General features: G+C 37.0%; 2 protein-coding genes across 2 annotated transcripts; both read left to right on the forward strand.

Moving 5' to 3' along the window:
* The first annotated feature begins 44,036 nt into the window (after positions 1-44,036).
* LOC135638332 (dolichol-phosphate mannose synthase subunit 3-like) lies at positions 44,037-48,645 on the forward strand. Its single transcript, XM_065151425.1, has 4 exons — positions 44,037-44,157; positions 45,729-45,862; positions 45,954-46,061; positions 48,233-48,645. The coding sequence occupies exons 2-4, from the start codon at positions 45,761-45,763 to the stop codon at positions 48,290-48,292; spliced, it is 270 nt and encodes an 89-aa protein (XP_065007497.1). The 5' UTR covers positions 44,037-44,157; positions 45,729-45,760; the 3' UTR covers positions 48,293-48,645.
* A 4,654-nt stretch (positions 48,646-53,299) lies between these two features.
* LOC135637854 (pentatricopeptide repeat-containing protein At1g06710, mitochondrial-like) lies at positions 53,300-59,011 on the forward strand. Its single transcript, XM_065150693.1, is given in 2 exon segments — positions 53,300-56,528; positions 57,862-59,011. Coding segments are annotated over 2 exon segments (3,057 nt in total). The 5' UTR covers positions 53,300-53,513; the 3' UTR covers positions 57,904-59,011.
* Positions 59,012-72,089: the final 13,078 nt, after the last annotated feature.

Genomic DNA, 72,089 nt, shown 5'->3' on the forward strand with positions numbered 1-72,089 from the left:
TGTATCCATTAACTTCACAAAGATTTTGGAAATTACGGTTTTGAAATTCGCCACCGAGATCACTCCGAATTGATGAAATCATAAAGCCTTTTTCGTTTTGAGTGAGTTTACAAAATTTGGAGAAACACTTGAAACAATCACTTTTGTGAACTGATAGAACCCTTGCAGATTCTAAACTTGGGGTTGATCTCTTTAGGGGATCGGCCTCCTTGGAACTCTATAGGGGTTCCTCCCTCCAAGTTGCTACTCAAAGGCTACAGAAAAGATTCATCTATTACTTATGAAAAGCGGTGGAAAACATGACTATTTATAGGGCTTCTAAACCCTAACTCCTAATAGGACTCTTACTTAAGACTCATACTTCTAACCAACTCCTAATAGGACTCCTACTTCTAACCAACTCCTAATATGACTCCTACTCAAGACTCCTATTCCTTTACAACTCCCTATTCTTCTCTAAGAAATAACCTCCTAACCCTAGTCGACTTCTTCACCTCTTTAATAGGGGTCGGCTTAGGTAGGTTTTACATGAATGTCCCTCTCAATTAGGACTCTCCTAACTAGAGTCCTAGCAGACCCGTCCTCTTCAAATCAGCCTTGTCCTCGAGACTAACGATTCACGAATTTTGGGAATTTGATCTTCAAGTCATCATAGTTCTCCCAAGTGGCATCTTCTATTAGTAGGTTTGTCGATTGTATTAGCAATTCAGTAGTGGATCGTGGTCGTCGAGTTATGATCCATCGATTAATAATGGCACTTGGCTAAGTCTGAAGTTCTCCTTGGGTAGTCATATTTGGTGGGTGGCTTTGGGCTATCTCCAAGCACCTATTTACAACTTTCGTCTGGCCATCGGTTTGTGGGTGATATGTCATACTCCTTTTCAATTTAGTACCCTGTATATGGAATAACTTTGTCCAAAATCTACTCATGAAGATGCAAGTAGAATTTATCATAAGCACAATGCATCCCTTATAGTGTAATTCTTTTGAGACCCAATTGTAATGAGCCATGGGGCTTCGTGCTTCCTCCAATTTTTTTATAATCTTACTAGTATCTGAATCTTCCTGCCATTCCATCTTAATATCCTCAAGGAAGTCGCTGGTCGGAAGTGAAACGACCGAAACTTCAACTTGCTCGGGTAGCTACGAAAGCGCATCTGCAAGAACATTCTCTTTCCCCTTTTTGTAAGTTATTTCATAATCAAATCCAAGAAGTTTTGTTGCCCATTTTTACTGCTCAGAGGATGATATTTTTCGCTCCAAAAAGTAAGACTTTTATGGTCGGTTTTAATTTGAAATCGTCGACCAATCAAGTAGGGTCTCCACCTCGTTGCTGCGCGCACAATGGCAAGCATCTCCTTATCATATATTGACTTATTTTGATGGGAGGGAGATAATATCTTCCTAGTGTATGCGAGTGGTCGACCATCTTGTATGAGAATGGTTCCAATTTCGACTTCAGACACGTCGGCCTCAATAATGAAGGGTCGGTTGAAATCTGGTAGTGTTAGCACTAGCATCGTCGTCATGGCTGTCTTAAGTTTGTCGAAGGCAGCGGAGGCTTTGTCCGACCATTGGAAGACATCTTTTTTCAGTAAGGAAGTAAGTGGTGCACTGATCTCTCCATAGTTTTTCACGAACTTGTAGTAGTAGCCTGTTAAACCCAGAAAGCCATATAGCAATTTTATGTTTCTCGGGGTCGGCCAGTTTTGCATTGCTCCAATTTTGAAGGGGTCCATTACCACACCTTCCTCTGATATGATATGCCCAAGATATTCCACCTTCTGTTGAAGAAAGCAAAAATTCATAGTGGTTGTTGAGTGTTCAAAAGGTGGTTTTCGGTATGTCTTCTTCGCACGCTTGTATTTGATGATACCCGGATCAAAGGTCCAGCTTTGTGAAGATTTGTGCTCCCTTTCATCTAGCAATTCATCTACTATTGGAATAAGGTATTTGTCCTTGATGGTTATGCCATTGAGAGCTCGGTAATCAACACATATTCGCCTTGTTCCGTCATTCTTACGTACAAGTAGCACCGGTGAAGAGTAGAGGTTGCAACTTGGCCGAATAACTCCTGTTTCGAGCATCTCTTTTAGTGGTCGGCCCAATCTAAGTTCGGTAAAGAGCGTCCGAATCTTATCCTCCCTTCACGCCTCGAAGGCTTCGAATTTAGCATTGATTACCTCCTCAGATGCCATAGTATATGCTGCCAAATATGTGATGTTAAGATCTCTCTTTTATTGTCGGGTTAAAGGCATGTATTGGTTGAGAGAGGTGATGGTCGAAAGGGTTGGTGGATTGGTGGATGTAGGCTACGGTTTAGGCTTGTTTTGTGGCTATTTTGGGTGTAGTTTGAGGGTGTGGTTTGGTGGAGTTTTAGGGCTGTGGATGAAAGTTTTGGATCTGTGGTAGATGGTAGCAAAGGTTTGATAGAAATCAGTGGAAGTTGCAGCAAGTATGTGCTGTCTTGTAAGAGTAGAATTGTCGTCGAAGAAACAACGGTTTCTCGACGTAAGTTCCACTAAAAACTTGAGAGAATTGAGGAGGGAATTTGATAGCAAAATCATAGTTTATATGACAGCAAGGATGTCTAATTTAATCAAGAAAATTTCAGCAGTATGACAGCAAGGAAATCAGTGCAAGTTGCGATTGTAGAATTCTCGTCGAAAAATTTCAACGGTTTACGATGAAAATTTGCAGCAACACAAAATCATTTTTAGGGATGAATTCCTTAATAGATCAATCTTAGATGGAAGCCAAGATGATCTATGAAGTGTATAAGAAATTTCATTCAAAAAAGATTTCAAATAGATGGGTTAAGGCAACAATATGCGGCTGAAACTTTCTGCAGCATAGATTTTTAAGTATAGCAGATTGGACATAAAAGATCAGTAGTTTATATTGAGAATTTTTTATGAAACTAAAGGAAAATCAACTGGTAGGAAGTGTCAAAGCTATCATAAAAATTTCATAGAGATTTGGATAGAAACAATGTAGTATCAAGATCAAACAAACAATGCTATGCGGCTGAAATTTTACAGTGCAGATTTTCAAGTATAGCAGATTAGATATAAAATATCAATGGTTTATATTGAGAATTTTTGATAAAACCAAAGGAAATCTGTGGTTAGGAAATGTCAAAGATGTCATAAAAAATTCATAGAGATTTGGATAGAAAAAACATAGTAGCAAGATCAAACAGATGGTGCTATACGGTTGGAATTCTGCAATGTATCTTTCGTCGTAGAGATGAAAACTTTATGATGAAAAGTTTATGTAGCAATATAGAAATAATTTTTTTGGGATTTTCAAATAAGAATAACTAAATTGCAGCAGTAGTAAGGTATAAAACCAGAACCTATTACAATTCACGGGGAGATCAAAGGATGATCCGTGGTGGTGGAGATGACGACAGAATTTGGCGACGATCTTTTAAGCAATTGTGGGAATTGCTTTGGGCGGTTGTGGAGGGTTGATGGATGACTGTGGAAGGGCAGCGAGATGCCAAGAACGCTGCTCTGATACCAGGTGATAGAACCCTTGCAGATTCTAAACTTGGGGTTGATTTTTTTAGGGGATCGGCCTCCTTGGAACTCTATAGGGGTTCCTCCCTCCAAGTTGCTGCTCAAAGGCTACAGAAAAGATTCATCTATTGCTCATAAAAAGAGGTGGAATACATGACTATTTATAGGGCTTCTAAACCCTAACTTCTAATAGGACTCTTACTTAAGACTCCTACTTCTAACCAACTCTTAATAGGACTCCTACTCAAGACTCCTACTTCTAACCAACTCCTAATATGACTCCTACTTAAGACTCATATTCCTTTACAACTCCCTATTCTTCTCTAAGAAATAACCTCCTAATCCTAGCCGGCTTCTTCACCTCTTTAATAGGGGTCGGCTTAAGTAGGTTTTACATGAATGTCCCTCTCAATTAGGACTCTCCTAGCTAGAGTCCTAACATGTACCTAGTATAGTCATCCACAATTATAAAAGCATATTTGCTTCCTCCTAGACTTGTCGTGTCAATTGGTCTAAATAAGTCCAAATGGATCAATTGTAATGGTCTATTGGTGCTAATTTGATTTTTTTGTTTGAAACTAGTTTTTATTTATTTACCTAGTTGACATGCATCACATACTTTGTCCTTATTAAACTTCATATATGGAATCCCTCGTACTAATTCTCTAGATGAGATCTTAGATATCAGTTTCATGCTTGCATGGCCTAATCTCCTATGCCAAAGCCAAGCATCATCATTTAGAGTAGAGAAGCACATCTCATTACTTAGTTCATCAAGGTTGATTGTGTAGACATTATTTTGTTTTAATGCAATCATAGTCATGTTATTGTTTAGTTTTTCAATAATATACATATTTGATTCGAATCTAACGATATAGCCTTTATCGCATAATTGACTAATACTCAAGAGATTATGTTTCAATCTATCAACTAGTAAAACATCATCAATAGAAAAACTTAATTTGTTACCTATAGTTCTCTTGCCAATGATTTTGCCTTTGTTGTTGTCTCCGAAGGTGACGTACCCTTCTTCTTTGCTAGTGAGCATAGAGAAATGAGATGTATCTCCAGTCATATGTCTTGAGCATTCACTATCGAGATATCATCTCTTGCTCCTAGCTTGTGGGTTTGTCTACAAAAGAGGATGATTTTTAGGTACCCATTTGATTTTGGGTGCCTCAAAAATTGATCCACTAATTTTGTTATTTATTATTGAATTATTTATAGTTCCTTTAGGAACCCAAATTAATTTATGTGGACTAATTTTCATAAATGGACATTTGTAGGCAATATGTCCGGATTTACAACAAAAGTTGCATTTCATATAAGATGAAACATGTAATGTAGGTCCTTTTATGAAAGTGGTAGGATTTTGATGTGATCTTTTTACAAATCCAATTCCACTTCTATTTGCGACGTGACCCTTGTTTGCAAGGATCATATCCAATCCTTTGCTACCAACCTTAAACTTTTTTAAGGTTTCTTTAAGAAGTAAATTTTTATTTTTTATTGCTTCTAAATGCTCACACTTAGAGCATGGAGGAGTTTGAAGACTATCAAACTTATTTTGTAGTAAAACATGCTCTTTCTTTAAGATATTTAACTTCTTACTAATAGTTCTACATTCATCAAATAATTCATGAAAAGCCATAGAGAGTTCTTCATAAGATAAATCTTCATTAATTAAATCACATACCTCTTCTCCTAAAGCCATTAGTGCGAAGTTTGCCTCCTCTTTGTTGCTAACTTCTTCACTTTCGGAATCACTTGAATCATCCCAAGTTGCCTTTAGTGCTTTCTTCTTCTTTGGTTGCTTCTTCTTGGCTTGGGGACATTCATTTTTGAAATGCCCTGGCTTCTTATATTCATAGCATATCACTTGGTCCTTTTTATATTCAAGTATGTTTTTGGTGTTATTTTTAAATTTGTTCTTTCTTAAATTTTTTTAAAAATTTTGAGTCAAGAGTGCAATGTCATTTTCACTGTCCTCATCACTTGATGTTCCTTTCAAGTGATCTTCTTGAGATGTCAGTGTCATATCCTTCCTGTTCTTTGGAAGGGGGTTCTCGAGTTCATCATGATCCTTTGGTAGGGGGTTCTCAAGTTCGTCATGATCTTGATACATCATTTCGTAGGTCATTAGAGACCCAATAAGTTCTTCAAGAGGGAATGTTTTAAGGTCCTTGGCCTCTTGAATGACCGTAACTTTTGGATCCCAACGTTTAGGAAGGGATCTTAAGATTTTATTTACTAGTTCGAAGTTAGAGAAATCTTTACCAAGAGCTTTGAGTCCATTGATGACATCCGTGAAACGGGTGTACATGTCTCCGATGGACTCACTTGGTTTCATTCGGAAGAGTTCATAAGAGTGCACAAGGATGTTGATTTTGGACTCTTTCACTCGGATAGTGCCTTCATGAGTGACCTCAAGAGTTCTCCAAATATCAAACGCTGAATCACAAATTAAAACACGATTAAACTCATTTTTGTCTAGTGCACAAAACAAGGCATTCATAGCCTTTGCGTTTAAAGCAAAAACCTTCTTCTCCGATTCATTCCATTCGCTCATCGGAAGAGAAGATTTTTGAAATTCATTTTTGACAATAGTCCAAAGCTCAAAATCCATGGAAATGAGGAAGATCCTCATACGGGTCTTCCAATACGTGTAATCCGACCCATTAAACATAGGTGGACGTATGATAGAATGACCCTCATGCATGCCGGAGTAAGCCATCTCTCTTGGGTATTAAACCAAATATGAGAGTGAGCCTCGCTCTGATACCAATTGTTAGGATCGGAGCGGCACTAAGAGGGGGGGTGAATTAGTGCAGCGGATTAAAACTTGTAAGTTCGAAAATGATTTCGTAAAATGCAAGGAGATTTCGCTTTGATTATAACTTGAGTAAAGTAAGAAACTGAAAACGATTGCAGAAAGGTAAGTACTCACAAATTCAATGAACACGCCAATTTAAAGTAGTTCGGTCAAATAACCTACATCCACTTGCGAAGCCTTCTTCAATAAGGCTTCCAACTTCCACTAGCAAATCACTTGAAGGGGAAGGACTAATATCCCTCTTACAACCTTTACAAGTGGTTCACACTCTTACAATTTTTCAACAAGAAGAAAGGAGGTGAACACTCAAGCAATTTGAAAACACGACTTGCTAAGACTTTGCTAAGGCTCTTATCTCAAATTAATGCTTTGCAAACGTTATATTCTCTACTGAGAATTGATGGGTATTTATAGGCCCCAAGAGGATTCAAATTTGGGCTCCAAACTTTGAATTCTCTTGGGTTTCTGAGACTGGCAGTGCCACCGCCTGTCAATGTCTGTTAGACGGTATACTGGCAGTGCTACCGCCTATCGGTGGCTGTGCCACCGCCTGATCTCGGGTGCTGGGCGGTGCCACCGCCTAGTCTGGCGGTGCCACTGCCTGACACTTCGGGCTCTGGGCAGTGCCACCGCCCGTCCCTGCAGATCTCTGGTTAGGCTTTAATTCCGTCCCAAACCAGGTCACTTTTGGGCCCAATTGGCCCCTAACCAAGATATAGGATCGTCCCTTAATCCTAACCCTAATTACATGTGAACTACATACTCAAAAACATAATCCTAAGCAAGTTTTCATCCGACAAACGTTGAGTTTTGTTTCGGCGAGCTTTCCTGTGATCTTCCGACAGACTTCCGATACGCCCTCGGGTTTCTTCCGGCGGACTCTCGGCAGGCTCCCGATCTTGTGACGAATTCAATGAGTAGCCGAGCCTTCTCGGTGATCTCTGCGAACCTCTAACGATCTCTTTGGCAGACTTCCAAAAGTTCCGATACGTCTTCGATCTTGCTTAGTTGGTTCCGACAACATCACCGACGAATCTTCGGACTCTCAATCGTCCATCGAACTTGACTCTGGTATCCTTGCTTTATATTTTTAGGCTATCGTAGTTAATCCTGCATACTTAACTTCAATAATATGGATTAGATCAATTAACCCATCAATTGATTTCATCATCAAAATCCAAGATTTCAATAGATATGGATGAGACAACCTATGTTATTGGCATTGAGATATTTAGAGATAGATTCCAAGGATTGGTAGGACTATCTTAGAAAGGATATATTGATCGAGTCTTGGAGAAATTTAATATGCAACTTTGTTCAACCAATGATACACATATTACTAGAGGTAAAAAATTTAGTCAAAACCAATGTCTAAAAAATAACTCAAAAAAGAATCAAATGAAGGATATTTCTTATGCTTGCATAGTTTTACAGTTGTAATACTATGTAGATATCAGAGCAACCCAAAAATAAAATATTGAAAGTCGCAAAGAAAATAATAAGATATCCATAGGGGACAAAAGATTATATCCTCACATATAGGAGATCATATCAGCTTGAAGTGATAAGATATTCAGATGTTGATTTTATAAATTACCTTAACAATAGGAAGTCAACTTCAGGATTTATATTCATATTAGTTAGAGAGTCAATTTCTTAAAAAAATGTAACACAATCACTTGTTGCATCATCAATAATGGAAGCTGAATTTGTGGCATTCTTTGAGGCCATAAATCATGCTTTCTGGCTATGAAATTTCTTCTCAGGTTTGGTGTAGTCGACTCAATTGTCAAATCGCTAAAGATATTTTATGATAATACCATAATATTTTTTTTCTCTAAGAATGACAAGTACTCTAATGGTTCCAAACATATCGAGATGAAGCACTTCATAGTTAGAGAAAGAGTCTAAGTGTTAATTGAGAACTTGAGCACTACCATAATGATTGCTAATCTACTTACTAAAGTTTTGCAGTCTAAAATATTTAAAGAACATGTTCTTAGAATGAGGCTTATGAGCAAGTAAAAAAAGATTGGGATAGGATTCCATAGTCTTTGAGGAATTGGATAAACTATGTACTTAAGTACTCACCTTCTTAATCTGATCGAAGAGTTTTGATACTTTTTCCAGTCTAGTTTTCTACCTCATTCTTATATTCCCTAAATTTCTTAAGGCCTTGGGCTTTTACTTCATCAAGTACATAAGTTCATACCTAGAGAAGTCATCAATTAATGTAATGAAGTAAGAATAATTGCCTATGGCTTGAGTTAATATATGACCACGTACATCACTATGTATGAGTTGTAGTAACTCAATGGTTCACTCTCTAGTTCCACTAAATGAAGAATTGATCAATTTCCCTTAAATGCAAGACTCGCAGATTGCATATGATTTATAATCAAATAGATTTAAGTATACATCCTTTATCAATATCTAAATTATTCTTTCATGGCTATGACTCAGCTTACAATGTCATATATATGCATTGCTTATCTCATCTCGATTCTTTTTAGATATACTTACATTTATGATATATGGAGCATCATCTAATATGAAGAAACCATTATTTAATGTTCCTCTACCGATAATCTCATCATCTAAGATCAATGAACAACTATTATTTTTAAAACTAATATATATCCATTATTTATTAAATAAAAAATAAAAATAATATTTTTTTATAATTGAAGGAATAAAATAGCAAACATCTAATTTAAAGGGCCCTACCAGGCAATTGTAGTGTGACCTCCCTAATGGCAACAACGACAACCTTTATACCATTCTTTATCCTGAGGTCCATCTCGCATCTTGCTAATCTCATAGGTCTTGTTAGAACCTACAACAAATTACATATATGAGATATATTATTGGTATTCAATACCCATATACTATCATAATTTTATGACAAATGGAGATCAATCATAAATGTACCCGAAGCTTCTCTAACTTTTGTTTTATCTTTTTCTGCAATAAACTCTTTGTAGTTTTTTTTTCCAATGCTTATATTTACCATAGTAGATGTTGAATCCTGAATTTTGATGATGAAATCAATTGATGAGTTTATGAACTAATGAGCACTTGAGATAAGTGACGCAGCAGAAACTTTGATCATGAAAAGATAAATCATTGAAGTAGGAGAATTAGTCGTCAGGCCGGAGTGCATCATATAAAAGATCGAGCATCGAGCTAGAAGGATCGGGTATTGCACCAAGAAGATTGGATGTTGTAAGAGGCCAATATGTCGATGGATTGGGCAATACACTGAAGGAGAGGACGATGCACCGGAAGTTTGGATGAAGTACGGGATAAACTAATGATATGCCGGACAATGTAGGCTTCATGATTGTAGTTGTTGAGACTTAATCGAAGTAGTTTAAGTGTCTAATTGAGTTGGTTTGGGTGTAACCATGCCAACTTGATTAAGAGTCCATTGGGCCTAAATCAGGATTAAATTGGGCCTATTGAAAGTCTAATTTAGTAACTTTGAGGTTGGGCTAGGCGGTGGTACTACTGGTGACCTGGAAAGTATGAATTATACTTTTTTTGGAAAACCCGATGGTGGTATAGTTAGGGTCAGTGATAGTACGACCCAGTATCAAGCAGTGGTATCACCTAGATTAGCGGTGGTACCACCAGAACACAGTCTCCTAAACTGTGTTAGGCGGTGGTACCGCTAGTGCCCAAGATGTCAGGTGGTGGCACCACCTAATGTAGGTAGTGATACTGCTAGTATCCCAAAAACCCAAGGATTTAAATTTTTAGCTCTATTTCTAAAGTCATTTGGGGTATATAAATATCTCTCTCATACTGTGTTAGGCGGTGGTACCGCTAATGCCCAAGATGTCAGGTGGTGGCACCACCCAATGCAGGTAGTGATACTACTAGTATCCCAAAAACCCAAGGATTTAAATTTTTAGCTCTATTTCTAAAGTCATTTAGGGTATATAAATATCTCTCTCATACTTGCTTGACAAAGCAATGAAAAATTTTAAGTTTAAAGTGTTATAAACTCTTGAAAAGTGTTGAGTCTCTTCCTCCTTGAATTTAGAAGTTATTCTAAGGGAGGTGAAAGGTCTTTTGCATAGGAGAGATGTAAGGGTTCTCTCTTAAACCTATAAAAAGAAGAAAAAGTAATAACAAATGTAGTTGATCTTTGCCTATTAAAAGAAGATCGGTAGTAAAGGTCGGTGGCCTCGAAGGAAGAGGAATCAGGAGTGGACATAGGTCGAGATGACTAAACCACTATAAATTTGGTTTGTATTTCTCTTTATGCTTCTACTTCCTATTACTAACTGATTTAGTTACTTACTACCTTTACTCACATTCTAAGTTAAATGTATTTCCTATATGGGTTTCATCGATCGAAACTTTCAAACCGAAATTTTTTTAAAGCACTAATTTACACCCCCCCCCCCTTAGTGCCTTTACAATCCTGACAATTAGTATCACAGCCAAGTTCTCTTAGTTGGTTTAACACCCAAGAGAGATTAAATGACTTTTTCTGACAATCAAAAGGGTTACTCTATCACTCATCCTCTTATGTTTAGTGGGACGAACTATACTTATTGGAAGATATGAATACATATTTTCTTGATTTCTATGGATTTTGATTTATGGAATGTTATTGAATGTGATTTTCAAAAATCCTCCAGACCAATGAATGAATGGAAAATATTTTCTTTAAATGCTAAAGTCATAAACGCTTTATTTTGTATTTTAGACAAATATAAGTTTAATCATGTTTCTACATGTGAAACTGCATATGATATTTGACACATACTTGAAGTTACTCATAAAGGCACAATCATGATAAAAGAATCTAATATTAATCTCTTGGTGCATAGTTATGAATTATGTAGAAATAAGATAAGCGAAATCATTGGTGACATATACAATCGTTTGATAGATGTTGTCAATGATTTGAAACTCTTGGTAAATGTTATACTAATATTGAATTGGTTAATAAAATTTTAAGATCTCTTCTAAAACGTTTGGATCCAAAAGTAATTGTAATCGAAGAAGCAAAGGACTTAAAAAACATTCCTCTTGAAGAACTCATAGGATTATTAATGATTTATGAAATGAATTGTAATGCACATGACAAACACGAAGAAAATCTTCTAAAAAATAGAAAAGATATTACACCTAGAACCAAAAAAGACTACTTGAGCTAAAGCTTAAGCTTAGCACTACTCTTAAGAAAATTTAAAATGTTCATGAAAAAGAACAAAACAAACTTTGTAAAACAAAAATCTAAGAATGAAAATAAATTTAAAAAGGATATAATTGTAATATCCCATTAGTCCCACATCGGAAGTGGGGAATGTGTATGATTAGCTTATAAGGGCCTGATGAGTGTACTACGTAACCTCTCGCTTAAGCATTTTGGTCTTGAGGACCAAAATGGAGTTATTGAGGTTTAACTCAGTGGTGGCTCCACGCCATGATGAGTTCTCTGACTCCATCCACGGGTAGCCCTTTCCTACTGCAGCCCTCTCACCCTGCCCTAATGCTAGGTCAGCTCTGATACCAAATGTCACGACCCGGGACTGATGAGCTAACTAGCCAATAACTCCATTTTGGTCCTCAAGACCAAAATCCCGGGTCGTGACATTTGGTATCAGAGCCGACATAGCATTAGGGCAGGGTGAGAGGGCTGCAGTAGGAAAGGGCTACCCGTGGATGGAGTCAGAGAACTCATCACAGCGTGGAGCCACCACTGAGTTAAACCTCACGTGCACTATGCTAGGGTTCGATCTGGGATATGTCGGGCCTTGAGGAGGACGTCAAGCTAATTGAGTTGGGGATAATGTAATATTTCATTAGTCCCACATCGGAAGTGGGGAATGTGTATGATTAGCTTATAAGGGCCTGATGAGTGTACTACGTAACCTCTCGCTTAAGCATTTTGGTCTGACGTTGAGGACCAAAATGGAGTTATTGGCCAGCCGCTACGCTACGCCTCACATGCACTATGCTAGGGTTTGATCTGGGTTATGTTGGGGCTTGACGAGGACGTCAAGCCTTTGAGTGGGGGTGATTGTAACATCCCTAATTAGTCCCACATCGAAAGTGGGCAAGACTAAGAATGGCTTATAAGGGTCTGATGAGTGTACTACTATCAACTTCAGCTTAAGCATTTTGGTTAGTGGATTAGACCAAACGAAGTTGATAGGCTAGTTAGCCCATCAGGCTACTACTATCAACTTCAGCTTAAGCATTTTGGTTAGTGGATTAGACCAAACGAAGTTGATAGGCTAGTTAGCCCATCAGGCTCGGGTCATAATATTTGGTATCAGAGCCGACCTAGCATTAGGGCAGGGTGAGAGGGCTGCAGTAGAAAAGGGATACCCGTGGATGGAGTCAGAGAACTCATCACGGCGTGGAGCCACCACTGAGCCTTTGAGTGGGGGTGATTGGCCAGCCGTTGAGGACCAAAATGGAGTTATTGGCCAGCCGCTACGCTACGCCTCACATGCACTATGCTAGGGTTTGATCTGGGTTATGTTGGGGCTTGACGAGGACGTCAAGCCTTTGAGTGGGGGTGATTGTAACATCCCTAATTAGTCCCACATCGAAAGTGGGCAAGACTAAGAATGGCTTATAAGGGTCTGATGAGTGTACTACTATCAACTTCAGCTTAAGCATTTTGGTTAGTGGATTAGACCAAACGAAGTTGATAGGCTAGTTAGCCCATCAGGCTCGGGTCATAATATTTGGTATCAGAGCCGACCTAGCATTAGGGCAGGGTGAGAGGGCTGCAGTAGCCTTTGAGTGGGGGTGATTGTAACATCCCTAATTAGGTCTGATGAGTGTACTACTATCAACTTCAGCTTAAGCATTTTGGTTAGTGGATTAGACCAAACGAAGTTGATAGGCTAGTTAGCCCATCAGGCTCGGGTCATAATATTTGGTATCAGAGCCGACCTAGCATTAGGGCAGGGTGAGAGGGCTGCAGTAGAAAAGGGATACCCGTGGATGGAGTCAGAGAACTCATGGCGTGGAGCCACCACGTCAAGCTAATTGAGTTGGGGATAATGTAATATCCCATTAGTTCCACATCGGAAGTGGGGAATGTGTATGATTAGCTTATAAGGGTCTGATGAGTGTACTACGTAACATCCCGCTTAAGCATTTTGGTCCGCCGTTGAGGACCAAAATGGGGTCGTGACAATAATAATTTGCTATGTATGCCAAATACCAGGGTACTTAAAAAATGAGAAGGTACTAGCATAAAAGAAAAAAAAAGCACTCGAAGTAATATGGGGTGAATCAAGAGAAGGTACTAGCATAAAAGAAAAAGAAAGCACTCGAAGTAATATGGGGTGAATCAAGTACATCAGAAGACGAAGAATAAACCAATGAAGATGAAGTAGCAAACTACTCGTATATAGCTTTTAGCAATGAGATTCATGACTCAATTGAAATATCTTTACCTTATAATGAATTACTTGATGCATTTCATAATTTGTATGATGAACTTAAAATAGTTGGTAAGAAATATAAATTACAAAAAAAGGATCATATATATCTCTCTGATAAATTTGGTAAATTAAAAAATAAACAAATGTTCTGTTAGTAGATGATTTAGATATAACTTACTAAGTATTAGCCAATTGTCTGCTAAAGGCTTCATGAGTAGTTAAGTTTTGATTGAAGTAGCTTGGAGTCTAGTTAAATTGGTTTTGGACTGTAATTATGCAAACTTAATTAAAAGTCCATTGAGCCTGAACTAGAGCTGAATTAAGCCTGTTGAAAGGCCAATTCAGTGACTTGGGATTGGGGTGGGTGGTGGTACCACCAAGCCTAGGCGATGGTACCACCTATGAGCTGAAAAGCACGAACTGTGCTTTTTCGAGAATCCCGATGGTAATACTACCAGTGTCAACGATAGTACCACCTAGGTCCATGGTAGTATCGCCTAGCTAAGTGGTGGTACCACTAGAGCCTCGATTTACAGGCTTTGTCAAGTGAGAGTACTACTAGTACCCTAAAAATCTGGGGATTTAAATTTTTAGCTTCATTTTTTAAGCCATTTAGGGTCTATAAATACCCCACTTATGTTTGCTTGATAAAGCAAGAAAAGAGCAAAAATTCTGAAGGATAAAAGTGTTGTAAACTCTCTTGAAAAGTTTTAGGTCTCTTCCTCCGTAAGTTTAGAGGTCATTCTAAGAGAGGTGTGAGGTTTTTGTAAAAGAGATGTGTAAAGGTTCTCTCTTAAACTTATGAAAAGGAGAAAGGGTTGTAACAAAGGTGGTTGATCTTCGCCCATTGAAAAGAAGATTAGTAGTAAAAGCCAACGGCCTCGAGGGAAGAAGAATCGGGAGTGGATATAGGTCGGGATGACCGAACCATTATAAATTGGTTTACATTTCTCTTTATACTTTTTCTTACTAGTACTAATTGATTTAGTTGCTACTACCCTTACTCACATTTTAAGTTAAATATATTTTTGATATAGTTTATCGATCAAACTTTCAAATTGAAACTTTAGTTCAAAAGCAATAATTTACACACCCCCCCAATGCCTTTACGATCCTCAGCCAAGGCATTGCAAGTAGCCCTTGGCCATGGAGGATCTCAGGTTAGATGGTTGCAAGTAGCTGTCTTGACCAGAGGGCTGCAAGCAGCCCTCTCGGCCAGCTTGATGTTGCACCCTTTTGTAGGCATATTCGCACACTACAACCTATTACACTTGAATTGTGGGCAGCAACCCTTGCTGCCCTTTCATAATTCCTCATCAAATCTAATGTCAACAAGACTTTGGACGTCTAAACAGTTCATACACCAAAAACTATGTTGTTCTAATCTAAAATTGATGAGAAACGTAACTAGTTTACATAGAAATCGATTCTATATAGCATGCAATAACACACAATTTATAACTAATCATCGGACGATGAATTTGGCTCTGATATCATTATTGGGAAACTTTGGAAAAGCATCACATACGTAGTCGAAAACTAAAAACAATACTGATTTTCCTAAAAAATGATATAGGATCTTCATGCGACAATTGAGAGCAAAAAACTCATAAAATCGAAAACTAAGATTCATGAGATGCTCTTACTTACAGGAGATCATATATCTCCAAAATTATATATCTAAGTCCATAGATAAATAAGCTCTTGTAAGATCCTCTCTAGTTGTGATCCACATGATGGATGAAGCGACGACACACCTCCTCACATAAGGTATTCTTTTGTCACTTCTACACACCACCACACAAACAAGGGTAGCACCAAAGGGTCAGCTCTCTTGTTTTCCTCTCACGCCAAAGAGGGGATAGATCACTGGAAGAAGAAGGGGGGAGGTTAGGGAGGTGGCAGCTAAAGGTGTTCAGTCTTATAACTCATTTAGTATCAAATCCCTTTTATAGAGAGACTTGTTGCCAACCCTAATGGATCTTGCCTTATTAGGTATTGGATCTCTATCCAATTACCCTAGCATGTTAGATAATGGATCTCCATCTAATTATCCATAGTTTAATAGAAATTAGATCTCTATCCAATTATCTACTATAAGCTCCTATTGGATCTCACCCAATGGATGAAATAAAACAATGGCTTATTAGATATCATATATCCAATCCTCTATTCATTGTGTCATCCACCATATGTGTGTAACCCTCTAGGCTCAATACTGAGCTGGTCGTGAGTTGCACCAATTAGAACTCTTAATTCAATGAATTATTATCCTATAATAATTCACTCAACTCGTCGACTATGAACATACTATGACACTACATCATAGTCCATAAATGATATAAGGGGATCTAATCCATTAGACATGTCTACCCTTAGTTACCATGTATATATATTCTTTCATCTATCTAATATCCCAGAGACTATATACCTAGTATGGTGTTGTCAGACCCATACGGAATCTACTCGAGTCTCGCTTTAATCGGATTCTTCCGGAAAACTCCTTATCTCTTAATCCAAATGACTCTGGCCAAGGATTTGCTTGATCGAGAATACACGGACATTCCTCTCATGATATTGAGAGCGAATGATCCTCTATTGATACTCAATTGCTCTCGTAAGATTGGCTTTCACTCCTGATGACTCGCTATGCTAGATCTAGAACTTCTAGACCTATAAGTCCGGTATCAAAGAGTAGAGTATTCATATAAGACATCTTTAATGTCTAAGTCTAAGGACTAAACACACAACTAAGACTATGGAATAACTGTTTGATGATGAGGTATCATTAACCAACCAGCATTCCGTGAGCAAATCATTCAGTGAACCCATTCTATAATAAGCATCTGCATTGTATCCCTACTTGTTGAATCTCATATTTTGATGATGAAACCAATTGATAAGTGTTTATGTTTTAATCTACGTTTTGAGTGACACAGGATGCTTCGATCGGAATGAGACAATTAAAGTAGGAAAAATCATGTTGTGCCGGAGGAAAATATGTTAGTGCTAGTCATAGGTGCCTAGCAAGCCGTGAGTGATGGCACGTGTGACTTGATACAGAATCTTTCTACTTATTATATTTTGGCGTATATCACTTTATAACTATTGCATAAATGCATATATATATTGTGATGTCCTTGGATTTGTGCAATGGGAATCAGATCGTGATGAGATCACGATAATGAGATCGATTCACCTTTAAACACATATCCTAAATAATCCCGGTCATAAGTTACTCGAGAGGGACATCGTGATAACCGGACAGACTGGTGTGCTGTATACCCGTCCATATGATGGATGCAACTGGTCTCATAGCTGCTCGTGTAGGGACACTAGGGATACAGTACAGGTGCTCATTGGAGAATGAGTTCACTGATTGATCCGCTTATGGAATGCTGGATGGTTGATGATGCCTTATTGTCAGACAGCGATTCCGTAGTCCTAGTGGTATATCTGGTCCTTAGACTTGAGACACCAAGGATGTCCTGTATGAGTGCTCCACTCTTTGATACCAGACTTATAGGTTTGGCTGTCCCATATCTAGTACAGCTGGTCATTGGGAGTGGTAGTCGACCTTACAAGGGCTATTGAGTGTCGATAGAGGATCATCTACTCTCGGCATCATGAGAGGAATATTCCATGTGTTCTTGCTCAGACAAATCCCTGGCCAAGGTCATTCGGGTTGAGAGATAAAGAGTTCTCCAAGAGAATCCGATTAGAGCGAGACTCGAGTAGAAACCGTATGGGTTTGATAGCACCATGCTCGATATACGGTCTCTGGGATATTAGATGGATGAGTGACTATAGGTACACGGTAACTGAGAACAGATAGGTCCAATGGATTGGATTCCCCTGTATCGTCTGGGGACTAAGGCGTAGTGGCCTAGTACGTCCGTAGTCGATGAGTCGAGTGAAATATTACAGAGATAATAATTCACTGAGTTAGAAGGAGTTCTGACAAGTATGACTCACGGCCAGCTCGATATTGGGCCTAGAGGGTCACACACATATGGTAGGTATTGCGATGAGTAGAGGTTCGGATATGAGATATCCGACGGAGACCTTGTCTTATTGGATGCAGATCCAATACCCACTAGGGGAGGACCCATTAGGGTTTGACATGGGACCTCTATAAATAGGAGGGATTCAGAGCCTCATAGGCTAGAGTCTTTGCTTGCCTTTCCTATTCTCCTCTCCCTCTCCACCTCAGAGCAGGCCTGGAGTTTTGAGGGCGTCGTCTCAACCCTGCCGTGTGGATCACCGCAAGAGAGGAGGACGCTTGACCTCCTTCACCGTCTCCTAAGGATCTGCAAGGAAACATGGATATACAATCTCCCTAGGTAACACAATCTACTCTATACGCAGTTTTAAGTTTCACGGATTTTGCGTACCAATCTTCGCATGACGATGAACATCTCTTTGGGAATCGGGGATTTTGTTTTCTTGTTCTTCCACTGCGCATATGATGTCGCCCCCAAGATTTCCCAACAGTGGTATCAGAGCCAGGTTGTTCGTGCGAATGATTGGTTTTGAACTGTGAGTGTTGTGTTTAGGAAGAATTTTGACGTCAAAATCGTTGACGCAAAAACAAGGAAGGGCAGCAACAGTTGCTGCCCTCGATCTGCGTGCATGCAGCGTAGGGGCTGCATCTGCAACAGCCGGCCGACGGCCTACTTGCTGCAGGCTTGTGTCCGGTGGGGCTGGCAACCCGCGGGCAGAGGCGCTTGCGGCCGCTTCTCCCGCGGGGTGAGGCGCCGCTTGCCACCGCTACTCCCGCGGGCGAACCCCCCCGCCCCCCACAGGGGCGGCAGCCCGGCGGGACAGCACCGCCTACGGGCATTGCCCCGCCGGCGGAGGCAGCGGAGCCCGCGGGGGCGCCCACCTACAGCGGCAGCGCCGCTTGCAAGCGAGGGCAGTGCCCTCACCCCGCCGCACAAGCCGCCGCCAGCAGAGTGGCGGCGGCGATAGTAGTAGAGGGAATAAGGGTTTTGGGCAAAAGGACAGTTTTGCCCTTGTGAATTTGGAAAATTCCAATTTCTGTCTTTCATCCAAATTATGAAAATACCCTTACAAATTGAGAAATTCCCTACATGTCCCTGATTTCATAAAATATTAATTAATTAAAAGGTTTAGTTGATTATTATTTTTATTATTATCTAGTAGTCCTACATGATGATGATTATTTATACATGTGATGTATGATGTGCGGACGGATGATCATGGACCGTGCGATGTGTGTACTTGTGATTATTATTATTGAGGTCTACGAGCCTCCATTATATTTCTCGTTTATTGTCAGGCCTGCGTGCCTATGATTAAGTTGTAATCACATGAGGAGGCGCAACGGAAGCGTGGATGCGATAGCGGGACCCACGAGACGGACGATCGCGATGCATGAAGATGCATCAAATGTCGACGGAACCAACAAGGACGAGATGGACAATCACAGGGCATGGAGATGCACCATTACACACATAGATCTTGATGTGAGTGATTAGGCCTACTGGCTCGGGCCTAATCACATTAGGTTGTGGTCCATGATCATCTGGTGTGATTGCTTATACACATACTAGATATGTATGTATATTTGCATGCGATGTAGATATATATTAAATATGTATATATGTGACATGTCATATTAGGAGACCAAATCATAGAAACATCTCTCGATAATATTAAGTCGGTAAACGTGAGGCAATTAGATTGACCCACGTGGCCTTCCATCGTTATGAGTAGGAACCGATTCTCGGTGTAGGTTGAGTTGGTGGAGTCCCTCGAGACTCACCTATATCACGATTCGCTATCTTGCTTACGACATAGAGATGTCACCGGTGACCTGAGGGCATGGTATGCTTGATCGAGTCCCTCGAGGGTATATCATCAAATCAGAATCATCTTGTAACGAAGGTGTTGACTTAACCGAGCATCATGGTTGGTCGAGTCCCTCGAGGCCATGGTGATTCGGAGGCCGAACAGGACAGGAATCATAAGGAGTTGTGATCGGCAAGAGTTGCCTACCTTTTAGGCTTAGTGTGATTGGTCGAGTCCCTCGAGGTTACACTAAGATGCTGATTGGATCCTGATCCCCACTAGAAGTCTGTCGGAGACTTCCGTTTCATGTGCTGAGGGTGTCGCGTGACTCATTAGTAAAATAGTGGGAGCATATTAAGATAGAAGTCTATATCTTGATAGTTTATTTCTTACAAAATCTTCATGTTAGTCTATATCTAGTACAGCTGGTCATTGGAAGTGGTAGTGTATGAGTGCTTGTAAGGGTTGTCTCCTAAACCCGTGAAAAGGAGAAGAGGGATGTAAAAGGTGGTTAATCTTCGCCTATTGCAGGAAGACTTCTAGTGGATGCCGGTGACCTCGTCGGAGGAGGAAGCCGAAAGTGGATGTAGGTCACGTTGATCGAATCACTCTAAAATCTGGTTTGCATTTCTGTTTAGCAATTTACCTTACTTCAAACCTCTTTCATTGCTTACTGCCTTTAATTCATTTACGAATGTATTTCAAGTTAAGTTTTCATCGGAATCGGTTTTCAACATATGAAGGCTAAGACGTGATTTTTCCGCTGCACTAATTCACTCCCCCCTCTTAGTGCCAACCTCTTGATCCTAGCAATTAAAATAAAGTCCCGGAGTCAATGACATGACTTTGTTGAGAATTCAAGAGTTCGTCAGAAGTCCGGACATTCATTGGAAGTTCTGGTGGAACTAGACGAGAAGTCTCGGAGCTTGCCAAAGAAGCTCGTCGAAACTCGCCAAGAAGATCATCGTGAAGTCCAGGAGCTTGCCGGGAGTCTGTCGGAACATTGCCGAGAGATCATTGGAAGTTCATCGGAAGATCGTCGGAAGCTTGCCAGAAAAATAGACTTACGAACTTGTTTAGCTCATACTATGTCTTAGATTTTGTAGTTAGCACGTAATTGGGTTTAGATTTGGGCCAACCCAATTATGGGTCAGGTAGGCCCATGTGAGAACTATGTTGGGCCCAAAAAGAGGCACAAATAGTGCCCCAAAAAGTCTTACCATTGTGGCACAGTCTTTGAGACTATGTCAGGCGGTGGTACCGCTAGTCTGTGCTAGTCATAGGTGCCCAGCAAGCCAATCACGTGAGTCATGGCACGTGTGACTTGATACAAAATCTTTTTGCTTATTATATTTTGGCATATATCACTTTATAACTATTGCATATATGCATATATATATTATGATGTTCTTGGATTTGTGCAATGGGAATCGGATCGTGATGAGATCACGATAATAAGATCGATTCACCTTTAAACACAGATCCTAAATAATCCCGGTCACATGTTACTTGAGAGAGACATCGTGAGAACTGGACAGACTGGTGTGCTGTATACCCATCAATATGATGGATGCAGCTAGTCTCATAGCTGCTCGTGTAGGGACACTAGGGATATAGTACAGGTGCTCATTAGAGAATGAGTTCATTGATTGATCCGCTTACGGAATGCTGGATGGTTGATGATGCCTTATTGTCAGACAACGATTCCGTAGTCCTAGTGGTGTATATGGTCCTTAGACTTGAGACACTAAGGATGTCCTGTATGAGTGCTCCACTCTTTGATACCAGAGTTATAGGTTTGGCTATTTCAGATCTAGTACAACTGGTCATTGGGAGTGGTAGTCGACCTTACGAGGGCTATTGAGTGTCGATAAAGGATCATCCACTCTCAACGTCATGAGAGGAATATCCAATGTGTTTTTGCTCAGACAAATCCTTGGCCAGGGTCATTCGGGTTGAGAGAGAAAGAGTTCTCCGAGATAATTCGATTAGAGCGAGACTCGACTAGAAACCGTATGGGTCTGACAGCACCATGCTCGATATATGGTCTCTGGGATATTAGATAGATAAGTGATTATAGGTACATGGTAACTGAGGACAGACATGTCCAATGGATTGGATTCCCTTGTATCATTTGGGGACTATGACGTAATGGCCTAGTACGTCCGTAGTCGATGAGTCGAGTGAATTATTACAGAGATAATAATTCACTGAGTTAGAAGGAGTTCTGACAGGTATGACTCACGGCCAGCTTGATATTAGGCCTAGAGGGTCACACACATATGGTAGGCATTGCGATGAGTAGAGGTTCGGATATGAGATATCCGACAGAGCCCTTGTCTTATTGGATATCCAATAAGCCCCTGAATTATTAGATCCCATGGACGAGATCCAATAAGAGCCCATGAGAGATTATTGGATAGAAATCCACTAATCTAAAAGGCTTGGGTTATTGGATGCAGATCCAATACCTATTAGGGGAGGATCCATTATGGTTTGATAGGGGACCTCTATAAATAGGAGAGATTCAGAGCCTCATAGGCTAGAGCCTTTGCTTGCCTCTCATATTCTCCTTTCCTTCTCCACCTCAAAGCAGGCCTAGAGTTTTTAGGAGCATCATCGTAGCCCTGTTGTGTGGATTACCGCTAGAGAGGAGGACTTTTGACCTCCTTCACCCTCTCCTAAGGATCTGCAAGGAAATAGGGATATATGATCTCTCTAGGTAACACAATCTATTCTATACGCAGTTTTACAATTTCGCGGATTTTGCACACCAATCTTCGCACGACGACGAACATCTCTTTGGGAATCGGGGATTTTGTTTTCTTGTTCTTCTGTTGCACATGTGATGTCGCCCCCCAAGATTTCCAAATAGTGGTATCAGAGCCAGGTTGTTCGTGCAATAGATTGGTTTTGAACTGCATGTGTTGTGTTTTAGAGAAGCTTTGGACGTCAAAATCGTTGACGCAAAAGTGAAAAAGCGCAGCAACTGTTGCTGCCCCCACTGTCGTCGCAGATGGCAACATTGCCATCTGCGTGCAGGCTGGCAACTTGCAGCAGCAGTCGCAAGGCCGTGCGCGTGCAGGCGGGAATCCCCCTGCGGCGGCATCCACAAGTAGTGCTGTAGGCACGGCGGCCACCTGCGCGGGCACTACGCCCGCGCGCAAGGGCAACGATGCCTATGACCGCTGCTCCCGCAGGCAAAAAACCCCCCAGGGGTGGATGCCTGGAGAGGTAGCACCGCATGCGGGCGCTGCCTCACGGGCAGAACCGCCCCCGGAAGGGGTGGCACCCATAGGGGCACCCGCCCGCGGGGGCAGCGCCGCCCACAGGAGCGCCCGCCCACGGGGGCAGCGCTACCCACGGGGCGCCCACCTGTAGGGGTGGCGCCCCGACCCCGTTGCACCTGCCGCCGTCGATAGGGTGGTGGCGACAGCAGCAGCAGCAGCGAAGAGGGAGAGGGGCTTAGGGTTTTTTGGGCAAAAAGATAGTTTACCCCTGTGAATTTAAGAAATTTCAGTTTCTATCTTTTGTCCAAATTATGAAAATACCCCTATGATTCAAAAATTCCCTATATATCCCTAATTTCATAAAATACTAATTAATTAAAAAGTTTAGTTGATTATTATTTTTTTATTATCTAGTAGTCCTATATAATGATGATTATTTATACATGTGATGTATGATGTGTGGACGAATGATCATGGACCGTGTGATGTGTGTACTTGTGATTATTATTATTGGGGTCTGCGAGCCTCCATTATATTTCTCGTTTATTGTCGGGCCTGCATACCTATGATTAAGTTGTAATCATATGAGGAGGCGCAGCCGGAGCGTGGATGCGATAGCGGGACCCACGAGACGGACGATCGCGATGCATGAAGATGCATCAAGATGTCGACTAAACCGACGAGGATGAGATAGACGATCACAGGGCATGGAGATGCACCATTGCACACATAGATCTTGATGTGAGTGATTAGGCCTACTGACTCGGGCCTAATCACATTAGGTTGTGGTCCATGATCTTCTGGTGTGATTACATATACACATACTAGATATGTATATATATTTGCATACGATGTAGATATATATTAAATATGTATATGTGTGACATGTCATATTAGGAGACCAAATCATAGAAACATCTCTCTCGATAATATTAAGTCGATAAACGTGAGTCAATTAGATTGACCCACGTGGCCTTCCATCGTTGTAAGTAGGAATAAATTTCCGGTGTAGGTTGAGTTGGTCGAGTCCCTCGAGACTCACCTATATCGCGATTCGCTATCTTGCTTACGACATAGAGATGTCACCGGTGACCTAAGGACATGGTATGCTTAGTCGAGTCCCTCGAGGGTATATCATCAAATCAGACTCATCTTGTAACAAAGGTGTTGACTTAACCGAGCATCATGCTTGGTCGAGTCCCTCGAGACCATGGTGATTCGGAGGCCGAACAAGACGGGAATCACAAGGAGTTGTGATCGGCAAGAGTTGCCTACCTTTTAGGCTTAGTGTGATTGGTCGAGTTGCCTACCTTTTAGGATTAGTGTGATTGGTCGAGTCCCTCGAGGTTACACTAAGATGCTGATTGGATCCTGATCCCCATTAGAAGTCTACCGGAGACTTCCGTTTCACGTGTTGAGGGTGTCGCGTGACTCGTTAGTAAAATAGTGGGAGAATATTAAAATAAAAGTTCATATCATGATAGTTTATTTCTTGCAAAATCTGCATGTTATTCATTTCTACTGCATATTTATTTTCAGAAAATGTCGCTTTCAAATCCCTTACGTGGCATACTTGATGTCAACCGCCTTACTAGTCCAAATTATATGGATTGGCTCCATAACTTGAGAATTGTTCTCACGACGGAGAAAATCGTGTACGTCCTTGATACAGTGATGCCTACATCCAAAGAAGGGGCAAGCGAGGATGAGATCGCTCGCTACGTGAAGTACATTGATGACTCCACTCTTGCTCAGTGCTATATGTTAGGCTCTATGACTCCTGAGTTACAGAGACAACATAAAAAGATTGATGCCAGATCCATTCTCCTACATGTCCACAAATTGTTTGAGGAACAGGGAAGGACTCAACGATATGAGATATCCAAGAGCATCTTCCATGCTAGGATGACTAAGGGGACATCGGTTCAGAACCATATCCTAAAGATGATTGAGTAGATAGAGAAACTCATAGGTCTAGGAATGGTCCTAGAGGATAACTTATGTGTGGACATTGTACTTTAGTCCCTACCAGATTCCTTTTCACAGTTCATAATGAATTTTAATATGAATAAGCTTGAGGTGACTCTCCCAAAGCTCCTCAATATGTTGAGGGAGGTAGAGAGTACTATTAAGAAAGAGAAGCCAGTTCTCTATACTGGTGAGACCAGAAAGAAAAGGAAAGTAGAAAAGTCCCTTAAAAAGGGAAGGGGCAAGGGCAGACCAGGTAAAGCAAAGGTTGCTAAGAAAGACCCAGCAAAGGACAAAGGCCAGTGCTTCTACTGTGGTAAAGATGGGCACTAGAAGAGGAACTGCAAAGAGTACCTTGCAGAAAGGGTGAAATAAAAGCTTGATGAAGCTTCAGGTACATATCATGAATGTAAATGTGTCCAAGAGGAAACGAGATGAGATGAACAGTGTATACCTGTGGCATTGTAGGCTAGGTCACATCCATAGGGGAATGATTCAAAAGTTGCTAAATGATGGATATCTAGATCCATTCGACTATGTGTCATATGCAACTTGCGAGCCTTACCTTCGTGGAAAATTAACCAACTCTCCATTCAGTGGAACTAGAGAGAGAGCCACTGAGTTGTTGGAACTCATACATAGTGATGTATATGGACTTATGTCAACTTATGTCATTGGTGGATACTCCTACTTCATTACCTTTACTGATGATTTCTCAAGGCATGGATATGTGTACTTAATGAAATACAAGTCCGAGGCCTTTGAGAAATTCAGAGAGTATAAGAATGAGGTGGAGAACTAGATTGGAAAGAGTATCAAAACTCTTCGATCGGATCGAGGAGGTGAGTACTTAAGTACAGAGTTTACTTAGTTCCTCAAGGACCATGGGATATTATCCCAATGGACATCTCCTTATACACCTCAGCTCAATGGTGTCTCTGAAAGGAGAAATCGTACGCTATTAGATATGGTACGGTCCATGATGAGTTTCGCTGACCTACCATCTCATTTTGGGGATATGCCCTAGAAACCGCAGCTTACCTTCTGAATAGAGTTCCAACTAAATCGGTAGTATTTACACCATATGAGATATGGAAAGGGAAGAAGCCTGATCTTAAAGTTGTTAAGATTTGGGGCTGCCCTGCCCACGTTAAAAGATACAACCCCGATAAGTTAGAATCAACGATAGAGCGATGCAAATTTGTGGGATACCCTAAGGAAACTTGTGTGTATTATTTCTATCATCTCGAGGACCAAAAGGTCTTTGTAGCTAAGAAAGCAGTATTCCTTGAGAAGGAACACATTCTTGGCAGAGATAGTGGGAGAATGATAGAGTTGAGTGAGGTTGAAGAACCAAGCTCAAGCACCACTCTACAGCCCGAGTATGTTCAGGTACCTAATACACAAGTTTCAACTTTATGTAGGTCTGATAGAGTATCCTATCCTCTTAAGAGATATGTGAGACATATTAAAGGAAAAGATGTTGAGGATATTGATCCTCAGACCTACGAGGAGGCTATTATGAGTATAGACTCTGGGAAGTGGCAAGAAGCCATGAATTTTGAGATGGATTCTATGTACTCCAATAAGGTTTGGAACTTAGTTGATACGCCCGAAGGTATTATACCCATCGGTTACAAGTGGATCTTCAAGAAAAAGATCAGAGTAGATGGAAAGGTAGAGACCTATAAAGCAAGGCTAGTGGCTAAGGGGTATCATCAAAGGTAAGGTGTTGACTACGACGAAACCTTCTCACCCGTAGCAATACTGAAATCATTCAGAATTCTATTGGCTATTGCAGCACACTATGATTATGAGATTTGGCAGATGGATGTGAAAACCGCATTCCTTAATGAGAACCTCGAGGAGGAGGTGTATATGATGCAACCTGAGGGATTCGTGTCCAAGAACTGCCCAGATAAGGTGTGTAGGTTGCTTAGATCCATTTATGGACTAAAGCAAGCTTCCCGAAGTTGGAACATAAGATTTAATGAGGTAATCAAATCTTATGACTTCGTTAAGAACGAAAATGAGCCTTGTGTGTACAGGAAGGTAAGTGGGAGCACTATCACCTTTTTGGTGTTATATGTGGATGACATCCTAATCATTGGGAATGACGTAGGAATGCTATCCACAGTAAAAGCTTGGTTATCTAGACACTTCTCCATGAAGGACTTAGGGGAAGCATCCTATATCTTGGGGATTAGAATCTATAGAGATAGATCCAAGAGGATGCTTGGCTTGTCCTAGTCCAGATACATAGAAACCATTGTAAAAAGGTTTGGCATGGAAAATTCCAAGAGAGATCTTATACCGATAAGACATGGGATATCGCTTTCTACGAGTATGTCCCAAAAGACTCCAGAAGAAAGGGCAAACATGGATATGATACCTTATGCCTCAGCAATAGGGTCTATCATGTATGTCATGCTATGTACTAGGCCTGATATAGCGCATGCTCTGAGTGTCACGAGCAGGTATCAGGCGGATCCAGGCTTGGAGCACTGGAAAGTAGTAAAATATATCCTTAAGTACTTGAGAAGGACTAAAGATCTTTTACTAGTATTTGGAGGTAATAGCCTTAAGGTTGAAGGCTACACGGACTCAAGTTTTCAATCTGATGTCGATGATAGCAAGTTGAATTTAGGGTATGTGTACACCTTGAATGGAGGAGCAGTGTGTTGGAAGAGTTCCAAGCAAGATACTACTTCTGACTCGACCACAAAGGTGGAGTACATTGTTGCATCAGATGCAACAAAGGAGGGAGTCTGGTAGAAGAAGTTCATCAAAGATTTGGGAGTCGTGCCGGATTGCGAGGAGCCGATCTCCTTATATTGCGACAACAACGGGACAATTGCTCAAGCAAAAGAATCTAGGTCTTATAAAAAATCTAAGCATGTTCTGAGGAGGTTCCACCTTATCAGAGAGATCGTAACCCGAGGAGAGGTAGTAGTGAAAAGAGTTCCATTCGAAGATAACATTGAAGATCCACAGACAAAGCTATTGTCTTAAATTGTCTTTGAGCGTCACAAGGGTCTGATGGGGATCAGACACATAGGCTGTCACATCCTAAATTTTTTTTTTTTTTTCCACACAGGCTAAATAGATAAACATCACTTTATTCATCATCTATAACCATTTATTACAATTCATTTATTCATCAAATTACAAATAGAAAAGTAAACATAGTGATGTTAACTTCAAGAGTCATCCTAGTGGCTCTACCTAGCGGTAGAGGAAGGTCCGCTCTCCACTGGTATCCGATTTAGTACTAGAGGGAGGCTGCTCTGAAAATCAAAAACAAAGAAAATTCAGCAACGCTGAGTAGGAACCCCAAAAGTCAAATCAAGATAAATACATGACCAAAATTCAATCAATCATCCCATTGGCGTATATCAAATACCCGAAGGAGCACTCCCCCAACAGCGGATGGAGATGCTTTATCCTACGGGATGAGTTTGTGTTCTCCCAACAACGGATGCAGGCAAACTCATATCACACTCCCAACAGCGGATGGAGTGGTGTCCCACACCCGCCAAAGTGGGGACACGTTCCTCCCAACAGCGGATGGAGGAACCGTCCAGCCGCCACGTCTGACGGCCCGCTAATCCCCGAAGGGAATCGCCCTACCTGCCCTTGGCAGGGAAATAACATAATCTCACACTAGTCATGTCCATATAGGGATGAAATAACACATTTAAACATTTTTTTCAAATATCATCAATACCAAATAATACAAATTAGCCCTCAATTGACTTGAACTCTAGTTCAATTGGTCCAATTGAACTCAATTTACTAGGACCTAACTGAACCGATCTCTAATCCTTATTTAACTGGTCTGGAACCACCCTAGACTAGTATAATTTGGATTAGATTAGGTTTAATTTAGGTTAAACTAACTTGAATAAGTCAATCAATTTGGAATCACCCTGAATTGATCTAGACTAATCAAGCCTAGTTTAGTTCAATCAATACATGGGCTCAAATCCAACAATAATATTGAGCTAGATCAAGCCAGCTCATCTACTAGTCATGTGCATTATACATGACTGGGCATGCATCACATAAAGCTGGCCCAGCCTTGGCCCATGGACCGGTCATGTGCATCGCATGTGACCGCCCATGATGGTTAGGCTGGGTTAGCCTACGGGCCAAGGCCTAATCCGTGGGTTGGGCCTAGCCTACGGGCTGGGCCTGGTCTACTGATTAGGCCTAGCCAATAGGCTGTGGCCTGACCTATGGGTTGGGCCTAGACTGTGAGCAATTTCAATCCAAATAATATATAATTTCATATCGCAACATATATTCATTAGCAATATAAACAAAAAACATAATAATGCATTGAATGATAGACAAGGAGATAAGCTTTAAAACAAAGAAATAATATTTTAATTTAAATGAAAATCATAATACATTAAAAGACATAAACTGTAATATAATAAAATAACATTCTAAATTCACATAAAAAGCATACTTTCAATACATATAAAATTTCAACATATTCTAGTCAAATTCTAAATCATTCAGAATAGCATATTTTAAATTTCAAATTAATGAATATCACAAAAGATTTTAGATAACATATTTTAATCTAATAATATCTTAATCCATATAAGATTAAAGATAAACAGTAATATCAGGAAATATAAGATAAAACATATAAATTTTTAACATCTTTAAATCTACAATAAAAATTTAATCATGGGTCAACATTATACAAGTGATTACTTTAATGTAATAATAAAAAATTTTAACATTTAAAGAATTGATAAACATTTTTTTCAAACTACAAGCTTTCAACATTCAAAGAATCAAAATAAAAACCAAAACTTTTAAATTTAAGAAAGGCAAGGAAACATACCTCTTGTCAATAGGGTATAACTCCTCATTCTCTTGTCAACAGGGTGTAACTCCTCGTTCTCTTGTCAACAGAGTGTAACTCCTCGTTCCTCCCGCTGCCAGGCTCGACTAGGTGAGGAACGAAGGAGAGAAATCCCTCCCTTTAAATAGGAGGAGGTAAGCCTCTATTAAGGGAAATAAATTTTAATTTTCATATTTATTTAATATAAATTATTTCTATTTAATATACTAACAAATATGATATCATCATATTTGGAATACTTACTAGTTATTTCCTTAATTCATATCAACAAACAAGGAAGTAGATTAAGATTTCCTTAAATTATAATAACAAGTAAGGAAAGAAAATCAATTCCTAACTTAAATATTTGATGTGATTACATTTCTCCCCTCCTATAGGAAATTTGGTCCCCAAATTTAGCTTACCTTAATAGAATAGATGAGGATACTGCTCTCGCATATCTTCTTCTCTTTCCCATGTTGCCTCTTGGTCTGAATGGTGTTGCCAACAAATCTTTACCAAAGGTATAATTTTGTTCCTTAGAACATATTCTTTTCTTTCCAAGATCTGGGTTGGTTGTTCTCTAAAAGTGGCATCATCTCGTAGTTGTAGAGGTTGGTAAGATATGACATGTGATGGATCCCTGATATATCTTCGAAGCATTGACACGTGGAATACATCATGGATGCTAGCCAAAGCTGGGGGCAATGCCAATCTGTATGCTACAGGCCCAACCTTTTGTAAGATCTCAAATGGGCTAATAAATCTTGGGGCTAACTTTCCCCTTTGACCAAACCTCATAACTCCCTTGGTTGGCGACACCTTTAAGAAGACGTGCTCACCAACTTCGAACTCTAGATCTCTTCGCCTTCGATCTGCATAACTTTTTTGACGACTTTGAGCTGTTAATAATCTTTGGCGTATAATTCGAATATTATCAGCATCTTTTTGAATTAATTGAGGCCCCAAAAGCTTCCATTCTCCCACCTCATCCCAATATACAAGTGATCTGCACTTTCTTCCATAAAGAGCTTCAAATGGAGCCATCTGTATGCTAGAGTGGTAACTATTATTATAAGAAAACTCAATTAGATACAAGTGCATATCCCAACTCCCACCAAGGTCTAAAGCACACGCTCTTAAGAGATCTTCAAGAGTTTGTATTGTCCTTTCAGATTGGCCATCAGTTTGGGGGTGAAAAGCTGTACTAAATTTTAACTGCATGCCCAAAGATTTTTGTAGACTTCCCCAAAATTTAGAGGTGAATCTTGGATCTCTATTTGAGATAATGCTAACTGGCACCCCATGATATCGAATAATTTCCTTAATATATAAGCTTGCTAGTTTATCCAATGAATACTTTTTGTTAATAGGAAGGAAGTGAGCAGATTTAGTAAGTCTGTCTACTATTACCCAAATTCCGTCATATCCTTTCATAGTCTTGGGTAATCATGTCACAAAATCCATAGTGACTTGCTGCCACTTCCATTCAGGAATTGAAATCCTTTGCAACTTTCCCGCAGGTACTCGATGTTCTATCTTCACCTGTTGACATATCAGACATTTAGAGACAAACTCTGCTATATCTCTCTTCATACCACGCCACCAATAGTTTTGGCATAAATCTCGATACATCTTAGTAGTCCCGGGATGGATATTAAATTTTGATCTATGTGCTTCCTCTAATAATTGCATCTTTACTGGATGGCTTTCGGGAACACAAAGTCGATTGTGGAATGTAATAGAACCATCTTTGGCTTGGAGGAATTCAGGTCTAGATCCTTGAGCTATTTCCTTAACTATCATTTGAAGATATGTATTTTCCTTTTGACCTTCTTTAACTTTTTCCACCAAAAATGATTGTGTCATCAAACACACAAGAAAACCTTTATTTGTCTCCGATAAAAGTTTAAGTTTTAAGTTTGCTAACTCCGTCATCATAGAATTCCTTTGAATATTCATATAGGCTACAAGACTATAGGTATTTCTGCTTAAGGCATCAGCAACTACATTAGCTTTCCTAGGATGGTAGTTGATATTAAAATCATAATCCTTTAGAAAGTCCAACCACCTTCTTTGTCTCATATTTAAATCTTTCTGTGTGAAAATATATTTGAGACTCTTATGATCTGTGAAGATTTCGAAAGTTTGTCCATATAGATAATGCCTCCAAATTTTCAGTGCAAAAATGATAGATGTTAGCTCTAAGTCATGAGTAGGATAGTTCTTTTCATGAGGCTTTAATTGCCTCGATGCATAAGCAACTACCCTCTCATTTTGCATTAGAATGCAACCAAGCCCTTGTAGTGAGACATCACTATACACTACAAAACCTTCTCCCCCTGAAGGAATCACCAAGATAGGAGCACTGGTTAATTTCTTCTTCAATTCTTGAAAACTTTGTTGACATTTATCATCTCAAATGAATTTTATGTTCTTTTGTGTTAACTTGGTCAATGGTGCTGATATTTTTGAAAAGCCTTCTACGAATCTTCTATAGTATCCAGCCAAACCCAAGAAGCTTCTAATCTCTGAAACATTAGAAGGCTGCTTCCATTTTATCATAGCTTCAATCTTGTGAGGGTCAACAGATATGCCAGCGCTCGAAATTACATGACCGAGAAACATAATTTCATTGAGTCAAAAGTTACACTTACTTAACTTGGCATATAGTTTCTCTCGCCTTAGGACTTCCAGAACTGTCTTAAGATGGTGTTCATGCTCTGCTATGCTTTTGGAGTAGATCAAGATATCATCAATAAACACAATTACAAATTTATCGAGATAAGGGTGAAACACTCTATTCATGAGATCCATGAAGGCAACTGGTGCATTTGTGAGTCCAAAAGGCATTACTAAGAATTCATAATAACCATATCTTGTTCTAAAGGCAGTTTTCTGTATGTCTCCTTCCCTTATCTTTAGTTGATGATACCCGGATCTCAAATCAATCTTTGAGTATACCTGAGTACCTTGAAGTTGATCAAACAGGTCATCTATTCGAGGAAGAGGATATTTATTCTTTATGGTCACTTGGTTGAGTTGTCTATAATCAATGCATAGTCGCATAGATCCATCTTTCTTCTTCACAAATAGGACAGGGGCACCCCAAGGTGATACACTAGGTCGAATAAAACCCTTGTCCAAAAGCTCTTGGATCTGTTTCTTTAACTCCTCCAACTCAATTGGTGCCATTCTATATGGAGGTTTAGAAATAGGTGTAGTACCAGGTAGAAGATCAATTGTAAATTCAATCTGTCTATTTGGTGGCAGTGCAAGTAGATGTTCAGAAAAAACATCTGGAAAATCCCGTACAATGGGGATGTCTTTTAATACTGGCTTCTTAGATTCTTCTCCAGAAATAAAGGCCAAGTATCCTTGACATCCCTTCAGTAATAGTTGGGTAGCACTCAAGGCTGAAATAATAGAAGGGAACTTTTCTTAAATCCCAATGAACTTGAAAGGTGGTTGATCTAGAGGTGAGAAAGTAACAGTCTTCCGAAAACAATCGACACTTGCATGGTATGCGGAAAGCTAGTCCATACCCAAGATAGCATCGAAATCTTGAAATTCTAGTAGAATAAGATCTACTAGCAAATCATGACTTTCAATTGTAATAACATAGTTTCTATATATTTGATCAACTATCAAAGAGTTTCCAACTGGTATTACTACCATTAACGTATTATTCATTGTCTCACGATTCTTATGCAGTTTCATAGCAAAACAAGGTGATATAAAAGAATGGGTAGAACTAGAATCAATAAGCACAGATGCTGGCATACCATAATACACCTACAGGCCCTGGACCATGCTCTGATACCATAAAAAGATGTCACATCCTGATTTTTTTTTTTTTTATTTCCACACAAGCCAAATAGATAAACATCACTTTATTCATCATCTATAACCATTTATTACAATTCATTTATTCATCAAATTATAAATAGAAAAGTAAACATAGTTATGTTAACTTCAAGAGTCATCCTAGTGGCTCTACCTAGCGGTAGAGGAAGGTCCGCTCTCCACTGGAATCCGATTTAGTACTAGAGGGAGGCTGCTCTGAAAATCAAAAACAAAGAAAATTCAGCAACGCTGAGTAGGAACCCCAAAAGTCAAATCAAGATAAATACATGACCAAAATTCAATCAATCATCCCATTGGCGTATATCAAATACCCGAAGGAGCACTCCCCCAACAGCGGATGGAGAGGCTTTAACCTACGGGATGAGTTTGTGTTCTCCCAATAGCGGATGCAGGCAAACTCATATCATACTCCCAACAGCGGATGGAGTGGTGTCCCACACCCGCCAAAGTGGGGACACGTTCCTCCCAACAGCGGATGGAGGAACCGTCAAGCCGCCACGTCTGACGGCTCGCTAATCCCCGAAGGGAATCGCCCTACCTACCCTTGGCAGGGAAATAACATAATCTCACACTAGTCATGTCCATATAGGGATGAAATAACACATTTAAATAATTTTTTTCAAATATCATCAATACCAAATAATACAAATTAGCCCTCAATTGACTTGAACTCTTGTTCAATTGGTCCAATTGAACTCAATTTACTAGGACCTAACTGAACCGATCTCTAATCCTTATTTAACTGGTCTAGAACCACCCTAGACTAGTATAATTTGGATTAGATTAGGTTCAATTTAGGTTAAACTAACTTGAATAAGTGAATCAATTTGGAATCACCCTGAATTGATCTATACTAATCAAGCCTAGTTTAGTTCAATCAATACTTGGGCTCAAATCCAACAATAATATTGAGCTAGATCAAGCCAGCTCATCTACTAGTCATGTGCATTATATATGACTGGGCATGCATCACACAAAGCTGGCCTAGCCTTGGCCCATGGACTAGTCATGTGCATCGCATGTGACCGCCCATGATGGTTAGGCTGGGTTAGCCTACGGGCCAAGGCCTAATCCGTGGGTTGGGCCTAGCCTACGGGCTGGGCCTGGTCTACTGATTAGGCCTAGCCAATAGGCTGTGGCCTGACCTATGGGTTGGGCTTAGCCTGTGAGCAATTTCAATCCAAATAATATATAATTTCATACCGCAACATATATTCATTAGCAATATAAACAAAAAACATAATAACGCATTGAATGATAGACAAGGAGATAAGCTTTAAAACAAGGAAATAACATTCTAATTTAAATAAAAATCATAATACATTAAAAGACATAAACTGTAATATAATGAAATAACATTCTAAATTCACATAAAAAGCATACTTTTAATACATATAAAATTTCAACATATTCTAGTCAAATTCTAAATCATTCAGAATAGCATATTTTAAATTTCAAATTAATGAATATCACAAAAGATTTTAGATAACATATTTTAATCTAATAATATCTTAATCTAGATAAGATTAAAGATAAACAGTAATATCAAGAAATATAAGATAAAACATATAAATTTTTAACATCTTTAAATCTACAATAAAAATTTAATCATGGGTCAACATTATACAAGTGATTACTTTAATGTAATAATAAAAAAATTTAACATTTAAAGAATTGATAAATATTTTTTTTAAACTACAAGCTTTCAACATTCAAAGAATCAAAATAAAAACCAAAACTTTTAAATTTAAGAAAGGCAGGGAAACCTACCTCTTGTCAACAGGGTGTAACTCCTCATTCTCTTGTCAACATGGTGTAACTCCTCGTTCTCTTGTCAACATGGTGTAACTCCTCGTTCTCTTGTCAACATAGTGTAACTCCTCGTTCCTCCCGCTGCCAGGCTCGACTAGGTGAGGAACGAAGGAGAGAAATCCCTCCCTTTAAATAGGAGGAGGTGAGCCTCTATTAAGGGAAATAAATTTTAATTTTCGTATTTATTTAATATAAATTATTTCCATTTAATATACTAACAAATATGATATCATCATATTTGGAGTACTTACTAGTTATTTCCTTATTTTATATCAACAAACAAGGAAGTAGATTAAGATTTCCTTAAATTATAATAATAAGTAAGGAAAGAAAATCAATTCCTAACTTAAATATTTGATGTGATTACATAGGCAATTGGCTTTAGGTCAAGTGGGAGATTGCTAGTCATAGGTGCCTAGCAAGCCAATCACGTGAGTGATGGCACATGTGACTTGATACAAAATTTTTTTGCTTATTATATTTTGGCATATATCACTTTATAACTATTGCATATATGCATATATATATTGTGATGTCCTTAGATTTGTGCAATGGGAATCGGATCATGATGAGATCATGATAATGAGATCGATTCACCTTTAAACACAGATCCTAAATAATCCCGGTCATAGGTTACTCGAGAGAGACATCGTGATAATCTGATAGACTAGTGTGCTGTATATCCATCCATATGATGGATGCAGTTGGTCTCATAGCTGCTCGTGTAGGGACACTAGGGATACAATACAGGTGCTCATTAGAGAATGAGTTCATTGATTGATCTGCTTACGGAATGTTGGATGGTTGATGATGCCTTATTGTCAGATAGCGATTCTGTAGTCCTAGTGGTGTATATGGTCCTTAAACTTAAGACACCAAGGATGTCCTGAATGAGTTCTCCACTCTTTGATACCAGACTTATAGGTTTGGTTGTCCCAGATCTTGTACAGTTAGTCATTGGGAGTGGTAGTCGACCTTACGAGGGCTATTGAGTGTCGATAGATGATCATCATCCACTCTCGGCATCATAAGAGGAATATCCCATGTGTTCTTGCTTAGACAAATCCCTAGCTAGGGTCATTCGGGTTGAGAGAGAAAGAGTTCTTCGGGAGAATCTGATTAGAGCGAGTTTCGACTAGAAACCGTATGGGTCTGATAGCACCATGCTCGATATACGGTCTCTGGGATATTAGATTGATGAGGGACTATAGGTACATGGTAACTGAGGATAGATAGGTCCAATGGATTGGATTCCCCTGTATCATCTGGGGACTACAGCGTAGTGGCCTAGTACGTCCGTAGTCGATGAGTCAAGTGAATTATTACAGATATAATAATTCACTGAGTTAGAAGGAGTTCTGATAGGTATGACTCACGGTCAGCTCGATATTGGGCCTAGAGGGTCACACACATATGGTAGATATTACGATGAGTAGAGGTTCGGATATAAGATATCCGACGGAGCCCTTGTCTTATTGGATATCCAATAAGCCCCTGAATTATTAGATCCCATGGACGAGATCCAATAAGAGCCCATGAGAGATTATTGGATAGAGATCCACTAATCTAAAATGCTTGGGTTATTGGATGCAGATCCAATACCCACTAGGGGAGGATCCATTAGGGTTTGACAGGGGACCTCTATAAATAGGAGGGATTCAGAGCCTCATAGGCTAGAGCCTTTGCTTGCCTCTCTTTTTCTCCTTCCCCTCTCCACCTCAGAGCAGGCCTGGAGTTTTGAGGAGCATCGTCGCAGCCCTGCTCTGTGGATTACTGCTAGAGAGGAGGACGTTTGACCTCCTTCACCCTCTCCTAAGGATCTGCAAGGAAACAAGAATATACGATCTCCCTAGGTAACATAATCTATTCTATACTTAGTTTTTCAATTTCGTGGATTTTGCGCACCAATCTTCGCACGACGACGAACATCTCTTTGGGAATCGGGGATTTTGTTTTCTTGTTCTTCCGCTGCGCATATGATGTCGCCCCCCAAGATTTCCCAACAGTCTGGGTAGTTGTACCGCCCCTAGTAGGGTGCCAGACGGTGGTACCACCAGTCTAGGCGGTGGTAGCACCCAACACTACCCCCCAGGCAATGGTACCGCCTAGGGTAGTGTTAGTGTCATACTGACACTAGGCAATGGTACTACCCAACGCAGGCGGTGGTACCGCACGTGCCCGGGGAACCCGGGATGGAAAATTTTAGGCTCTAAGTTTGAATCAACTTAAAGCCTATAAATACCCCTCTCATCCCTAGTTAAAGCACATAAGCACAGAGTATTCAAAAGTGAGAAAACGCTGCTGCAATCTCTTTAAAAATTTCCTCCTCCACGTTAAGTTTAGAATTCTATAAGAGGGGTGTGAGTGCTTGTAAGGGTTGTCTCCTAAACCCGTAAAAAGGAAAAGAGGGGTATAAAAGGTGTTTGGTCTTTGCCTATTGAAGGAAGACCTCTAGTGGACGCCGGTGAGTTCGTCGGAGGAGGAAGCCTAAAGTGGATGTAGGTCACGTTGACCGAACAACTCTAAAACTCGATTTGTATTTACTTTAAGCAACTTTCTTTTATAGCAAACTACCTCTCCTTCTTACTGTGCTTTGACTGCGTCTACATACGCTTTTAAAGTTATTATCTTTACGAAACGATTTTTCGTCGGAAACGATTTTTATCATACGAAAGTTTTTAAACAGACATTATTTTACCGCTGCACTAATTCATCCCCCCTCTTAATGTCGACCCCGATCCTAACACTACTGTCTCTACATAAGTAGCTCTGAGACCAACTATCTCCATCATATGGATGGGTATATAGTACACCGATCTATCCGGTTATCTCGATGTCCCCCAAGAGTAACCTATGATCGAGAATATTTTTATTATCAATATAAAGTGATAAAATATTATTATAATAATAACAATTAAAAAAACTGTGCAGCGTGTCACAAGTGTCATCACTCTCATGATTGGCTTGTAGGGCACATATAACTAACAAATCGATATATCGATATTAGGTAGAGAAATAAAGCTCACTAATCACAAAAGTTATTAGGCTTGAAGTCGAGTAAATTTGTGCTTCTTAGAAGATTAAACCAATGGCTTAAAATAGGCCTAGGCGATGGTATCGCCAAACCCAAGTGGTAGTATTGCTTAAGTCAGTCGATAAGTACTGTTGTACTTTGTCAGTCTTTCTGATGGTGGTACCACCTATGGCAACGGTATTCTTGCTTAGGCCGACAATAGAATCGCTAGAGTCCAAATTTATAATATAGTTGCAATGGTAGTATCGTCTAGTGTTGATAGTATTATCGCTTATAGTTTAAAATTTCGAGGATTTGAATTTTTTATTTTATTCTTAAAGTCTTTTGGCAATATAAATACCCTAGTTAAACTTAGTTGATGGAGCATATATTCTTGAGCTAGTAAAGTGTTGTAAGCTTTTATTTTGAGAATAGTTTAAAATATCATTTTGAGCATAATTTGAGTCTCTACTTAAGAATAGTTGATCTTTACTCATTGGAAATAGGATCGATCATGAAAGCCGATGGCCTCAAGGAAAGAGGAATCGAGAGTGGACATAGATTGAAAAGACCAAATCACTATAAATTGACTTGCCTTTTATTTAAGCATAGTTTGAGTCTTCTCCTCTCTTGAGTTTAGTTATAATACTAAAATATAGGAGATGAGAGATCTCGTGTGAAAAGAGAGCGTAAAGGTTACCCCTTAGCCTAATAAAAGAAAAAGTTATAACAAGAATAGTTGATTTTTCATTGTTGAAAAGAAAATCAATAGTAATGATTTATTGATCTAAGTTTTAAAATCAATAAAAAGAAGTATTACACTAGTTCACCCCTGTTAATATCATTAAGATTCTAACAATAAGCTGTTATAATCATTTGCGGAGTGGTGGCAGCTAGAGAGTAACACATTTCATATGTTATTCGGTGAGATGACTATTACGTTGTATAATGATTAGCTCTATTTTGAGGATACCTATCACGGGTAATTTAATATCTTTTCCTACACTGACATGTACTCAGGGACGTAAATTATTCAAGAGGGACATGGTCTTAGTATTAGATTAGATTGATTAGAACATATATTTTCTATCGTTGATGATACACATGATGAGATTGGTACTCAGCATGTTGCCCGGTCATATCTATCGTATCTGCTTCGATCCACATTATTTTATGATAAAAGTGGCACACTAGTACCTGTACATTTTGAGAGATTTTATATGCAGATGGGACATATGCATGTGGGAGCTGCATATCTTACGTACTTGTATCGATAGCTTGGATTTGTATCTCGGGTTAGTGCTAAACAATTTGTTAAGTACTTGACTTTTGGTTGTTAATAAATAATATACACATAAATTTTATTAGTAATTAATAACTTTTGTTGTTATGCAAACGTGAATTTATGAGTATTTTTTCTCTTGTCAATCGAAGCTTATTTCAACGTATACAGATGAATTGTCCTGAGTGTATCGTTTGAAACATCATAAAGATCAAGTTGATCAAGTTGATTTAAAACATATCCTAGTGATGCTCGACCACCTAAATGCTGAAAATATAAGTGTATTTAACTAAAATAAATAGTAAATTAACTATAGATTAACCAACTAATGAATTATTGTGGGTTTTTTTTTTCTTGCAGGTGATTTAGGACCCTAATCTTGATGTAAGATTATACTATCTGATGCCGCCTATCACCTTTTTCTCTCCATGCCTAAAGCGTAATACTATTCTTGAATCATACCTTTCGGATAGGGTCTTATGATAGGTAGGATACATATAGAGAGTGCCACAACCTCCATATCTACCATCACATGATAACATGGATGTTAAATATACCCAATATATATAGAGTATAAGTACATTGATTCATTATGAGAATGTTGGCAAGACCATTATATCATGTAACACATCTTATGGTGCACGAGTTGGAAATCCCTAAAACGCATCACCTAATTATATGGATTGGTATCCACTTATTTTGCATCCAATCATTCAACATCCTAACAAATAGTTGAGGAGATGACTCTGGGTAGAGTCGAGGGAGGCGGCTCCTCCAGTGGATGTGGTAAGATGTATTTAATCATTTTTCATAATTTATTTTTTAAATCATGAATTAAGATATTCTAATTACGAATTTTTTTAGCGCATATCGAGCGTCATTGAAATTATTGATCATGCTTTGATTATATCATATCAAATATATAATCATGAAGATTTATTTTTATACATGTTTGTCATGTATTGATTAGTGCATATGAGGTCAGCTGTATATGTTTCAAATCTACCAAAGGGCGTATCTCGTACTCTATCTAATTCATGCAGATCCACCTAATAATCCACTTGCGATACTCGTACATGTTTGTCAACAAAGTGGGGCTTAAATATCTAAATATGTGGATATAAATTATTTGTATATATGGACATTAGTTATATATATGAATTTATATTTTATATAAATTTATGAATGTTAGTCCTCATGTATTTATTATGTCAGTTGTGATATTATGTGTGTCTAATCTTGGTACCAGTACCCATACATATAAATATCTAATTCTGAGAATACCATTCATGGTTAAAATATAAAAATAAAGTAAATAATCTTGGCAACAGTATCCATACAGATAAGTATCCAATCATGGCATCAGTATTCAATCCTAGCAGCAGTATACATCAAAACTATACAAGCATCCAAACAATCTAAGAGCAACAGCATCAACAACAATGTAAACAGTCATATTTGTACCTACAGCATAGAAAGGATAGATTACTGTGTAGACAAAGATGTTAAGTTATATAGTACCTATGAAATTAGTTGTAAATACGTGCATAAAATGACTATCAGTCACAAAAGCGATAGCTATGACCGGACGGAGAACCCTCGGGAGAGGTGTCGATCTTAAAAGAGGAAACTTTATCGATTGATGCGTTGATAAAAGAACAAATATAATTTTACGATAATCTCTGTATTGATATATCTCATTCTTAAATCTCTTTTGATCTGAGGCCAACTGTTCTCACCCATGCCCAATAGCTCAATAATAGCAATAAATCCATAATTTTCATCGGTTTCAACGTCTCTAACAAGTCAACCACAATCCAAATAATCTAGAGGAAAACAATGTGCATAGTCATGCATGTTGTACCCTCTAACAATTTCCATCATCTTCTTATCGTGCATGTTGTACCTTCAATTTCGACCTCATACTCGACTTCATCGTGATAATAGTTAGACAAGCCCTATCTTGAGTGAGGTAAGATTCTATAATCTCAAATAAAGATGGAATGGATGTCACTGTGTTGAAGTAGTATCAATCTTGGGTGACATTTCGTCTACAAGAGCTCTACCGGTGGAACTAATGAATGATATAGTAGATGGTTCGACTAATTCCCTTAGCTTTCGTTTTACAATCATCTTGTCATCTTAGCTTTCGTTTTACTATCATCTTGCCATCTGTGTATCACTTGCATTGAACTTTTTTCATAATACATCCAACTTGGGTGTGAGATTCAGGTCATATGCTAGTTCTCCAATAGGGGGCTTCACTTAAAGTCAAGCTTCAACCAACGATGATCGATTGCTAGCGAAGGAATAAAGCAACCTGTGCTTCTTATACTCAGCAATCTCATGTGTGCATGGGTTGGGTGCCTCTCACGATACAACCATAAGTGTCCTTATCTACTTCAATGTCCTCGACTATCTATGGCAATCGTAATATCATGTTTAATGTATTTCACACCTTTTAATTCTTGAAATAGTGTTTGTTAAGCGTCTCTCAAATGAGACATGGATCTCGATATATTATAACTCTAAAAAACTATTCGCAATATTTCGAGATGACTCTAAATATTCTTGTGAAGAACCAAGATGTGTCTTAAGCCTATCATTATATGGTTCGAATGTTATGAATTTGCAATGTCCTTCGTAGAATAGACTATTATAATTAATATGTGTTTGGGATGGGAATATAGCTATTAGTTGTTAGGCTGCCCAGATACATTATTTTATTAGTCCATGTAGCAATGGACCTCTCTTTGTAATTACTCAACCAAACACAGTCAAAGTCCTTTTTATGATGTTTCTTAAATTCCAAAGCAAAGTGTTCCCAAATGGTATTCAAGATAACAGTAGAAGGTTCCAACTCGATATAAATATCTTCTTGCAATTAGCTAGCATATTATTCCACATATGCCATCCGCAATAGTTCTTCGCATCTGGAAAAAACTAATGATATAGCCCTTCATCAACGCCAACTATTGCCATCCTCACAAGCTCTGTCGTTAATAATAACACTTGTCAATATATCAGATGATATTTGTATACATATACATGCAACAGAAAATGTAACACTCACTATTTCCAGAAGAGGCATTTTGGTCTTCTTATATGTGCGATCAATAATTAACACTCGTGGAAAAGCATGCAACCAATCAACTAAAATAAGTATATGATAATGATATATTATCTTCATCGTTACTTACAATATATATTTGTGCCCAGCAAGCTTCTTTATTAATTGTTGTATTTATATTCATTCTTTAAACTTTCTCTAATATCCTATACTTCTTCTCTCGTGCATTATATATCATCCTTACGGTGCTACTCATATTATTGTAATCTTTCTACTTCAATGTCGATAGTATTTGTCACGCCATGCATTTTTATCATATCGAAAATAATTTCCTTCACTTTATTTGAGAATCTCTCAGCAAAGTTATTTTGCAGGAGGATGGTATTTGTAATCCATAATCCATTCAAATCGTCTATTTAGTAATTTAACACCAACAAGTGAAGATGGACAATCACATTTCCTAGATCTGGATGACTGTCGTCGTCTCTCTTTTGTCATTTGGATTTGTCCACTCCCTATATTGTTTGCTTCGTCCACTATAGAATTCTATTCTAGGTTTCCTTTCTCTATGCTTTTCACATTCTAAGCTCTATATATATATAACATCGACAACTCCATGCCTCTTTCTAACTTCTACATCCCATCTAATTAATGCTTGCTTTCTTATTTGTGAAAACCTACGAAAGATAGATAAATCGATGAATTTAGCATCTAATATAGCATGAATAATATCAAGTATACAATTATATCATCTATACTTGACATGTTGTAACATAATTATTATTTTCTACTGACACTTGGAAATCAAAGTGGGAGAAAATAGTTAATATTATAGTTCCAGATGTTAACATTTAAAATATTTGAAATATCGATCCAAACATTCTGTGACAACCCGGAAGATGTCATACTCGGAATCATTTTACAATTATCCAGAAGATAATATATTTTAATTTTTTTTTAAAAAATAGAATATCATATTTTAAATATTTTATAAATGTCTAAAAGATAATAGTCCGTTTTGCAAATGTTTGAAACATAATTTCTTTTGGGCTAATATAATCGGTAACATTTGTCGAGCTATTACAAAATGTCTATAATTTTAAAAATATTAAATTAAAATAATAAATATCAAAAACTACTTTTTTTACCTCATCTTCTTTGATTTTTATTTTATTATTTATTATTTTTTAGTCAATTTATATCAATTAAGAAAATAAGGAGGAAGGAGGAGAAGAAAGAAAATATAATGAAAAGGAAAATAATTTAGAGTTTTTAAATATCGTAAATAATAATAAAAAATTATAAATAGTAATCTCCTTATATATAATTTGCCCATAATATATACCCGGGTTCTAGAAGGTGAGATCTGTCTTCTTCCTCCCTCATCTTTTCATCGCAGTGAGCGGCGACGACCGCAAGCGCGCTACTGGCGGGATTCAGCGAGAGCCGCAGGCTGCAGGTTGGCCTTCTTTCCTTTAACCTCTCCTCTTCTTCTTCCTCGTCCTACTCTGATCCGGTCGCCCTGATGCGGTCATACCTGACCCGTCCTAAGCCGGTCGTCCGCCCGATCGGACTGCGGAGAAACCCATACTAGGAAGTGAAGGACACGAGGCTGGACGGATGTGAAGTTGCAAGAAGGGATTTTCTCACGAAGTTTGGCATTTGATGTTCTGGGTGCCTTTGACAAGAGTAATGCTATGTTGATAATAAAACTTTGTAAAAGAAAGAAAATTTCCTTTTTATGATCATTGGTTGCCTAAAGCTCTAAGCATATATAAGACCTTTAACTTAGGGCTGTCTTCCAATCATGATTATGTTGTTTAGCTTCATCTTAGCTGTTCTGATGCAATATAAAAACAACCCAAACAAATTATGGAGTTGTTGGTGGTTGCGCAGGGCCTAAACGGAGGACCGTGCCAAACCAACTCTTAAAGCAGCTCAATTTAATCCTTTTAGCAGAAAAATATGGCCAAAATGAAATTAAAGGTTTGCAATAGACCTAATTGGTAGCTTAAATGCCCTTGCCAGATGAAATAGATTCAACAAGAAACCTGAAGGACTGACAATTTTGGAGGAGTAGTACTTAGTTGTATAGATTTTTCAGTGACCGCCAAAATGATAAGATCTTATGTGAAGCGATAATCCATATATGTAGTCACGAAGCTGCAATGTCATTGGAGGTATCGGTTATGCAAGAGGAAAGAAAAGAGTTTAAATGAAAGTGCAAAAAAGAAAATGTAGAAAAGACGCTTCGAGGGAGGAGAGAGAGAGAGAAGATGAATTTCCTGGTTGACATGAAAAGGAGAGTACAGAAAGAAAGCTTAGTCTTGAGGTCAACAGGTCAATTGTAACTTGTAGGGATAGGATGAGGCCATCTTGAGTTCCAATCTTCAGAGAAGCATACCGTCCATATTGTGGCTTGTAGTAGTCCTTGGAAGGCATAATCCTACATGGAAGCACATAAAGGTTGGCTTTTTAGGATTTGGAAGTGAAAGGAATCATGAGAGGATGTAAATGACAGCTTCAAGGAATTTAAAAATGAAGAAATTGAGGCTTAGAAACTATAATGGGAAAAATATGACTATGGATGAACATTCGGAGGGAAGGGGATGAAAACCACGTCTGTAAGACCTCAAAGCAGCTAAGATTACATTGATTGGAAACCAAATACACTCACTGTTTAACCATTATTGTGACTGCCTATTTAAAAACCTGGGATACTTAGTTTGTTGAGCTTCTGTTCATGGATGAATAGTAAGTATAACCGACAGGGATTAATTTTCTTATGCCTCAAGGAACTCCACATACACTAAAAGATTTAGGAAACTTATGAACTTATTTTAATCAAAACAAACGTAATCTCTAATTCATTATCCTTGATAATTCACCACACAAGCTACATTTGAAATTCAATCAAAATAGGAAAGACTCATTTAAAACTATAAACTAAACCTAACATAATTAAACTAACCAAATCATCAAAAAATGACTGACTCAAATCTGGGCTGCATCATGTTTCTTTGCACATAGGTAACTGCATCGAATTGAATGCTACACTGAAAATGAAGCACATTCTGAAGATCATGGCTTTGCTGGTGGCTGTTGCTGGCATTTGGATCAGCTTACTAGAAACATCAGTAGTTCCTCGTAGCTACACTTGGTTGGTCAGTTTCATGCCATTTATTCCTTCTATCTGAAGTTTAAAATGATCATCTTCTCTATAAAGTATCAACACATTTATGTTCTATTTTCCAGCTGCCAGTTTATCTAGTTGTTTCATTAGGATGCTATGGTCTTCTCATGGTCGGAGTAGGCTTGATGCTGTTTCCAACATGTCCCCAGGAAGCTTCACTACTGCAAAAGGTTGCGTTAGTCATAATGTTTATTTCTGATCAATTTTGTGCTAAAATTCCTGCTTTTTCAGGCTAATTTCACACCTCTACAAGTACAAGAAATTTCATAGTCAAATTTCATAAATTATTGCTTGTCTTTTATGAAGACTAGCAAAAAAGAACCTTCAAGTATTTTTTTGTTGACAGATTTTTTTTTTTCTCTTGGAATTTTTTTCTGCTACAATTACTATTTCCTATTTGGATGATAAATTCTGAATCTTCATTACTTACGCCATAGGAAGATATCCTGTTTACTCATTTACCAATCACAATGATGAAAGATCACGGATGACAATCTTCATATTCCTCACTGCAGCTATTTCACCCACATAAAGGAATTGTAAATACTTCCTATTAATGATCATATACTGGTAAACCATCTTAGTCATTTTTGTTGCAATAGCTTGAAGTTAGTGTAGGGAATGGTCACTGTAAAATTGTTGAATATTCATCCACTGTTGTCAACGGACTCAACACAATAAAAAATTCTATCTTGGTTCTTGGGAGAGTTTTGCAAATTATATAGTCCATGACTCCATGTGCTTGTGAGTTGAGTCTTTGAGGTTTCGAGGAGGTTTCTTCAGTTAGAACCACATTTTTTGGATAACTTTACTAACTATAAAATTTGCTGGTTCTATTGGTTGACATAAGAAAAAAACATTAAAGTTATGAAAGTTGAAGTTTTTATTGGAGTCAAATTAAATATCAACTCCAGCAATAGCCTCATTTTATTCCTAAGAACTAGAGTAGAACTGATATATTTAAAGAAAAAGAGAGAAACTACTCTGAGAAACTTCTAATCTTAAAAGAATTTCCTCACTCAAAAGTTAAAAAGATCGTATTCCCTTATGTCTTTTCTTTCATGCTTCATGAACTCCAATGCTATATTAATTATATATATTAGCAAATATTAACAGAACCTTATTTCAAATACTTTTCGCCTTCTCTTATTACATCTTGAATTTTCTGTTTCAGGGCACCTTAGTGTATTACCATGGTGATGCAAGCTTATACAATTTAAGCTTCTTTCTCAATTTTTTTTCCAGGGCTTTAGTTGTTTACTGGTTGTTCCATTATGTTTGTAGTTTATGTTATTTTATTTGAGTTATAAATTATGCTAGTGAGGTTTTATGCCAAATTCTTTGAAACAAACTTGCCAAGCTGGGGGATGGGCACCAGTAGGCATTGTTGATACTCACTACCTATTTGATTTGTGTGATTTCAATTCTACCTTTCACATTGGGGTTTGGGTATTTTATGATTTTTACCGCTTGTAATCATCAACATATCTTGGCAAAATTGTGTAAAGCCTACAAGTTTATTTGGAAAGTTTAGAGGCCCATATTAAAATGATTGATAAAAGAAGTAGTATGACAGTGCTAGGCCTTAATTAGCAATTTGGCGTGAGGCTTGTTGGTTTTTAGTGTTGAATTCTTCACATTCACTTGAATTTGATAAAGCTATTGACAAAGAATAAAAAAATTATATATCAATCAATTCAATGTTCATAATTCTGCAGAAATTGAATTTTGGATTTAAACTTTGTATTGACACTTATATATAAAAATTTAATTATATGTCTACAAACATATGATATGGTTCAATATGACAATTGACATGATAACTTGATGAGCCTACAAACATCTCAAAGTCCTTCCACTTCATGTGGGAGCAATAAGGGAAATTGTATCACAACCTCCTATACGTATGAAATTATAATCTCACACACAATCTTCCCTACTCATAAACTGAAGTCCAATACAGAAACTATAACCATCAGCTAGTGGTGGTGTGTGAGATTCAGCTCAGTGGTGGTTTTATGCGGTGATATGCCTCCAACTTCATTCACAAATGATTACTTTTCAACTTGAGCCTACACACTTTAGTACTAGGTTTGCTTTGCTATTAACTTTTAAAATCTGAGTCGATAAAACTATTCAGTAACTTGATTAACATAAAATATATGACTCAAAATGCTTAAGTCTCAATTTTTGATGGAAGACTCATCTAGTCTTATTAATTGTCACAACATCCTTCGAGACTAATGAAGGTCTCATGATTTGCTTGCTTATATATATGCTTGTAGATTTTGGTTCATAATGTAGTTACATTAAGAAGTGTTAGTTCTCTTTTACTATGCAGGATATCATTGAGGCCAAAGAATTCTTGAAAAGCAGGGGAGTAGATGTTGGTGCTGATTAAAGTGGATTTCATACTCTGAAGTTGTTTGCCATATGAATTATCACTGATCCAATCATGAGACTCATAAAAGCAGTGAACCAGAAATCTCCCCTCTCCTCCATTTGTCAATGCATACAGATTGCAGCTTGGATTCCTTCCATGGGCTTTTTGTTAGAAGACAATAGTCATTTCTTCCGTTTCCTGTTACATTACATGCCAGAATGTGAACCAGAAATTTTGATGACCTTTGTGATCTGCCGGTTTATGGATCTGGCATTTGGGGAAATTTCCATTTATTTTATTAATTGGACACTTGTATCTCTTGAAATTTTGTTAATTTTGTTTGAACATTATTATTATTATTATTCTTACAATATCAGGTTAGCTAAATCCAATTATGAAAAGCCAGCATTTGAATGACTTGCGAAGCATTGTGTTCAGATATACCTAATCAGTATGGTGTCACTAATTTTTGCTCATCGTTCGTTCTTCCTCTTTCTTCTTTGTTTTATTCTCAATTAATACAATTCTAACTCGTAATAAAATATTCTAGCAATTCAACATATCCTTTATTTTAACCTTAAAGATCAGATTATTTAGATCTAAATTAAAACCCTAGTTTAGATGTAATTAAGTTAAAATTAGCTATTTGGATTAAGAATATTAATTATTTCATGCATATTTTCAAAGTTAAAAAAAGTTTCTTTTGGGTATAATATGGATTGTTAGGATAATTTTCCTTTTAGTAAAAAGGAAGTTATTATAATAAGTGAAATGAAAAGATTTTTTTTTTTTTTGTTAAGGTTCATTTTAGCCCCCCCTCATGATTTATTTGTGTTTAAAATAATCATTAGATTTTTAAAAACATAGTATATAAGTTTTTTTCGTTAAATCTAAATTAGTAGATGTTAGGGTATGTTGATTCTTAATAAATCATTAATATAATGACATGTGTAATTTAAGGTTAAAAAAAATTGAGACCTCCATCAATGTCGGAGGAGGAGGCATTGTTATGGAAGCGACTACCAGCAATAGCATTGAGCTATTACTACTTAGCAAGACGTCGAAAGCTCTTAAGTTTATCGTAAGTGCGAGAAAGGCTGTGTGCGGGTGATGCTCTACTAGGCAGTAGCAGCTCGGTGCTACAGTTGGTGGTCACTTCCACGATGACGCCTTCTCCCATCATTGATGGTTTTAATTTTTTTTACTTAAATTATATGTATCATTATATTAATGATTTATTGTGAGTCAATATGCTACATAAATAGACTTTAATATTTGTTAACTCACAAAAGAGACTTATATATTTCGTTTTTTTTAAATATATGGGTTATTTTAAGCACGAGTAAGCCAACTTAAAAGGTCCATAGCCAAAATTATATGGGCTAAAATGGATCTTAACCATAAATTATATGTATTATTATATTAATAATTTATTGTTAGTCAGCATTCTATGTAAGTAGACTTTCACGTATGTTAACTCAAACTTTATGTCGGCGGCTTATATACTATGTTTTTAAAAATATATGTGTTATTTTATACATGAATAAATCATAAGAGTTTAAGATGTTAATGACCAAAACAACAAGGGCTAAAATAGACCTTAATATTTTATTTTTATCTTTTAAATCATTTTAAGGAGCCAATCAATTAAAATTATTTCTTTCTTTTTTATGGTACAAATAATTCTATCAATTTAATATATGACACCCCTATATTCAATTTTTATTAAGGGGTATTTTTTAAAAATCTTAATAATGTATTTGAATCATGCTATTCGAAGTCACAAATCCATGAGTTAGGTTGGTTCTAAGTGATTGAGATCGAATCACTTTGAATCAGGTGGAGTTTGATTGCAATGTATTGGATTGGACTTTATTGAATTTGTGATTGAGTGTAGTCTGAGTGTAACTCAAGTATAATAAATTTTTTATTAAACTAATTTAAACTTCTCTACAACTACTAACATATCATTTTAAAATATTTACTATCATTTATTCTAATTTCTTATGATTTTATGATGAATAAATTTTTAAAAAGAATATTTTCTGAGTTGCATCGATATGAAGTGTAACCTATTAAATGTTTTTATCAAATCTATCTAACCTTCTCTAGAACTTTTAAGATAAGATGCTAATATGTTAGAATATAAATTTAGAATAATTAATTTTTTAAATAAGATATTTTTGGTTTGAATATATGATTTGAGTGTAACTTTTTGGATTTTTACCGAACCTATCCAAACTTCACTTGTACTAATAGGGTGAGAAGCTAATATGTTTGTTATCATTCTTTTTTATTTTTATATGAATTTAGGATGATTAATTTTTTAAATAAGATATTTTTATGTTAAATTTATGATTGAGTGTAAGAATTTTTGTCAAACCTATCCTTTTTTCGGAAACTATCAAGGTGGGATGATAATATGTTTATTATTATTTTTTTAATTTTTGTATAAATTTAAGATAATTAATTTTAAAAATAATATATTTTTTTTTGGTTGAATATGATGAAGTGTAACTCTTTGAATTTTTATCAAACATGTCTAGACTTCTCCAAAGCTACTATAATAATATGTTAATATGTTTATCATCATATTTTCATTTCTATATAAATTTAGGGTGATTATTTTTGAAATATGATATTTTATGTTGAAGTTATGATCGAGCGAGTGTAATTTAATTAATTTTTATTGAACCAATCTAAACGTTTTCAAAATTACTAGCACTTGATTCTAACATATATACATTTTTTTAAAAAAAATTTATGAGTTTAGAATCATTAACTTTTCAAATAGGATATTTTTTAAGTTAAATATATAATTAAGTATAACTCGAGTTAACTTTTAATAAACCAATCTAAATTTCTCCCAAACTACTAGCATATTATTATAAGATATTTAGCATAACTTTTTCTATTTGTGATGGATTGAAGATAATTTTATATAAAAATTAATATATTTTGTGAATAAGTATAATTCGAGTGTAACCCAAATATAATTATTTTTTAGATAATTTAGGATAATTTTATATAAAAATTAATATATCTTTAGGATAATATAAGTTTTTTAGTTTTATTATAAGTTTAGAATATTTTTATATAGAAATTAATATTTTTTGCTATTGAGTAAATTTGAGTATAATGATTAATCTAGTGTAGAAGTAGAAGAAAAAAAAACAAAATGAGAAAAAGGAGGAAAAGAGGGTGAAGGAGGTGGATGAGGGAGAGGGAGAGAAAGGGGAGGAAAAGAAGGAGCTAAGTGAGGGAGATGGATGAAGGAGAGAGAGAGGAGGAGGAAGACAAGGGGAAGAAATATGGAAAGGAGGTGATGGTAAAATGGGTGGAGGAAGGGAATGCAAAGATAAAGTGGAAAGAGGAAGAGCATGTAGAAGTGGAGTGGGAGGAGAAAATCAAGTTAGAGGGTGTGAATGAAGAAACAACGATAAGAGAGAGAGAGAGAGAGAGGAGGAAAAGAAGGAGCTGAGTGAGGGAGATGGATGAAGGAAAGGGAGAGGAGGAGGAAGTCAAGGGGAAGAGGGAGGGGAAGGAGGTGACGATAAAGTGGGTGGAGGAAGGGAATACAAAGATAAAGTGGGAAGAGGAAGAACATGCAGAAGTGGAGTGGGAGGAGAAAATCACGCGAGATAGTGCAAATGAAGAGACAACGATAAGAGAGAGAGAGGGGAGGAAAAGAAGGAGTTGAGTGAGGGAGGTCGATGAAGGAGAGGGAGAGGAGGAGGAAGTCAAGGGGAAGGAGGTGACGGTAAAGTGGGTGGAGGAAAGGAATGTAAAGATAAAGTGGGAAGAGGAAAAGCATGCAGAAGTAGAGTGGGAGGATAAAATCAAGTGAGAGAGTGCGAATGAAGAAACAACGATAAGAGAGAGAGAGAGAGAGGGGAGGATAAGAAGGAGCTGAGTGAGGGAGGTGGATGAAGGAGAGGGAGAGGAGGAGGAAGTCAAGGGGAAGAGGGAGGGGAAGGAGGTGACGGTAAAGTGGGTGGAAGAAGGAAATGCAAAGATAAAGTGGGAAGAGGAAGAGCATGTAGAAGTGGAGTGGGAGGAGAAAATCAAGTGAGACGGTACGAATGAAGAAACAACGATAAGAGAGAGAGAGGGGAGGAAAAGAAGAAGCTAAGTGAGGAAGGTGGATGAAGGCGAGGGAGAGGAGGAGGAAGTCAAAGGGGAAGAGGTAGGGGAAAGAGGTGACGGTAAAGTGGGTGGAGGAAGGGAATGCAAAGATAAAGTGGGAAGAGGAAGAGCATGCAGAAGTGGAGTGGGAGGAGAAAATCAAGTGAGAGGGTACGAATGAAGAAACAACGATAAGAGAGAGAGGAGGCGACGAGGAGTTTATAGAGGTGGAGTGGAGGGAGAAGGAGGAGAAAACAAAGTGACGGTGAATGAGATGAGGATAATTTGAAGAGGAGGACAGAAATATAATACAGAAAAAAAATGATAATTCACGATTGAAAAAGAATAAATCAAATACTTAATTTTTTTTATTAAGTATTTTTTGATAAAAAAAATTTTAATCATAATATGAAAAAAATAATTTTTGATCTCAACGAAGTGCATTAGGAGAGTTAGAGAGGCACAGACTAAGTTAAAAGGAAGTCAAACATAAGTGTCATAAAACCTCATTATTAATTTTTTAATAAATTATTCTATATATTTTGGATTAAAAAGAGACTTGTTGTGCATAGGTTTATATTTGGTCGATGATCATAACATCGGAGAAAGTGTCTATATTCTACATCATCATACAATATTTATAAAAATTGTGCTACTGAGAAAACACGATATTGTGGTGAAAAGAAATAGTATTCATATAACATAATTCCGTAATAAAAGATAAAATGTTTTTTCAAAGATTAAAAAATGATAAAAACAGGATTCAAGGAGGAAAGGAGCTTACAATAAACTATAAAATCTTCGCCTGGAATAATGTTGATATACTATATAATAATTTATTTTGGCTCTATCATTATGTATGGAGTGAGGTTTTAAGAGGAATGGAAATATCCAGAAACACCCTTTCAAGCCTAAATTCTCCTCTCCTCTCCTCTCCTCTGCTAGGGTTTATGGAAACGCCATTCAATTCCTCCGAGAATGGCGATTGAATCCCACCTCCTTCCTACCCCGAAAGCCAGCCAAGATCTGATCTTTTGGCATTCGTAATTCTGTCATCAAGATTGGGTCTTGAGGACCGTAGCCCTGAAATCCCCGATTTCCTGTCCGCCGCAGCATGAGCCGACGGGCAGCGGCGGTGGTTCTCTCGCGGTCGCCCGCCGTCGCCTCCTTCTTTTCGACCAATCGCTGCTTCCCTCCGTCCCAATGCCTGATCTCGATTTCCCGCCATAATCCCTTCAAAAGACCCCGCCTTTCTCTCTTCAGCAGCGGCAGTAGCTGTTCCTCGCCCGACGACGATTTGAGAGAGTTGAACGATCCAGGGTTCGTTGTTCCGTGGGATGGCGCGTCCCATGATCGAGAGAATCGTCAGGAAGCCTCGGTCTCGATGAAAGACTTCACCTTTTTGCAAGAAGCCGCAGTCGAAGACCGTGAGACACTCGCTGCAAAGCCTCTTGATGCAGGAAAATCGTCAAAGGAGGCCGTTCTGATCGCAAAGGTGGTCAGGGCAAGTGGAAGTAATTTCGATGACAATACCGAGAAGATACTGAGGCGATTCAGGGGAAACTTGAATGAATCGCTGGTGATTGACGCGTTAAGATTAGTAAGTATTCCAGATTTGGCGCTCAGATTCTTCATCTGGGCCGGTCAGCAGATTGGCTATAGCCATACGGGTCAGACTTACGACGCATTGATTGAAATTTTAGGCTTTGATAAGAAGAGTAGAGTCCCTTAGCATTTTCTTAGAGAAATTGGACAGGAGGATAGAGAAGTGCTTGGGAGATTGTTAAATGTGCTCGTGCGGAAGTGTTGTCATAGTGGTTTTTGGAATGAGGCTCTGGAAGAGCTCGGGCGGCTTAAGGACTTTGGTTACAAGCCATCCAAGGTGACATATAACGCATTGGTTCGGGTTCTTCTGAGTGCTGATCGACTAGATTCAGCTGTTTTGGTTCACAGAGAAATGTCTGAATCGGGATTTTGTATGGACAGGTTCACGATGGGCTGTTTTGCGCATGCTCTGTGTAAAGCAGGACAGTGGGTAGAAGCTCTCAACATTATAAAGGCAGAAGACTTCACACTAGATACTGTTTTATGTACTCAAATGATTAGTGGATTGTTGGAAGCTTCTCTTTTCGAGGAAGCCATGTCTTTTCTTCATAGGATGAGGTCCAATTCATGTGTTCCAAATGTTGTGACATATAGGACATTGCTTTCGGGGTTTTTAAGTAAGAAACAACTTGGTTGGTGTAAGAGAATTCTTAACATGATGATTATAGAGGGTTGCAATCCTAGCCCATCATTGTTTAATTCTCTGATGCATGGATATTGCAGCACTGGAGACTATGCTTATGCATATAAGCTGTTAAAGAAGATGAATGCTTGTGGTTGTCGACCTGGTTATGTGACTTACAACATATTTATTGGAGGAATCTGTGGAAATAAAGAATTGCCAAGTTCTGACATGTTGGATCTGGCGGAAAAAGCCTATGAGGAGATGCTGGATGCTGGATTTGTACTAAACAAAATAAATGTTGGCAACTTTGCTCAATCCCTTTGTCACATGGGGAAATTTGATAAGGCATTTCAGATTATAAACGAGATGATGAAGAAGGGATTTGTTCCTGATACTAGCACCTATGCGAAGGTGATTGGTCTTCTTTGTCAGGCGAGTATGGTGGAAAAGGCTTTCCTTCTATTTCAGGAAATGAAGAAGAATGATGTTGTTCCTGATGTTTATACATATACGATTTTGATAGACAGTTTTTGTAAGGTTGGGCTTATCGAACAGGCTTGGAGATGGTTTAAAGAAATGGAGAGAGAAGGTTGTCTTCCGAATGTTGTGACCTATACTGCACTAATACATGCTTACTTGAAAGCAAAGCGACTTTCCAAGGCAAATGAACTTTTCAAGAGCATGATTAGTATGGATTGTGTTCCTAATGTTGTCACCTATACTGCATTGATTGATGGCCTTTGCAAAGCTGGAGAGATTGAAGAGGCTTGCCATATCTATGCAAAGATGAGGGGAATTTGTGAGGATACAGTTGGCAGTAATTACTTTGAAGGTGGTAGTAACGAGGTCGCACAGCCAAATGTTTTCACATATGGTGCATTGGTTGATGGCTTATGTAAAGCTCATAAAGTAGTTGAAGCTCGTGATTTATTGAATGCAATGATGTCAGCTGGTTGCGAGCCAAATCACATAGTCTATGATGCTCTTATCGATGGGTTTTGCAAGGTTGGCAAGCTTGATGATGCACAGGAGGTATTTGTCAGAATGTCTGCGCATGGTTACACTCCTAATGTGTATACATACAGCTCCTTAATTGACAGGTTGTTTAAGGATAAAAGGCTTGATCTTGCTCTTAAAGTTCTCTCAAAAATGTTAGAGAACTCTTGTGCTCCAAATGTAATCACATATACTGAGATGATTGATGGGCTCTGTAAGGTAGGTAAGACAGATGAGGCTTACAAGCTTCTTATGATGATGGAAGAAAAAGGATGTAATCCGAATGTTGTAACTTATACTGCCTTGATAGATGGATATGGTAAAGCCTCTAAAGTTGATATGTGTCTGGAGCTTTTTAGGCAAATGACTGAAAAGGGTTGTGCCCCAAATTTTATCACATATAATGTATTGATAAACCATTGTTGCACTGCTGGCCTTCTGGATAAGGCCCACAAAATTTTGGAGGAGATGAAGCAAACTTGTTGGCCAAGACACATATCAGGCCACCGCAACATCATCCAAGGATTTAGTAAGAAGTTTATTAGTTCACTTGGCCTTTTAGATGAGATAACACACTACAATTTGATACCGATTGCTCCTGCTTACATCATTCTAATAAATAGTTTTTCTAGTGCTGGTCAGCTGGAAATAGCTTTGGAGTTGCACAGAGAGATAGAGGGTTATTTGTCATGTTCAAGTGTTGCAAACAGTAACATGTACTTTTCAATAATTCAGGGTCTTTGTTTAGCATCAAAGGTTGAGAAAGCCATTGAATTGTATAGTCAGATGCTAAGGAAAGGATATGTGCCAGAATTGATAATTTTCTTTTGCCTCATCAAGGGACTCCTCAGGGTTAATAAGTGGGATGAAGCACTCCAGCTTTTGTACACCACATACAACATGGTTAGTTTCTCTTTATTCTTCTCATTATGCAGTGGTGCATACAATTTCTTTCTTTTGATTCTTCTTATTATTCGATGGTGCATGTAGGTTCATGCTGTCTAGTAAAAGTTATGAAAAATGCTAGAACAACTGATAGAGTTGGTTGGTTTTATATTAATGTTTCGAAGATTGAACTTTGTGATATGTCAGTTACATTACCAAAATTGATAATATGTACTTTTGATTCTTAAAAAAAACTGTTGGGTAGTTTTCATTTTCCTCAAAGAAATACTTCTTATATAATTTTGTGTCTATCAAATAACAGAATCATTAGCCTCATATAATGTATTGATGATGTTCCTGCCACCAGGTTCTTCTTTAAGTGAAAATTAATTTGGTTCTTCTTTTGTCTTTAAGAACCGGAGAGACAATACGGTAAGGTGCCAAGTGTATTTGATGCTTGTGAATCCTGTTTGACAAACATACCCAAAGAATACTGAAAGATTAATACATATCTTTGTAGATTGTGATACCTATGATGCCAAGAATATTCCTATATTGAAGTTAAGTTGCCTAGTGTTTCCCAGTCTTGTTTGATAATATAGTTTGAGGTAGGAATGAAAAAAGTTGTGTTGATCCATACAAAAAAATAAAATACCTGTAATAATAATTTTCAGATAGTTTTTAGGGCAAGGTTCGCCGTACCGTACCGTACCGGCGTTTCGACCCGGGCTCGGTACCGGTACGGTACGGTATACCGCTCGGTACACCCAGGTGTACCGAGCGGTACATTCACGTGTACCGAGCACTGTACACTGCTACAGTGTTACTGTACACTGCTACAGTGTCGGTACGGTACGAAGTGGTCCGCGTACCGCTGGCCTATCGGACCGGTACGTACCGCCCATACCGGGCAGTACAGTCCGGTACGGCAAACCTTGTTTTAGGGTACTATGAATTTGCTTGTCTTCTCATGTGGTGCCTTAATTTTTGCAAAGCCAGTAACATAACATAGAGAAGGAAGACAATAGAGTCGGTCTGTACAAAAAAGAACAGAAACATTTGATATATTCTTCAAATAGTTCTTAGGACATTTATGGATTCATTGAACTGTATCTCTTCATATTTAGTGTCTGAACCTTTGCAAAGCCAAAGTAAACATGTGCCTCTAGTCATGAAGGTGTTACATACTTTTGTTTAGACTATGATGTTTTTTTTCTCTTGGACCAGTATCATTATGCTCCTACTTGATAATCAATTAAAGAGATGTAAGCATTTTCTCTTTTTCTTTTCTACATGAAGCTATTTTTTCATTCCAGTTACTGTTGCTGATTTTATTTGTCATTTGCAACAGGGTATAGAATGGCATAATGAAGAAACATCTGAAGGGAACTAGACATGTCTCTTTCCATGCCTTCTTTTTCCAACTTATTATAACGAGTTGCATTTCGTGGTATAGTCAATGATTTCTTGTGGCATTTTTAACTTAAAGCATTTGCATTGATCACAATAAAAGGGATCTTTGGGGATGCTTGCTGCTACGTAAGAGACGTATGTTCCTTTTCTGCTTACCACATTCTTTTATGAGTATCAATGTTGGGGAATATCAGAACAAAGGTTTGTGATTTGATGCAGCATTCACAAATTCTGTCCTCTTCTGCACACCCTTCCTGCACCATGCCATGGGTGTGATTAAGGTCCATTTGCTTTTGAACAGTACAAGAACATTTCAGCTATAAGTTGGTAAGTTCGTTCAATCACTCTCTGTATCTCTCTCTGCATATATACATCATAAACACATCTGTCAAGTAACTCCGTCTCCAGTAACAAAGAACTATTTGTAGATGTTTCTCGACTTCTGTCAGCTGGACACTACCTTACCTATCAGTTAGCAGGGGTTGACATAGTCATAGTGACGGTTGGACCTTAGATTCCTGGAACATTCCTTGTGACAGTTCTATTAACATCCAAAAAGGCTCATGGATTGAGCAAGCTGTCTCTGCCCTTTTTGAGTTATCATCTATATTTGTTTGAAATTGCATGATCTGGCAGTGTCTAAATTGGCTTATTGCAGGTGGTGCTGTGCCATACGACGATGTATCATCTACTCGAAATCATGTCAGTGTCCTTACTGAGAGGGAACAAATCATTTCTATGTTAGCTGACATGTATGCTATTCATTCCTAGTTCTTACTATGGGAAGACATCTGTGAGCTTCGAGCAAAAGCCAATAGTATCCAAGACTATATTCTATCTTATTCTTGTAGGAAGATGATTCGTTGCCGCTCACGAGCTAAGAACTTAATGAATAAGGGCGTTTAGGCTTGTATCATCGCTTCTTGGATTCAATTCTCTGAGAAGGATGAGGTGTACATAAATCAAGGTATTGTGAGTGCAGACAGGAGATCAATTGTAGAAAAGTGAAGTTTTTTGAGGGACATATTGCTGCATTCCGTTCTTGAGACCAATTAAGAATTGATAGGTTATGCCATATCATTTTTTGAGCTTTTATCTCTATCTACTCTTTAAAGAGGTTTTGGCTACTACACTTGGTTTGGTTATGCCAGATCATCATGTGTTTGCATCAATTGGATTTGTTGACCTGCTGTAATTTTTATTGTGAAAGCGAGAAAGATATGGGAGACATGAATATAATTTATAGGAAAAATTTCCTGTTATTATTTTGTGCTCGTGAAGCTAAAATATAATGAATTTTGTCTTTTAATTCAAAAGTTTGTGCCTCACTTTGTCCATGTTGGCAATATATCTTTGGCATATGTTTCTTATAGTATGTATTAAAGATTCTATTTATGTCTATGGGTTATCTAAGAGAAGGTAGTCGGAAGAGAAGAAAAAAACATATATACATCAAATTGTTGTGCTCTCGGTTCCCAAATTTATTGTGTCCCAAGCGTATGAATCAAAACATTTATTTCTTGATTCCCAAACATGAATCGAAATAAGGCATCAAAGATCGAGAACCTCAGTTGCTTTCATGATGAGTGTGTTTTAGGAAACCACTGATTCTTGGGTAGATATATATAATGTTGGCAAAGGTAGATGACTTTGTTGCTGATGTGGCTTTTCCAAGGCGTGTCAGCCAGCAATGGCAATGGCAATTGCTATTGCTACTTAGATTAGTTAAAGTTGCTTGAATTCTTCAATGGATGGACATATCATCTTAGATTTTTTTAGTTTTCGTCATTACTAAAAGACGTATCCACTAATTTTCTTAGTTCAAAAGCATAGGTATGCAAATAACTTATCGTGCAAAATATCTTGTTTCGGTAGTTATAGTTATAGTTATAGTTATAGTTCTAACAAAATATCTTGTTTCGGTAGGATAACAAATTTATGCTTTTTTACAAATTAGAAATAACCATAGCCATAGATTCTAAAAAATATTTTACAAATCAAATACTTGAGACATATATTTATTTGTATACAATATATTGGGAAGTCTCAACATTTCATTTTTATGAATTTTTTGAACTTTTTTTTGTCAAAAGTGTAAAGTCATCGTAATAGTCCTCATCACTTTTCGAGTTTTAAGTGTCATATTCTTCATATTCTTTAAAAGGTTATTCTCAAGCTTTTCATTAGCATTACAAATTATCTCGTAGGTCATCAATGACCCGATAAGTTCTTCTAGAGGAAAGTTATTTAAATCCTTAACCTTTTGAACGGTCGTTACCTTAGGGTCCCAACTCTTTGGAAGAGATCTTAAAATTTTATTAACAAGTTCAAAATCCGAAAAACTTTTACCAAGTCCTTTTAGACCATTGACGACATCCGTAAATTGGGTGTACATGTCTCCAATGGTCTTACTCGATTTCATCCGAAACAACTCAAAAGTATGAACTAAATGATTAAATTTTGACTCCTTTACTCTACTAGTGCCTTCGTTCTTTTTAAGTATTTAAATTTTTATTACTACTTTATAGTGAGACTATTTAAGAGTAAATTTAAATCTTGCATAAATTTTAATAGTCGATATGCTAATTTTTGTGTTGATAGTCTTAGCATTATAAGTGTATACTCAGTTTGACTAGTGAAAATCTTATTATTTAGTTACTTAATTTTTAATCTTAAAATAAATATCAATTTACCTATTAAGCTCATTTCAAATTCATAATTCATACTTTTCATAAATGATTCACATAAAGATTTATCAGTAGAACAAAAAATAATATCATTAATATAAATTAAAATAAAAAATAATTATTAAAATATTTAATAAATAATATAATATAGACCTTGATTTTTTTAAAAATATTTTGAATAAAAAAAAGCTAAATCTCTTATTCTAAGGTTTAGGGGCTTGTTTCAACCTCTAGTGAGCCTTATATAATTTATAAATATAATAAAAAAATTATTTTCAAATCTAAATGTAGATGATTGTTCAACATAAACTTCTTTAGAAATAAAATAATTAAAAAAAATACTTTCAATATCTACTTAAAATAATTTAAATCATTTTAAAATATGCATAGTCAAAAAATATCCTTATAGCTTCGAGCCTAAATATAAAAGTAAATCATAATATATACTTTCTTCTTAGTCAAAATCTTTGACCATTATTCTAGACTTAAACTACAACATCTTGCTTATTCCTGTTATTTAAAAGGTTATTATGAAGCTTTTCATTAGCATTACAAATTATCTCGTAGGTCATCAATGACCCGATAAGTTCTTCTAGAGGAAAGTTATTTAAATCCTTAACCTTTTGAACGGTCGTTACCTTAGGGTCCCAACTCTTTGGAAGATATCTTAAAATTTTATTAATAAGTTCAAAATCCGAAAAAATTTTACCAAATCCTTTTAGACCACTGACGACATCCATAAATTGGGTGTACATGTCTCTAATGGTCTTACTCGATTTCATCCGAAACAACTCAAAAGTATGAACTAAATGATTAAATTTTGACTCCTTTACTCTACTAGTGCCTTCGTTCTTTTTAAGTATTTAAATTTTTATTACTACTTTATAGTGAGACTATTTAAGAGTAAATTTAAATCTTGCATAAATTTTAATAGTCGATATGCTAATTTTTGTGTTGATAGTCTTAGCATTATAAGTGTATACTCAGTTTGACTAGTGAAAATCTTCTTATTTAGTTACTTAATTTGTAATTTTAAAATAAATATCAATTTACCTATTAAGCTCATTTCAAATTCTTAATTCATACTTTTCATAAATGATTCACATAAAGATTTATCAGTAGAACAAAAAATAATATCATTAATATAAATTAAAATAAAAAATAATTATTAAAATATTTAATAAATAATATAATATAGACCTTGATTTTTTTAAAAATATTTTGAATAAAAAAAAGCTAAATCTCTTATTCTAAGGTTTAGGGGCTTGTTTCAACCTCTATTGAGCCTTATATAATTTATAAATATAATTAAAAAATTATTTTCAAATCTAAATGTAGATGATTGTTCAACATAAACTTCTTTAGAAATAAAATAATTAAAAAAAATACTTTCAATATCTACTTAAAATAATTTAAATCTTTTTAAAATATGCATAGTCAAAAAATTTCCTTATAGCTTCGAGCCTAAATATAAAAGTAAATCATAATATATACTTTCTTCTTAGTCAAAATCTTTGACCATTATTCTAGTCTTAAACTACAACACATTGCTTATTCCTGTTATTTAAAAGGTTATTCTGAAGCTTTTCATTAGCATTACAAATTATCTCGTAAGTCATCAATGACCCGATAAGTTCTTCTAGAGGAAAGTTATTTAAATCCTTAACCTTTTGAACGGTCGTTACCTTAGGGTCCCAACTCTTTGGAAGAGATCTTAAAATTTTATTAACAAGTTCAAAATCCGAAAAACTTTTACCAAATCATTTTAGACCATTGACGACATCCATAAATTGGGTGTACATGTCTCCAATGGTCTTACTCGATTTCATCCGAAACAACTCAAAAGTATGAACTAAATGATTAAATTTTGACTCCTTTACTCTACTAGTGCCTTCGTTCTTTTTAGGTATTTAAATTTTTATTACTACTTTTTAGTGAGACTATTTGAGAGTAAATTTAAATCTTGTATAAATTTTAATAGTCGATATGCTAATTTTTGTGTTGATAGTCTTAGCATTATAAGTGTATACTTAGTTTGACTAGTGAAAATCTTATTATTTAGTTACTTAATTTGTAATCTTAAAATAAATATCAATTTACCTATTAAGCTCATTTCAAATTCTTAATTCATACTTTTCATAAATGATTCACATAAAGATTTATCAGTAGAACAAAAAATAATATCATTAATATAAATTAAAATAAAAAATAATTATTAAAATATTTAATAAATAATATAATATAGACCTTGATTTTTTAAAAATATTTTGAATAAAAAAAAGCTAAATCTCTTATTCTAAGGTTTAGGGGCTTGTTTCAACCTCTAGTGAGCCTTATATAATTTATAAATATAATTAAAAAATTATTTTCAAATCTAAATGTAGATGATTGTTCAACATAAACTTCTTTAGAAATAAAATAATTAAAAAAAATACTTTCAATATCTACTTAAAATAATTTAAATCATTTTAAAATATGCATAGTCAAAAAATATCCTTATAGCTTCGAGCCTAAATATAAAAGTAAATCATAAAATAATTAAAAAAAATACTTTCAATATTTAAAACACCTTGCTTATTCCTGTTATTTAAAAGGTTATTCTCAAGCTTTTCATGAGCATTACAAGTCATCTCATATGTCATCAATGACCCGATTAGTTCTTCAATAGGAACGTTATTTAAATCCTTAACCTCTTTAATGGTCGTTACCTTAGGGTCCCAACTCTTTGGAAGAGATCTTAAAATTTTATTAACATGTTCAAAATCCGAAAATCTTTTACCAAATCCTTTAAGACCATTGACGACATCCGTAAATTGGGTGTACATGTCTCCAATGGTCTTACTCGATTTCATTCGAAACAACTCATAAGTATGAACTAAATTATTAAATTTTGACTCCTTTACTCTACTAGTGCCTTCGTTCTTTTTAAGTATTTAAATTTTTATTACTACTTTATAGTGAGACTATTTGAGAGTAAATTTAAATCTTACATAAATTTTAATAGTCGATATGCTAATTTTTGTGTTGATAGTCTTAGCATTATAAGTGTATACTCAGTTTGACTAGTGAAAATCTTATTATTTAGTTACTTAATTTGTAATCTTAAAATAAATATCAATTTACCTATTAAGCTCATTTCAAATTCTTAATTCATACTTTTAATAAATGATTCACATAAAGATTTATCAGTAGAACAAAAAATAATATCATCAATATAAATTAAAATAAAAAATAATTATTAAAATATTTAATAAATAATATAATATAGACCTTGATTTTTTTAAAAATATTTTGAATAAAAAAAAGCTAAATCTCTTATTCTAAGGTTTAGGGGCTTGTTTCAACCTCTAGTGAGCCTTATATAATTTATAAATATAATAAAAAAATTATTTTCAAATCTAAATCTAGATGATTGTTCAACATAAACTTCTTTAGAAATAAAATAATTAAAAAAAATACTTTCAATATCTACTTAAAATAATTTAAATCTTTTTAAAATATGCATAGTCAAAAAATATCCTTATAGCTTCGTGTCTAACTATAAAAGTAAATTATTGTTGAATCTCGGATTTTGATGATAAAATCAATTGATGGGTTATTTGATCTAATCCATATTATTGAGTTAAGTATCTAGGATTAACTACGATAACCAGAAAACACAAAGCAAGAATACCGGAGTCAAGTTCGATGAACGTTTAAGAGTCCGAAGAATCGTCGTAGATGATGATGGAACCAACCGAGAAGAAATCGGGAACCTGTTGGAAGTTCGCCGAAGAGATCGTCGGAGGTTCACAGAGATCACCAAGAAGTCTCGGCTACTCATTAAAGTCATCACAAGTTCGGGAGCGTGCTTGGACCCCGTCGGAAGAAGTTCGTCGGAAAGCTCGCCGGAACAAGACTTGACGCTCGCGGTTGATAAATTGCTTAGGATGTGTTTTGTTATGTAGTTCACTTGTAATTAGGATTAGGATTAAGAAGATAATCCTATATCCTGGTTAGGGGCCAACTGGGGCCAAAGTCAGATTTGGTTTGGGCTAAAAGTAAGCCAAACCAAGTGAACCGGAGTGCCAGGCGGTGACACCTCCTTGGCTGGGCGGTTGCACCGTCCAGCACCCGAGCGCTGGGCGGTGGCATCGCCTGGCTGGGCGGTGGCACCTCCAGCACCGAGAACCCTAAGAGAATTCAAATTTTGGAGCCCAAAATTTGAATCCTCTTGAGGCCTATAAATACCCCTCAAATCTCAGCTGAGGTAACAACTTTTGAGAAGCATTTTGATTTAGAGAAAAGTCTTAGAAAGTCTTAGCAAGTCTTGTTTTCAATTTGCTAGAGAGTTCTCCTCCTTCTTTCTTATTGAAAATTTGTAAGAGGTTGAACTGCTTGTAAAAGGTTGTAAGAGGGGTGTATACCCTTCCATTTCAAGAGATTTGCTAGTGGAAGGTGGGAGCCTCATCGAAGAGGGGCATCGCAAGTGGAGTAGGTCATTTGACCGAACCACTCTAAAAATCGGCGTAATTTCTGGTTTGCATTTTATTATTGTCATTTACATTACTACAAATCTTCTTACTGCTTTAGTTCCTTATTACCCTTGCTGTGCAACTTTAAGAATACGCTTTCAAGTTAAACTTTTCAAGTTCCGTTCTTATCGTACGAAAGATTTTGTTAAAATCGAAGTTTTAATCCACTGCACTAATTCACCCCCCCTCTCTTAGTGCCGCTCCGATCCTAACAAGTGGTATCAGAGCAAGGTTATCTCTCATATTTGGTTTAACACCCAAGAGAGATGGCTTACTCCGGCATGCAAGAGGGCCACTCTATTGCACGACCACCTTTGTTTAATGGGTCGGATTACACATATTGGAAGACTCGCATAAGGATCTTCCTCATTTCTATGGACTTTGAGCTTTGGTCTATTGTTGAGAATGGATTTCAAAAATCTTTTCTTCCGATGAGCGAATGGAATGAATCGGAGAAGAAGGTTTTTGCTTTAAATGCAAAGGCTATGAATGCCTTGTTTTGTGCATTAGACAAAAACGAATTTAATCGTGTTTCAATGTGTGATTCGGCTTTTGATATTTGGAGAACTCTTGAGGTCACTCATGAAGGCACTAGCCGAGTGAAAGAGTCCAAAATCAACATCCTTGTGCACTCTTATGAACTTTTCCGAATGAAACCAAGTGAGTCCATCGGAGACATGTACACCCAGTTTACGGATGTCATCAATGGACTCAAAGCTCTTGGTAAAAATTTTACTAACTTTGAACTAGTAACTAAAATCTTAAGATCTCTCCCTAAAAGTTGGGATCCAAAAGTTACGGTCATTCAAGAGGCCAAAGACCTTAAAGCATTCCCTCTTGAAGAACTCATTGGGTCTCTAATGACCTACGAAATGACATGTCAAGCTCATGACGAGCTCGAGAACCCCCTTCCCAAGAACAGGAAGGATATGGCACTCAAATCACAAGAAGACCACTTGAAAGGAACATCAAGTGATGAGGACAGTGACAATGACATTGCACTTTTGACTCAAAAATTTAAAAAATATTTAAGAAAGAACAAATTTAAAAATAATACAAAAAATAAATTTGAACAAAAGAAGGACCAAGTGATTTGCTATGAATGCAAAAAACCGGGACACTATAAGAACGATTGTCCTCAAGCCAAAAAGAGAACATCAAAGAAGAAGGCGTTCAAGGCAACGTGGGATGATTCAAGCGCATCCGAAGAAGAGGAGTCCAACACCGAGCAAGTTGCTCATTACACGCTAATGGCGTTAGGAGAAGAGGTATGTGATTTATTTAATGAAGATTTATCTTTTGAAGAATTATCTATCGCTTTTCATGAATTATTTGATGAATGTAGAACTGTTAGCAAGAAGTTAAGTATCTTAAAGAAAGAGCATGCTTTGCTACAAGATAAGTTTGATAGTCTTCAAACTCCTCCATGCTCTAAGTGTGAGCACTTAGAAGCATTAAAAAATGAAAATTTGCTTCTTAAGGAAACCTTAAACAAGTTTAAGGTTGGTAACAAAGGATTAGATATGATTCTTGCACACAAGGGTCACATCGCAAATAGAAATGGAATTGGATTTGTAAAAGGATTACTTCAAAATCCTACCACTTTCATAAAAGGACCTACATTACATGTTTCCTTTTATATGAAATGCAACTTTTGTTGCAAATCCGGACATATTGCCTACAAATGCCCATTTAGAAAAATTAGTTCACAAAAATTAATATGGGTTCCTAAAGGAACTATAAAGAATTCAATAATAAATAACAAAGTTAGTGGGTCAATTTTTGAGGCACCCAAAATCAAATGGGTACCTAAAAATCATCCTCTTTTGTAGACAAACCCACAAGCTAGGAGAAAGAGATGGTATCTCGATAGTGGATGCTCAAGACATATGACTGGAGATCCATCTCATTTCTCTATGCTCACTAGCAAAGAAGAAGGGTACGTTACCTTCGGAGACAACAACAAGGGCAAAATCATTGGCAAGGGAACTATTGGTAACAAATTTAATTTTTCCATTGATGATGTCTTACTAGTTGATGGATTGAAACATAATCTCTTGAGTATTAGTCAACTATGCGATAAAGGTTACATCGTTAGATTTGAATCAAATATGTGCATTATTGAAAAACCAAATCATAACATGACTATGATTGCTTTAAAACAAAATAATGTCTATACCATCAATCTTGATGAACTAAGTAATGAAATGTGTTTCTCCGCCGTAAATGATGATGCTTGGCTTTGGCATAGGAGATTAGGCCATGCAAGCATGAAAACAATATCTAAGATCTCATCTCAAGAATTAGTACGAGGAATTCCAAATATAAAGTTTATTAAGGACAAAGTATGCGATGCATGTCAACTAGGCAAACAAATAAAAACAAGCTTCAAACCAAAAAATCAAATTAGCACCACTAGACCATTACAATTGATCCATTTGGGCTTATTTGGACTAATTGATACAACAAGTCTAGGTGGAAGCAAATATGCTTTTGTGATTGTGGATGACTACTCTAGATACACTTGGACCTATTTCTTAGCTCACAAAAGTGATTGCTTCAAGTGTTTCTCTAAATTTTGTAAACTCACTCAAAACGAAAAATGCTTCATGATTTCATCAATTCGGAGTGATCACGGTGGTGAATTTCAAAACCATGACTTTCAAAATTTTTGTGAAGTTAATGGATACAATCACAACTTCTCAACTCCAAGAAATCCTCAACAAAATGGTGTAGTTGAAAGAAAAAATAGAAACCTACAAGAAATGGCAAGAACTATGTTAATTAAACATAGTTTACCCAAATATTTTTGGGCCGAAGCCGTAAATACGACTTGCTACATCATGAATAGGGTTCTAATAAGACCATCTCTATCAAAAACTCCCTATGAATTATGGAATAACAAAAAACCAAATATTTCTTATTTTAAAGTTTTTGGTTGTAAATGCTTTATTTTAAATGAAAAGGATGCCTTAGGTAAATTTAATGCTAAATCCGATGAAGGCATCTTTCTTGGCTACTCTTCTGTTTCTAAGGCTTTTCGGATTTTTAATAAAAGAACCTTAGTAATAGAAGAGTCTATTCATGTAGTTTTTAATGAAATTTCCGATTTAAAGAAAAATAATTTTGATGATGATCTTGGTTTTGATAATTTGAATTTAAATGAACCCTCTCCTCAAAATAGCCATTTGAATGCATCTTCTTCCGAAATTTCTTTACCAAAAGAATGGAAGCATGTAGATGCTCATCCAAAAGAGCAAATTATAGGAGATACATCAAAAGGGGTTCAAACTCGTTCTTCTTTCAAAAATTTATGTGCTAACGCCGCTTTCCTTTCTCAAATTGAACCTAAATGCATTGATGAAGCCTTAAAAGATGATTTTTGGGTCATTGCAATGCAAGAAGAATTGAACCAATTTGAGAGGAATGAGGTATGAAAGCTTGTTCCTAGACCAAGTGACCACTTAGTCATAGGTACTAAGTGGGTCTTTAGAAACAAGCAAGACGAAAATGGTATCGTGGTTAGAAACAAGGCTAGATTAGTGGCCAAAGGTTTCAACCAAGAAGAAGGTATCGATTACGAAGAAACCTTCGCTCCCGTGGCTTGATTAGAAGCCATAAGGATGCTCCTTGCCTATGCTAGTAGTAATAATTTTAAACTATTTCAAATGGATGTTAAAAGTGCCTTCTTAAATGGTTTTATTTCCGAAGAAGTATATGTCGAACAACCTCCCGGATTTGAAAATACTCTTTTTCCTAATCATGTATTCAAATTGACTAAGGCTCTCTATGGCTTGAAACAAGCTCCTAGAGCTTGGTATGAAAGGCTTAGTTCCTTTCTTATTTTAAATAATTTTACCAAAGGCAAGGTTGATACTACATTGTTTATTAAATATTTTGAAAATAATTTTCTTATTATGCAAATTTATGTTGACGATATTATTTTTGGCTCTTCGGATGAATCACTATGTGAATCATTTGCCAAATCTATGAGTCATGAATTCGAAATGAGTTTAATGGGGGAATTAACTTTCTTTTTAGGATTACAAATCAAACAACTTAAGGATGGTATATTTATTAACCAATCTAAATACACATTAGAATTGTTAAAACGATTTAACATGGATAATTCAAAAGCAATAAACACCCCTATGAGTACTGCGACTAAGTTAGATATGGATGAAAATAGTGAAAATTTCGATCAAAAAACATATAGGGGAATGATAGGTAGTCTACTCTACCTTACCGCGACTAGACCGGATATTATGTTTAGTGGAGGACTTTGTGCTAGGTTTCAATCAAATCCTAAATTATCTCATCTCAAAAGTGTTAAAAGAATATTTAGGTATCTTAAAGGAACTCCAAATTTAGGATTATGGTATCCAAAATCTGAAAAATTTGATTTAATAGCCTATGCGGATGCTGATTTTGGCGGATGCAGAATAGATAGAAAAAGTACATCTGAAACATGCCAATTTTTAGGACATGCACTTGTTTCTTGGACTTCCAAGAAACAAAATTCAGTTGCACTATCTACGGCAGAAGCCGAATACATAGCTGCAAGTGCATGTTGTGCACAAGTCATTTGGATGAATAATACATTATAAGACTATGGAATTCACTTTAAAAATATTCCCATAAAATGTGATAATACTAGTGCCATATGTCTTACTAAAAATCCAATTCAGCATTCTAGAACTAAGCACATCGACGTTAGGCATCATTTCATACGCGATCATGTCCTTAACAATAATGTTGTTCTAGAATTCATTGACACAAAGCATCAATTAGCAGATATTTTCACAAAAGCCTTGAATGAAGACCAATTTGAATTCATTAGAAGGGAATTAGGTATGTTAAATTGTCCCTAAACAATAAACTTGTTTGATTGGATTTTCCGTAAAGTTTTTCATCTTCTTTCCATCTCTCATTCTCCTTCAAATTCCATATGACATGTTGTGAAATCTCGAAATCGACTTTGATGACTTGATTATGAATTTCAAGTTAGCGATTTGATTTAAATAAGTTTTATCTAAATCATAATCTTGATCTTGCAAAATTGGAATCACAAATAATATCTTTTGGCATTCATGAATTGATACTTACAAATATGAAAGTATTGGCATTCATGACTTGAATTTGATTGAAACATTGTATGCTTAAATTAATCATTCTCTTATGTTTCAAAAATTCTTTAAATGCCTTATGTGATGATTAAAAAGTAATGTTGAGATTTTCATGAATTTGACGATTTGAATGAGTTTGTATTCGAATTATGATCTTGACTTCGTGAAATTACTACTTGAATTTTTTATCCCAATCTCTCTCTTATACATCTACAATTTCTGTTATTCATAGAAAGAAGAGATTAGATAATATGAATGCATGCTGAATTTTCCTCTAAAATGAACTCTGCGTAAATATTTTTGCATACTTAATTTTCAATGATAAAATCGTTGTATGACAAAATATGTGCTTCAAGTCTCATTTTCCTTTTTGTTGATGACAAAGGGGGAGAAAAGTGATGACTTATATCATTCTTAATAGCATGACAAAATATGAATTGCAAAATCCTTGAGAAAAGTGATCGATCGATGATTATCTTATATGCCTTGCAAAAGTGATGACTTATATCATTCTTAATATCATGACAAAATATGAATTGCAAAATCCTTGAGAAAAGTGATCGATCGATGATTATCTTATATGCCTTGCAAAATCCTTGAAAATATCGTAAGATTGATTGATCATATTGAATGCATGTCTAAAATGTATAATCATGCAATTCAAGTTGAAAATCTTTATCTCTTGTCATAGTAAAATTTGTCTCTTATCTTTCGACTTGAAAAAGATTTTCATCAAAGTTTCGCATTTACATTATGCTTAAGGAGAATAACGATAAGTTCTACGGTTAGAGCTTATCGGTTTATACTTGAATTCAATGATGAAATTCAAGTGTTTTATCTTCTCATAATATGGCATATAGATAGGGGGAGTTACGTTTAACTCCGTCATCAATTGATTGTCATCATCAAAAAGGGGGAGATTGTTGAATCTCGGATTTTGATGATAAAATCAATTGATGGGTTATTTGATCTAATCCATATTATTGAGTTAAGTATGCAGGATTAACTACGATAACCAGAAAACACAAAGCAAGAATACCGGAGTCAAGTTCGATGAACGTTTAAGAGTCCGAAGAATCGTCGGAGATGATGATGGAACCAACCGAGAAGAAATCGGGAACCTGTTGGAAGTTCGCTGAAAAGATCGTCGGAGGTTCGCAGAGATCACCGAGAAGTCTCGGCTACTCATTAAAGTCATCACAAGTTCGGGAGCGTGCTTGGACCCCGTCGGAAGAAGTTCATCGGAAAGCTCGCCGGAACAAGACTTGACGCTCGCGATTGATAAATTGCTTAGGATGTGTTTTGTTATGTAGTTCACTTGTAATTAGGATTAGGGTTAAGAAGATAATCCTATATCCTGGTTAGGGGCCAACTGGGGCCAAAGTCAGATTTAGTTTGGGCTAAAAGTAAGCCAAACCAAGTGAACCGGAGTGCCAGGCGGTGACACCTCCTTGGCTGGGCGGTTGCACCGTCCAGCACCCGAGCGCTGGGCGATGGCATCGCCTGGTTGGGCGGTGGCACCTCCAGCACCGGGAACCCTAAGAGAATTCAAATTTTGGAGCCCAAAATTTGAATCCTCTTGAGGCCTATAAATACCCCTCAAATCTCAGCTGAGGTAACAACTTTTGAGAAGCATTTTGATTGAGAGAAAAGTCTTAGAAAGTCTTAGCAAGTCTTGTTTTCAATTTGCTAGAGAGTTCTCCTCCTTCTTTCTTATTGAAAATTTGTAAGAGGTTGAACTGCTTGTAAAAGGTTGTAAGAGGGGTGTATACCCTTCCATTTCAAGAGATTTGCTAGTGGAAGGTGGGAGCCTCATCGAAGAGGGGCATCGCAAGTGGA

This window comes from Musa acuminata, chromosome BXJ3-5 (assembly GCF_036884655.1).
Source record: "Musa acuminata AAA Group cultivar baxijiao chromosome BXJ3-5, Cavendish_Baxijiao_AAA, whole genome shotgun sequence".
NCBI classification, from domain to species: domain Eukaryota; kingdom Viridiplantae; phylum Streptophyta; class Magnoliopsida; order Zingiberales; family Musaceae; genus Musa; species Musa acuminata.

Bases quoted from the DNA above. Each gene is read 5' to 3' on its own strand.
- LOC135638332 (XM_065151425.1), top strand. From the start codon at position 45,761: ATGAAGCACATTCTGAAGATCATGGCTTTGCTGGTGGCTGTTGCTGGC. The intron at 45,863-45,953 runs GTCAGTTTCATG...TCTATTTTCCAG, and splicing joins CTCGTAGCTACACTTGGTTG to CTGCCAGTTTATCTAGTTGT. The intron at 46,062-48,232 runs GTTGCGTTAGTC...TTTACTATGCAG, and splicing joins AAGCTTCACTACTGCAAAAG to GATATCATTGAGGCCAAAGA.